This window comes from Girardinichthys multiradiatus, chromosome 17 (genome assembly GCF_021462225.1).
Source record: "Girardinichthys multiradiatus isolate DD_20200921_A chromosome 17, DD_fGirMul_XY1, whole genome shotgun sequence".
NCBI classification, from domain to species: domain Eukaryota; kingdom Metazoa; phylum Chordata; class Actinopteri; order Cyprinodontiformes; family Goodeidae; genus Girardinichthys; species Girardinichthys multiradiatus.
In genome coordinates this window covers 3,484,538-3,546,374 of record NC_061809.1, presented here as the reverse complement: position 1 = coordinate 3,546,374, position 61,837 = coordinate 3,484,538, and the positions used below count along the sequence as shown (strand labels likewise).

At 40.2% G+C, this 61,837-nt stretch overlaps 2 protein-coding genes and 1 long non-coding RNA gene across 4 annotated transcripts in view; 2 read left to right on the top strand and 1 right to left on the bottom strand.

The window, feature by feature from the left end:
* The window catches only part of LOC124882688 (zinc finger protein AEBP2-like), a 10,516-nt gene extending 6,450 nt beyond the window's left edge, over positions 1 to 4,066 (top strand). The window contains exons 2-8 of the mRNA XM_047389172.1: positions 553 to 784; positions 2,593 to 2,700; positions 2,784 to 2,970; positions 3,063 to 3,187; positions 3,293 to 3,360; positions 3,509 to 3,622; positions 3,718 to 4,066. Of these exons, the coding sequence (XP_047245128.1) occupies positions 553 to 784; positions 2,593 to 2,700; positions 2,784 to 2,970; positions 3,063 to 3,187; positions 3,293 to 3,360; positions 3,509 to 3,622; positions 3,718 to 3,730 (847 nt within the window). The 3' untranslated portion in view covers positions 3,731 to 4,066. The remainder of the gene's footprint in view (positions 1 to 552; positions 785 to 2,592; positions 2,701 to 2,783; positions 2,971 to 3,062; positions 3,188 to 3,292; positions 3,361 to 3,508; positions 3,623 to 3,717) is intronic.
* Positions 4,067 to 10,069: 6,003 nt separating this feature from the next.
* On the top strand, positions 10,070 to 20,988 carry LOC124882724 (ankyrin repeat and SOCS box protein 13-like). Its single transcript, XM_047389236.1, has 6 exons — positions 10,070 to 10,246; positions 15,263 to 15,450; positions 17,791 to 17,947; positions 18,053 to 18,187; positions 18,343 to 18,534; positions 19,320 to 20,988. Exons 1-6 carry the CDS (start codon positions 10,204 to 10,206, stop codon positions 19,445 to 19,447), a joined length of 843 nt encoding a protein of 280 aa, XP_047245192.1. The 5' UTR covers positions 10,070 to 10,203; the 3' UTR covers positions 19,448 to 20,988.
* LOC124882725 lies at positions 11,541 to 34,590 on the bottom strand. Of its 2 annotated transcripts, none has more exons than XR_007041976.1 (3): positions 34,396 to 34,590; positions 33,322 to 33,439; positions 11,541 to 11,664 (listed from the first exon to the last, which is right to left on the bottom strand). It is a non-coding gene; the product is annotated as an uncharacterized LOC124882725 (long non-coding RNA). The 2 variants fall into 2 exon arrangements; XR_007041977.1 differs by lacking the exon at positions 11,541 to 11,664 and adding an exon at positions 31,801 to 31,924.
* Positions 34,591 to 61,837: the final 27,247 nt, after the last annotated feature.

The window sequence follows — 61,837 nt, the reverse complement described above, 5'->3', positions numbered from 1 at the left end:
TTAGACTAACTTTGATTCTATATAAATAGAATCCGTTTAGTTTTGGATACTATTGCTCTGACGTTTGTTGCTAATTGCTGCTATGAAAATAAACTGAATGGAGATGAGTCAGTTTTTGAACTTATAACACAGTGCTTTCATACTAGTCATGGCAAACATGTATGTTATTAACAATTATGATTTATCATGATAAGGATAATACGCTGATGTTTGCAAACCCTCACAAATGATCAAAAAGTGATAATTAATTATTAGTAATTTCCCACTTTGGTTCCATGAAACCATCAATAAATATAAATGAATTTAAAAATCAGATTAACTACTGCGAGACTTTTTTGGGTGTAGTTGTACTAACTGATGTAACTAGTATACTCATGTTGCCTATATGATAACGGATATGCTTTATTGATTGAGGCTATGACTGTATGCAGTGACAGATCTTATTGCAACAAAATATTATGTTAAGATTTTAAGTTCAGGTTTTCCAATTCTGTTTCATACCTAAGCTGTCAGGGTCGTTCACCATGTCATCTCTTCCTGTATCTGTTCCAGCATCTGCTCCACCCTGATGGACATGGAGAGCACGGCATCCAGCGGTCGCTCCACTCCTGCCATGCTCATTGGTCATGGCGGGGGGGTGGCAGCAGTGGGCGGTTCTGGGTCAACCGTGAGCAAATCTCTGAGCTACACCTGCTGCTGGGATGGCTGCCAGTTGCTGTTCTCCAGCAGCCCTGACCTGGCTGAACACATCCGAGCAACACATGTGGACGGACAGAGAGGAGGGGTCAGTGTGTGTGTGTGTGTGTGTGTTTCTCTGTTGGACTTGGATGCAGCTGGATGAGTTCTGCTAGCATCAAAATATGGTTCCAGGTCAAAGGTTTTGTCTCTAAAATAGTTTCTGTTTCAGTACAAACATAAAGAACAGTTAAAAATAAAACTATTAACTATAAAGAGATTTGTTTTCAGAAATTGTCATAAATAAAACACTGAATTACCTTAAGATTTGCAGCACTTCATGGATTCAAATGACTCTTTCTCAACTAGGAATATATTGATGTAAAATTTTCAGTTGTGTTTAAAAGGGCAAAAGCGTTTGAGTACAAGTAGAAAATGATGCAAATCAACTTTAAACTATTGTTTTCAATCTCTTCTCCATCTTGTAAAAAAGCGTTAATGTTGGCCCCACTTACTGCTTTATTAGGCCACATGTAGTGTTTATCTCCTAATGTATTCATATATCTGAGAACTTTAGCTCATTAATACTTTTGCCTCATATAGACCTTCTAGTCCAGTCTACTGTCTGGTTGACTGCAGAGTCCTGTGACATAAACTTGGTCATCCTTACCCAACCGCTGCAGTCAGCCATTTGACAAACATGCCGGTTGTAGTTTTAAAACCATTAGCGTAGGAACTGCCACATTTTACTTTCTTGTAATCAGGTGAAGAAGCCTTGGTTTAGCTGGCTGACTGGCAGTGCACAGCAACTGGTCGGTATGGCCAGTGCAGTGTTACTGCTCCACGCAGCTGTAGAACATTGGAGCCTTTCCTGACTTCTAATTAACACCATAGGGACCCAGTGATAGAATGTTTTATTAACCCTGGTAGTCCACTGCAGTCCACCTGCACCCCAAGAGCAAAGGACGCTCTTTAAAAGACAGATATGTTAAGATGTTAGACAGAGAGGACAGATGGTTTCAAAGAGAGGTGAAATCGAGGTTCCAGCTTTCCAATATCGACATTCCTGCTTTGAAACTCATTCCAAAGAAATAAAATAAAAAGGTCAGTCAGTCATTTTCTACCGCTTATTCCATAGTGGGTCGCGGGGGAGCTGGTGCCTATCTCCAGCAGTCTATGGGCGAGAGGCGGGGTACACCCTGGACAGGTCGCCAGTCCATCGCAGGGCAACACACAAACAACCACACACACACTCATTCATACACCTAAGGGAAATTAAGAGAGACCAATTAACCTAACAGGCATGTCTTTGGACTGTGGGAGGAAGCCGGAGTACCCGGTGAGAACCCACGTATGCACAGGAGAACACGCAAACTCCATGCAGAAAGACCCCCGGTCGGGAATCGAACCCAGGACCTTCTTGCTGCAAGGCAACAGTGCTACTAACTGTGCCACCGTGCAGCCCAGAATAAAATAAAAGGCCTCATCAAAATCCAAGTGATCAAGTAAAACACATCACACTAACCAATAGACTGTTATGACCCAAGGAGGGACAGGGAGGTCATCGATTAGCATCTGACTTGGAAGGATGGGCCTCCATGTAATTTAAAATCAGCAACTCCCAAACTCTAGGTTGCTAAGCTGGAAGCCTCCAGGGTTGACAAAGACTCCTGGATATGTGTCGAAATGTTTTGAAGGTAAAAACAGAAAGAAGGTCTGGTTGCCTCCAATTAAAGCCTGCTGTAATAACCCTGGTAGAACCAGCCCATGTCCATTCATATGACTGCTCCTGAATGTTAATTACGGTGAGCAGGTGATTATCATGGCACATTTTATCCAATGTGCTTGTTTTGTCACTCTGAGCTTGACTGTTGCAACAGTGCGCCTGTTTGTAAACTGTGTGTGTGTGTGACCCAGGTGTTTGTGTGCCTGTGGAAGAGCTGCAAGGTGTACAACACTCCATCCACCAGTCAGAGCTGGCTGCAGAGACACATGATGACCCACAGTGGAGACAAGCCCTTCAAGGTAACATCACATAGCTCTTATATATCTGCAGCTTCCTCATCAGATCACTGTATCCACAACAAATGTTCTCCATTTTCTTGCAGTGTGTGGTAGGGGGCTGTACTGCCACTTTTGCCTCACAGGGGGGGCTAGCTCGCCACGTCCCCACCCACTTTACCTCCCAGGGTTCATCTAAAACATCCAGTCAGGGCAAAATGAAGGAGGAGTCTCCGTCCAAGGCTGGTCTGAACAAGAGGAGGAAACTTAGGAACAAATACAGACGCTCACTGCGTATGATTGACACACACACACACACACACACACGTGTGCGCCTTACAGCTAAAAACATAGGTCTCACAGTGAGATTCTCCACCTGTTTCCAGCTCGACCTCATGACTTCTTTGATGCTCAGACCATGGAGGCCATCCGGCACCAAGCCATCTGTCTTAACCTGGCAACACACATTGAGAGCCAGGGCAATGGACACAGTGTGGTCTTCCACAGCACGGTTGGCACTCACTCACACACACACACACACACACACACACACGCAAATATAAACAAAGCAGATTACCAGAGCATTATCTTACCTTCGCTCTTTCTTGATTTTAAGGTGATAGCCAGGAGGAAAGAGGACTCTGGGAAAGTGAAGGTACTGCTGCACTGGACACCTGAAGACATGTAAGTCCTGACCCCTAACCCCCTCACAAACTCCTCCCCTCTCCGCATCATCTTATATAACACAGTGAGAGGTCATAATGAGTTCAAAGCTTAGGTATTGTCTGTCAGTTTCCACTCAGTGAGCTTAAAGTGTTCCTGTGTGCATCAGACTGCCTGACGTATGGGTGAATGAGAGCGATAGGCTGCAGCTGAAGACCAAAGTGGTTCATCTGTCCAAGCTGCCCACAGACACAGCTGTCCTTCTGGCTCCCAACATTTACAGGTGAGCCTGAACATAAAGTTGCATCCCAGAGTCAGTAAAAACACTAAAGATGTTTTTTTTTTTTTTTATCTTTTTGCCTTTTGTGTTCACCACAGGATGTTCTTCTGATGAACTCCACTGTGCTGATCTACCAAGGGAAGACATCTTGCTTTCTACTCTGCTCCATGTGAAGGTTTCTCTTCTTCCTTCATTCAAGTGGATTCTGGGAAGTAGCATGTCTCTCTGGCTTTTTTAGGGCACCAGTATTACTTTAAGTGTAGAGTTTGTAGAAAACATGTTGCTTGTTTTAGGTAACACAGCTAGGATTAAAAACTAATGAACTGCATCTGTAGAGAGAAGTCATTGTAAATATGCAAGATTTGTAATATATTTTTATACACTTTTTGTACTCTCATGTAGATAGCTGTTTTTTGGTCAAGTGTTTTAATAAAAGTCTGAAAATTAGCTAATGTTGGTCACGTCCAAATTCCATTTAATAATTCCCCTTGGCCTAAAGGATTTCTCACAAGACATAAATTACTGCAGTGTTTACTGGCTCTGCTCAGCTTCTGAGGAGCAGCAGGGCCTAGGGGGCGCCACAAGAGCCAGAAAGCTGTGCCCAGAACAGATTTTCTATTGCTTATCAATTGTTCATGTCTATTGTGACAGGTGAATTATTGGTTATTAAATTGAAAGGGTCTTTCAGTGTTTAATAATGGGTTTTGGTGCGCAGCGCTGGTGGTGTAGGGGTTTAAGCATGCAACCCATATATAGAGGGGTGCTGCAGCATCAGCCTCTTGTCCTTCAGATGCATGAGGTGAGCTATACTTTTAGGAAAGTAAACATGATCAAGGCTGCAGGTCCAGTCACGGTGTCAGGTTGGACCCTAAAATCATCTTCTGTCCTTGCTGGTGTTTTTCTGGACATCTTCAACCTCTCCCTGCAGCTTTCTATGTTCCCTGCCTGCCTGAAGTCCTTCATCATTGTGATTGTGCCCAAAAAACAAAACATCACCTGTCTCAATGATTACCGCCTTGTAGCTCTGACCCCAGTCATCATGAAGTGGTTCGAGAGGATCCTCCTGAAGTATATCAAGGATGCCATCCCTGCTGGCCAGGACAGCCAGCTGTTCATCTACAGGGAGATTTGCTCTACGAAGGATGCTGTCTCGTTAGCACTCCACTCGGCCCTGACTCATCTGCAACATCCTGACACATATGTTAGGATGCCTTTTGGGGACTTTAGCTCAGCCTTCAACACTATCCTTCCAGACATGCTGGGCCTGAAGCTCCACAGCCTTGGTTTATTGGCACCACTCTGCTCCTGGGTCAATGACCTTCTCACCAGCAGGCCCTAGATGGTGAGAATAGGGAAACTCGCATCAGCCCCACTGATCCTCAACACTAGCACACCACAGGGTATGTTCTCAGCCCTGCCCTCTTCACACACGGCTGCTCGGCCATCCACAACACAAACACAATCGTAAAGTTCTCAGATGACACTACCGTTGTGGGGCTCATATCAAACAATGAGACTCATTACAGAGAAAAGGTCCACAACCTGATACAGTGGTGCTCCAGGAATAACCTTATCCTGAACACCAGCAGGACCATGGAGGTCATAGTAGATTATAGGAGTTCCAGGAGGACTGAACATGTTCCTCTCTGCATGCAGGGAGAGGTGGTGGAGCGTGTGGACAGCATAAAGTTCTCAGAAGATCAACATGTTATGTCAAGGGTGTAATTAATAATTATCAGGCTGGTTCTAATCTTTAGTCAAAATTGGCCAAAAAAGGTTTAACTTAAGAGTCAAATGCCTCTTTTCCATTAAAGGTTCCAGCTCAGCATGTTCCTATTCCACCCTCTCACTCTACTAGCCATGTCACCGATGGCTTGAAGCCCTGCTGTGCTGCTATTAACGTTACTTTGTAACTATTGTTACAGTAAAATAATCTGTGTTTACGGTAAAGCTAAAAACAAACGAAATACAAATAATGTTGGTATTATTTTATATATAAGAATGTCCTGTATATGTTTTTTCAAGCATAAAATAATCCACTGGAACAGTTATCTGGAACACAGCCCAGCCAGAACTAAAAAGATAAACGGTGAACAATCCAACTCGTTGCTTTTGGGTTGTTCCGAAGGACTGGAATAATATTAAAAACAAGAGAAATAAATGAGGTCTCAAAGGACCCTGAAGAACTAATATTATTAGTAGGGGAATCCTGAAGTGAAATTAGCTACTAGAAAAAGTTTTTTTGCAATAAACAGAGCAAGTTAAAAATACATGGAAAATGTCCAAATTTGAAGGGCTTTCATTTTGAAATCCCACATCAGATGTTGGTGAAATCTGGCTGAGTGACATCTAGCAATGTTCCTCTGTCATCCTGAAGTGAGAATGGTCTCTGTGAAACGAACTGTTTTGTTAAAATAATTATGGAAACTTAAAATAAATGATAAACTTAAATAATGAACAGACCTGTGACAAAAGTAAACGTATATCTCCTTATTCATAGGCGGGCATTAAAAATATTTTTTAGAACATAGAGCAGCAGGAATGAATCAACCAACTTGAGTTTATGTATGTAAAACATATTGTCAAATATAGCAAATGTATTACATCTGACTCAGTTGACTTTATTTTATTTGTAATGAGGTGGAATTTATCCAATACATACAACGTTATTCCAGTTGCTCGGTGAAACAAGCACTCTGATCTTCCAGACCAGGCAATGAATGCTGGAGTCTCTTTTTTTACTTTCATTTCTCAAAACTTTATTTCCTTTCTTTCTATTGCTACCATTTCTTGTAAAGTGGTTGGAAAGTACTTTGTAACAGAAATATTGGATTCTGCCACGCAGCATTATTCTATAAAGTAGAGTATATTATAACATGTTGTAAACATGTAACCTCAGCATTAACATTTTTTAACATTTGGATGGCATGGTGCAGATCAAGAGTCATGTATTGACTAAGGGTCAGAGTCTCTGGAGCGACCTTATGCATTTGGGCTTCATTTTTAACTGCCTAATAAAAAGAAATATATTTGCTATCTATGAACCCACAGACATAAGATTCAACAAGCAGAAAGGCATGTAGTTCAGAAGCAAGGCAAGTCACTGAACACACAAAAACTCCACAATTAACAGTCTTGCTGCTTCCACTGTGGAGGAAATGTCACAGTGTAACCTTCAAGGCCACCAGAGTATCTGAAGACATTTCTGCAAAACACTAAGTGTATATTATTTCTAATATTCTTCCATGACCCAAACTTTCCTTCATATGCTTTGAGGGAGTTGTTGTCTCAGCCGTGGCATTAATGAGGGCAAGGACATTAAAGCGCAGAGAAGTGAAGTTAGTTTCAGGTTGGATATTGGACATTGGACACGGATTCATCAGAGTCTTTCTCCGTTTGATCGGATGCAGGCAGTCTGCTGATCACAAGCAGCTACTCTCTGCCTGCCCCCTCTTCCTCAGATGATGGTTTGCTTAAGGACCATTAGGAAATATTTAAACCAAACATGATGCTTCATGGTGGTATTGTTTTGGGACAAATGTTTATGCCTTTGAACAGCTGATTTAATGTGTGATCAGCTGTTTTAGGATGACATTAAACGCTTGCGTGTAATTCAGAAAGCTGACATGGTGTCCTTTTTCTTTTCTGTCAGCCTTCAGGCATGTTTTATCATTTGTAAATAGTAAAATAATACACTGCTCAAAAAATAAAGGGAACACTTAAACAACACAATATAACTCCATGTAAATCAAACTTCTGTGAAATCAAACTGTTCACTAAGGAAGCAACACTGATTGACAATCAATTTCACAGATGTTGTTCAAATGGAATAGACAACAGGGGGAAATCTTTGGTGATTAGCAAGACTCACTCAATAAAGGAGTGGTTCTGCAGGTGGGGACCACAGACCACTTCTCAGTACCTATGCTTTCTGGCTGATGTTTTGGTCACTTTTGAATGTTGGTGGTGCTTTCACACTCGTGGTAGCATGAGACGGACTCTACAGTCACCTTGTGAGTGCTGTGCTGCTAGATGGAGAGCTGTTTGACCGGAATCAGAAAACATTCTGTGAAGACGCTCTAAATACCCCAATGCTACACAAGAAGCTCAGGACTGAGCTTTCTCTCATCTGTGAAAGTCCAGACTTCAGGGGCTGCTGTGGTGCACTGGTTCTGTACCAGGTTCTACAGAGTTACAACCTCCAGAAAACCCTCTCTGAGACTGTGATGCTGTTAAACATCCTTATAACCACTCTAATGACAATAACGTTTCTCCACCTTAAAAAGGATCAAGATCTTCCTGAGAAATACACTGGGAAAAAACGTCTGAATGCATTGGCCATGCTTTCCATGGAGAGCGCACTTGTCAAAAACATGCCCAAACTTTAATGAGAGGGTTATTGATCACTTTGCCTGCTTGAAAGAGAAACAAGCAAAATTTCAGTATTATTGATAAGTGAGTGCGTTATAAAATGGTGAGTTGTGTTATGTTGTACTCTCCAAATATTGAACTGTAAATAGTTGATTGTATATCGTCAGTCAAAAATATACAGAATAAATTTATTGTATTTGAGAACTTCACTTGTTAGCTTTACAAAAGTAATATACAATATGTACAATTCATGTGTTGTGTTGCCACCTAGTGGTTGAACAAGAAACCAAATTAAACAATGCAATAGAACATTGTAAAGTTAGCTATCTGACTTTTATTTATTAAGATTTTACCCACTGACCGTGTCATCTTAGCCATTATCATAACATTTGCCCCACCTAAGAAATTTGTCAGGAACCGCCACTGGTGCATAGTAAGCTTTTGAATGAAACCTTGACCCTCAGCATCTGGTGGGAGCATGAGCTATAACCGGAAGTGCAATTTCTAGTTGCCACTGCCAGGAATTGAGCTTAGTGCCTCTCTAAACAATTAGCTCTCACATTAAAGACATACATAAATATGTTTAAACAGGGAATCTAAGCAGAACCTGCCAAGAAAAAGCTGTTTTTCACTGCCGTAATATAACTGCTTAAGAACACTTGAGCAAGACAGCTGGTTATACTGAAACCTTTAAGTAATGTTTTTAATCTTAGAATGATGAGGAGGAATAAAATGTGCTCCTCATCATTGTAAGCTTTAAAACAGAATGACCAGCTGTCTTGTTCATATGTTTTAAAGCAGTTAGATTATAGCAGAAGAAAACATCTTTCTCTCAGCGAGCTTCAGTGACAATGTAACTGAAGCATTTTTTGTGTTCTTTATATTGCCTTTGTGGGTTGGTCAGAGTTTCTAGGAACTTTTATTGACTTTCTGTTACTCTGGGGTACAAATCTGACAAGGGCCCATTTCCTTTAGCCACAAAGCTCCATATTTATGTGACCACTGGGCACAGTGAGCAGGATGGTAAAAGTAAAAGAATCTCAGAACGCTCACTGTTAGAGAACTGCTTCAAATAGTAGCAACTTGGAACCACCAAGGTGCCATAAACAACTATTAGACACTGTCTACATGCCAGATGCCAGGAAAAGGCCCATTCTGTCCAACTATCACAAACAAACATGTACAGTTTCGTATGATTGAGTTTTTTGCAACATACAAATGAGTCTGGAGTAAAACAAAGGATTCATAAGTGGAATAGCACCTCCTGCCTGCACTTAAGCATGGTGGAGGATCTGTATTGATGTGGGTCTATTTATCTTCCAAATGCATTGGGAACTCAGTTAGAGTGCATGGCATCATTATTTCTTTAAGGTACTACAAGATTTTAAAAACATATCTACCAGACTCTACCTGTAAACTAAAAATGGGTCATTATTGGTCGCAAAAAAGATCCAAAACATGGCAAAATCGACACAGAAATGGTCCCCAGACCTAAATACCTTTGAGGAAGTTGAAGAGATGACCCATCTATGTGCTGCCTCCTCGTGAAATGGTATAGGATAAGAAAAATGATCTCTTGTTGGCAAAAGAGGGATGTACAATAACAACAGGGGTACCAGCAACTGATAAGTAAGCACTAAGCAGGGTCATCAACAGAGCTCCCAGAATTATTGACCAAGAACTTCCTAACAGATCACACTTGTAATTCTCATCTTTATAAAATTGTATGAAAGATAGCTAAAGACCCGTCTCACTCTGTAAATATTAGTTTTTGTCCCCTACAATCAGGCAAAAGGTGAAAAAGCATCAGGTCCAGATCGATTCCTTAACAGTACATATCTTCAGGCAGTGACAGCCGTCAAATCAAAAACCCTTACCTGCTTTCTTTAACAAGTTTAGCACTTAAATTAATTATATGATTTGTAAAACTGCTCCTTAATCGACATCTTATTACAAATGTCAACTCACCTTGATGAATATTTTGTTAACTATTATTTAATTTGTACAATGTTTCTTGCTTTTCGTCTGACATCCAAATCTATTTCTTTAGAAATATTCCCAAAAACTACAAGTACCAGGCTGCTCGGCTGTTCGTAAGGCAGGTCACGTGGTTATTGCAGCACGCAAGCAGTGTAGACGCGGCTGTTTACAAACAAGCATAACCGAGTGTCCATTAACGCCGCTTCGCCGGTTAAAGGAAGAAAAGAACCAGGATGGAAATAGAGGTTTCTCAGCCATATTACGTTGGGGACATCGGTGAGTGGGTCGCTTGCTTTGAGTCTTGACCCGGTTTGACGTCGGCGTGTTTGGCACTGCTGCCAACTAGCTAGCTCAGATATACTGGGTCGAATCGTGCACTGCTAGCAGGTCTCTGACGGGAAAACAGACAAAAATCTGGGAACAGTTAAAGAGTAAATCTCAGGCTTCCTTGTTGCCTTGGACCAGCGTTCTGCACAGGGGTGGAAATAAGAACAACTTTTAACCAGACACTATTTTTCATTACGTTTGACATGAGAAATGCTCAATAGTAAACGCATTTCTTAATTGCAAAGCTGTTGGTAATTGCTGAAGGGTTTTTCTTTGACAGGAGGCAGTCGCCAGGGGCGGGGTGTCGGTGGAATATACACTGCTCAAAAAAATAAAAGGAACACTCAAATAACACATCCTAGATCTGAATGAATGAAATATTCTCATTAAATACTTTGTTCTGTACAAAGTTGAATGTGCTGACAACAAAATCACACAAAAATCATCAATGGAAATCAAATTTATTAACCAATGGAGGCCTGGATTTGGAGTCACACACAAAATGAAAGTGGAAAAACACACTAGAGGCTGATCCAACTTTGATGTAATGTCCTTAAAACAAGTCAAAATGAGGCTCAGTATTGTGTGTGACCTCCACGTGCCTGTATGACCTCCCTACAACGCCTGGACATGCTCCTGATGAGACGGTGGATGGTCTCCTGAGGGATCTCCTCCCAGACCTGGACTAAAGCATCCAACTCCTGGACAGTCTGTGGTGCAACGTGACGTTGGTGGATGGAGCGAGACATGATGTCTCAGATGTGCTCAACCGGATTCAGGTCTGGGGAACGGGCGGGCCAGTCTATAGCTTCAATGTCTTCATCTTGCAGGAACTGCTGACACACTCCAGCCACATGAGGTCTAGCATTGTCCTGCATTAGGAGGAACCCAGGGCCAACCGCACCAGCATATGGTCTCACAAGGGGTCTGAGGATCTCATCTCGGTACCTAATGGCAGTCAGGCTACCTCTGGTGAGCACATCTAGGGCCTTGCAGCCCTTCAAAGAAATGCCACCCCACACCATTACTGACCCACTGCCAAACCGGTTATGCTGAAGGATGTTGCAGGCAGCACAACCCCCATTTGTGGACGTCGGGCCCTCATACCATCCTCATGGAGTCAGTTTCTAACCGTTTGTGCAGACACATGCACATTTGTGGCCTGCTGGAGGTCATTTTGCAGGGCTCTGGCAGTGCTCCTCCTGTTCCTCCTTGCACAAAGGTTGAGGTAGCGGTCCTGCTGCTGGGTTGTTGTCCTCCTACGGCCTCCTCCACGTCTCCTGGTGTACTGGCCTGTCTCCTGGTAGAGCCTCCAGGCTCTGGACACATCAGCATCCCACGTCATGACCAGCCTGCGTGCTACGATGCTGGGAAAATAAAACAAGAAAGGGTTTTAGCTTACCTCACAAGGCTATACGGAATATAATGGAAAGTATGTCACGCAAAAGAAAATGCAGCTAAAACAAAAGGCTGAAATGGTTTATAACTGGGTGAGGTCAGTGAAAGGTGATCTCTGAGGGAATTTTATGAAGTGTGCCAAAGTTATTTTATAATTTCACACAGAGTGGAGTATGATGTGAAGCAACACTGTAAAAGTGAGTCGCACAAGAAATTCACAGCTGAAAAAGCCGGCTGCTGATCCATGGAATCATTTTATCTCAAACGCAGAGTTGACTGCCAGACAGACAAGGTCACAGCAGCCGAGATTACCAGGGTTACACTTTAAAAGCTTGTAAAGTATTTTTTAAACTTGTGCTAATTCAATGTTTTGCACTAACGGGCAAGGAAGAGTTTGATGAAGGTGGTGCGAGATCTTTGACGTCATCATAGTGTTGGCAATGTGTCCCATAATGTCCCTCATAAGCATCCTTGTTGTCCCACATTCGGTTTTTTGATATCTGGTCACCTTATTCTGCGGTAACTGGACTTTATCTGTTGTCAGAGGCAGGGCATGAAACACTTGGCCTATTTTGTGTACTTGTACCTTCGACATATGTACCTGAAGTAGGAGAGTTAGTCCTGCTGCTGCTCACAGGAAAGGAAGTGCTGCCATTAAAACGTAATTCGGCGCTTTTAAAAGAGCACCGTTGACGCGTAAAACTGCATCTCTAACTATACTACGTCTAACACTAGCGTGTATTAAGTATTTTACATGCCATGGTAGTTTTAGCTCCAAGAATAAAATAACTTGAACAATGGTCGCAGAGCAGAACAATATCACTAAACTGCTAACGTTAGCCTATGATTACATTGTCAATCATATAAAACGTAATACTCATGTAGTATTATATGTCAACATAAGGCAAACTGTTTTGGGCAACTTTAAAAACTCGTTATGACTGAGCCGTGTTGGGCTGTTTTAACATCCAATAGTCGGCAAGCAGCGTTGCCAGGAAGGATGTAGGCTGGGTATTCAAATAACTACTATGTGTCAAAAAAAAAAAAGATTCTGTGGACAAAAACAAGCATTTTACCACATTTTTAAAGATTATATTTTGGTAGAATAATTACTTTAGCACGATGGATTCAATACTCGGAATTCTCAGCAATGCAGTTTTCAAAAGGCATTTTAAAAATGTCATTTTGTTTTAGGTGGTCATTGTCTAGTTAAGCTATCTAACTTATTTGTAGTTGTTATTGGACAATAAAATCTTGACATAGCCCTGTGGCTTGTGAGTTGTTCAAATCTACTTCATAAATGTGTCTACATTTGGCCAGTGGCGGCTGCTACTTTCCGCCCCTGGTTCTGCAGGGGCTCCAGAGTCACATGTGGCTCTTTAACTCCTCCAAATGCAGCTCCTAATTTCACTAAACAGAAACAAGCGATTTTATTAAATGATAAAGCAAAGATGTACTATTAGTTCATCTGAATGTTTTTATGCAATATCACCAAAAGAATTTCAATAAGAAAGATTTAAGGGATTTTTTCAGTCCTTTATGGCAGTTAGAGGCAGAGCTTCAATTTCTTACTTTTGAAATGTGAAATGACCAAATTGACAGACCAAGAACATATAAAAAAAAATAAATAAACATTTTTGGTTCTTTCATTAAAATAAACATTATATAATGTACATTTATTAAACATGTTGACTTTTAGTGTTTTTCTAATGGTGAAAGATTTTTTTTGGAGGGGTTCAAACAACGGAAGAATTTAGATGGGACCCCGGCCCCCCTGAAAATCACTCAAAATAATCATTTATTCACTTTGGTTCTGGATTGTAGCTTCAGGCTCAAACACATACATTCATCCAAATGATTATATAAAGTGGTGCTGAGGGTTCTTTGTTGTCTTTTTACTTGTCAAGGAAAAACCATATTCAATTCTGTGTAGTGATTATGATTGAGTGTACCTCAATCATAATAATACAGCTAGATCTGTTAATACAGCTGGAAACCACCAGTCAGGCTGGAAACCTGGGTGTAGTGATGGACTCAGACCTGAACCTTCAGAGGAACATAAAGACAGTAACAAGGTCGGCCTTCTATCACCTAAAGAACATCTCCAGGATTAAAGGACTAATGTCTCAGCAGGACCTTGAAAAACTAATTCATGCGTTCATCTTTAGTAGAATTGATTACTGCAACGGTGTCTTCACAGGTCTGCCTAAAAAGTGGATCAGACAGCTGCAGTTGATCCAGAACGCTGCTGCCAGCGTCCTCACCAGAACTAATAAAGTGGACCACATCGGCCCGGTTCTAAAGTCCCTACACTGGCTTCCTGTAGCTCAGAGAATAGAGTTTAAAATACTTCTGTTAGTCTATAAATCACTGAATGGCTTAGCACCAAAATACATTACAGACTTGTTGTCAGTGTATCAACCACCCAGACCTCTCAGGTCTTCTGGCTCAAATCTACTCTGCAGAACCAGAACCAGAACCAAACATGGAGAAGCAGCTTTTAGTTCTTATGCTCCACTAATCTGGAATAAACTCCCAGAAAACTGGAAAAGCGCCAAAACCCTAAGTTGCTTTAAATCAAGATTACAAACGTATTTGTTTAGAGTGGCCTTTGACTGGGCCATCCAGGCATGATTAGTTGTGTTTTCAGTCCAATTTCCCTTTCATTTTCTTGTCTATCATTCTATTCTCTTTATTTTATTTTATTTAACTTTTTTAAATTACCTCTGTTGTTTGATTTTATCATTTGATTTGTTTTTCTGTGTCAGTATCTGTGTTTATTTGCTTTGTGATTGTATGTACAGCGCTTTGAGTGTCTCGTTGCTGAAAGCGCTATATAAATAAACTTACCGTACCTTACCTGGTACTGGAATAAAATGGATTTGTTTTGGATTTGCTCAATGGACAAATACTTAAAACAATGGGAAAATCCAAGTAACTCAGCCAATATCTAACATAAAGGACCGAAGATTTTTACAAGTTAGGAAAGGCGTTAGGAGACATTCCCAAACAAACAGGATCACCGGTTCAAACAACAGTATGTAAGTATGTAGATGAGTCACCACTTTACCAAGGTCGGGAGGAAGACCAAATCTGTCAACCTGAGATGCAAGAACATTGGTTTTGGTACATAGCAACAACTCAGGCGCCACCGGGATTCAAGCCAGTCATGAACAAGAAATTATCCAAAGTGAAGGGAGTTTAACATCGACATAGACTGAGAGGGTGTCAACCAAGAAAGAAGCCCCTGCTGCAACGTCAAGATCTTCTAGTCAACTGAAAATTGCCGCCATCTACATAAAAGCCTAATGTTTTCTGTAGAAAAGTAGTCGAGGTATGGCTTTTAAACCTAAAAGCACCATATCAACTCTCAAGCATGGTGGTGGCAGTGTCATGCTGTGGTCTGTTTCAGTGCTAGTAGTAGTGGTGTATCAAAGAACCTGGGAGAAATAATGAATAGGGGGGACTACCCCCTCGTCTGTATTCGAGTAGGTAGTGATCCTTTTTGCCTGTAATGTTAAAATGCATCATAAGAAAGTCACTCATGAGTTCATTCTGTGTCGTCAGGCTGCTGGGCTGAGAGAACAGAGGTGCACAAGGCAGCGTCCCTCGGCCACGCCTCTCATCTGCAGAGCCTCATACAAAGCGGAGCTTCGGTCAATGTGGTGGCTGTGGACTCCATCACACCGTTGCACGAGGCCTGCCTACGTGGGCAGGCCCAGTGTGTGCAGCTGCTGCTGGACGCTGGAGCCCAGGTGAGCCTGGGGAGGGGGTCACACTCTGAAATGTTTCTTCAGTCTATCCACAACCATTTTAACACTTAGTGTATAACAAAAACGTATCCTTAAGTAAAGTACCTTGAGAAAGTATATAATGGGTGGGCTCTTCAAATGTAACCTTTGTAGAAGAATGGGTAGAAAAGAGCCATTGTTTATAAAAACAGCCATAAGTAGTGTTGTTTACAGTTTGTCACAAGCAAATCAAATCCAAATCCCTTGTCAGATGAGACCAAAATGAACTTTTTGGCCTTCATTGAAAACGCTTTCTGTGGTAGACACCTAACATTACACGTCGCCCTGAACACAGCACTTCAACTGTGAAACAGGGTGGTGACCGAGGTCGGTTATACGTGGGGGCAATGCCCCCTCAAATCAAATCTGCAATGAGGCAAAAGTTTTTTAGTCATTTGTAAATTGTCTGCTGTCAGCATAGAGCTCCCTCATCGCCTCCACCCTTGTCCTCCAGTTAACACTCAGCCTAGAAGTAGCCTACCCTCCACTTTTCAGTGAAGTTCTGAATCACACAAGGCCTTGCTCCTTCCTCTGCCTCCTACATTTAGCCCCAGAAGATGTTTGGTAGAAAATTAACCACAATGCTTGACATTATAGGGTGTCTTCTGGCCTGACGTTTCTTTAAAAAAAAAGGTCGGAGAGGGGGGCATTTCTGCGAGACACCTACCCTTGCGTTTTCTTCCAATCAGCATCCATGCATGGCTGCATGACGCATTGCTTGCACATTTTGTACTCATAAAATCTATGATTTCAAAGCCTTGTCTAGGTTGACTGATGTTTATCAGGTTTAATGAAGAGAAATGGAGGGAGATTTACAACCAGTCAGACAAATTAGACCATTTCACTAATTTCACTCAACTATTTTGATGTTAAAGCCTGAAGAAGAAAAGACAAGTCATGACCACAACCATTTTTCTGAATGTCTAGTAACTCTCACAATAAAGTGTTGATAATAGAAACAAACATACAGTGTTTTATAGTTACAGCATGCTGGCCTAAGCTCTGTTCTGTGTAGGTAAAAGTCACTTTAACTCAAGGAGCTCTTTTCAACAAGCCTTTCTACTAGTTGAGAAATCATTTTGCTAGGTGTTTAACATTATGGCTAATAATATGTTGAAAGCTGAGTATATCGCTCTATGATATAGAGCAGCAAGCAAAAAAATGATGAATAAATAGGAAAATGTTACTTAGCTGTCTGATTTTATTAGCATAATAAAAGACCCTATGTTAACATTTACAGCCTAAAGTAGGTTTGGGATTTGAAATGAAAGGCAGGTCTTAAGTTGAGCTACATGAAAGTGTGGTGAGTTATATTGATAATGGTAATAGTATATTATTAGTATAATGTTTCAGCTCTGTCAGAAAAAAGTCAAATAATGTAGACAGTTTTCTCAGTTGATTCAGTGAGTCTCTTCTGATTCCTTTGCATAGCAGAACATTCATTGATTTAATTTACAAATTTTGCAGCATAATGCTAAGAAAAGCGAGTCTATAAAAGCATAAATATATCCCTTTTTAAAAAATTGTAATTGTATAATACATTTTAATTTTTAATTCATTTGTTACCAGTTTGGCAACGGATGCCCTTTTTTGGTTTTGGCACCTTCGTCCAAACAGCACCAGATCCAATTGGGATGTGGTTCTGGTCTGGTTTTAGTTTTCTGGATATCTTTTGTATTTCCCCCTTCATCATGAAGCTGTCTCTCCACATCAAGTCAAAGCTTGACAAAGTAAAGGCTGTTCCTCAGTGTATATTACATGAACCCTTAACGGCATTTTGGGCGTTTACAATTGACCAATATAGTAATTTCGCAGTGACAGTTGATTAACCAATGACCATCAATGACTGATGATAGCAAGTTAGCAATCAATGAGCTGTTGATCTGAGTAAAAAGACAACATTTTGAGATGTGTGGGTTTTTCACTTTTCTGCAACACAATGACGACTATTTTGGTAGAATTTTCTCATGAATCTTTTTTAAAAAACACTCCAAATGTTGTGAAAAGCGGCCCAAATTTTAACAACCACTTTGCAATTATATTCTACTTTGGGTTGATCTTTCACAAACAAATCTATTGAAGTACACCGAATTTGAGGTTGAAATAGGATAGAATGTTAATGGTTTAATACTTTATAGATATTTTTAAACAATCTACTTGGAAACAATAAATTCAACTCACCAAATGTGAGGCAACCACACCCATTCAATAATGAAAATAATGCTTCCAGGATAAGATTGAACTGGAAATATCTGAAAGATTTTTTGTAGATGATAAAATTCTGTATCCCATTTTTCATTTTAGGTGGATGCTAGAAATGTGGATGGAAGCACCCCGCTATGCGATGCCTGTTCAGCTGGAAGTTTGGAGTGTGTGAAGCTGCTTCTAGAGCATGGTGCCATGGCCAATCCAGCCCTCACCTCTCGCACTGCCTCCCCACTTCACGAAGCCTGCATGGGAGGCAAAAGCTTCATTTTAAATCTTTTCATATGTGATATAGATTTTTTTTTTTTTTATCAAACCACATGAAGGATGTTTTAACTTGGGATTTAAATTTTTGTCACAGGTAGCTCAGACTGTGTGAAGCTGCTGATTGCCATGGGTGCTTGCCTCGAGGCATATGACCTTTACTACGGGACTCCGCTGCACGTGGCTTGTGTTAACGCGCACACAAACTGTGTTAAAGTTCTGCTTAATGCTGGTGGGTGTCACAGCAAAGCAGATTTCTTTTTTTACTTGGGATGGGAAAAGCATAAAATGACATCTTTGGATATTTTCAAATGTTTAAAAATAGGAGAAGGGTTTAAATAAGTAGACTAGAAAAAGAAAATTACTTTGAATGTCCTTTGTTTGTAGGTGCAAAAGTCAATGCTGCTAGGTTACATGAAACCCCCCTTCACCACGCAGCTAAACACACGAGAGTTGAGATGATTGAGATACTGGTGGAGTTTGGGGCCAACATCTACGCCAGAGATCAGCACAACAGGAAACCAGTGGACTACACCACACCTGGTTCTCCTTCTAAAGCCTGCCTGCAGTTTTATGAGAGTAAGTTTCACAAAATGATTGAGGGTTGTGTGAAAAACAAGCAGCCTCTGGAAATGGTGCAGTGGCAGGAAATCAGCAGAAGATGGCAGACTAAGATCGGCCATCCACTGCCGAGAAGTCTGTGAGGGCACATTTATACACAGCTTAGAAGCCTCTGGTTTAGACTGGGCTTAGGCACTAACAGAAAGCAAATCATTAAGATGCTGATTTTTGCCACTTACTTTCACAGCTTTATGTAGAAAAGTGTCTTTATTAATCTAAAATGTATTAAGGTTTAATATTTTTATAGCTCAGTTTTTAAGAGTATATACCTTCTTTAATTCTAAGGTTTACATATTGGAACATGATTGAAATTATTTTCTTTTATTTGATGTTTGAAAAGTTAAATACAGCCATAACGTGTTGCAATATTTGAACTCTTTTTAAACAAAAGCTAAGCCAAAATACAGAATGAGTGTGTAAACACGCTGATTCCATAGGAATTAAATGAGTCACCAATAGCTAGGTCGTGCTAATTAAACAGATCCTATTGCACCCTTAGTCAATCCAATGCCAAGAGGGAAAAACCTCAAGAATGTCCTTGTAGAAAAGAAAATGTAATATATTTGTTGTTGCCCATCAAGCTGGGGATGGTTATGGGGTCATTTCCAATTGTAAGTCCATCATCCCCAGTAACCAAGATGATTAACAAGTGGAAACCATTTAGGGCAGCTCTTATCTGTGTAGGTGCTTTAACTATTTAAAACGTATGGGCCTAAATCTGTCCTCCTGTCCTCTGCCCATAGCCACTCCAATGACTCTGCAGCAACTCAGCAGGTTGGCAGTGAGGAGGAAGTTGGGAACCACGGCTCTGAATGTCATAGCTCAACTCGACATCCCAAAGCTAATCATCAGCTACCTCTGCTATCAGTGACTGTCAAACCTGCTCAAAGAATGGCCTCCAGTTTCAGTTCAAACTATTGTCTAGAAAGCACCAATGCTGCAAACATACACTAACATAGTGCCAAGTATCGAATCGACTCCTTCCATCCAGTACTGCACTTTACTTTTGTGTGAATGGTCTGAAGAATAATGCTAGTATAATCATGTTAGCTAATCATGTTAGCACATTTTAGCTAACGATGGCCTACAAGCTGCTGTTAGTCTAGAAGATAAAGGTAGTTAATGTTAGCTAACATTGTAGTGTTAGCATGTTAAAGTTTTAACACTACATTACTTGTTGGTTTTCCACTTTTCTCATCAAACTTACTTCTTTAACTTTCTCATGCACTACTAATTACTTCTGTGACAATAGATTTTACCTTCAAGGCTTTCAGTTTTTCTACTATTGTCTGTCTGATGCAGTGGCAATTGCTCTAAGACCTAAAATGTCTAAAAATAAGTGATCAAATATATACTGTTGTGTGTTCATGTCATTGACTAAATATGCGCTAGAACGCGCTCAACTTTTGTTCAGAATTAGCTTCTTATCACTGGTAACAGCGCAGCTTTCCTCTCACTCATTCCTGCAGCTTCACAGCGCTTTAAACACTGAGTTCAATAGTGAAGTAAAAATGCTGGGCTTTGTCCCACCCATCGGACGCTCAGCGTCTCTGGGGGTCTATGGGGCAGTGGGCTGGCCTCGGCTGGCCCGGACGCTCAGCTTCTGCATGATGATTGGATGATCTGTCTGAGGCTGAATTCCTTTTTGATTGACAGCAAAATGAGCGAATCAGCGATCTTGAAATTGAGCGTCCCCTCCTTGAAAGACCAGCATCCGCCACTGGTCTGATGGTTCTTCAGCTCTAAAACTCATTTAAACAGATCGGATTTAAAAAGTGTCAGCTTTGGTTAAGCCTCTGTTATGCAATATGTGTGTACTTTATTTCTTCAATGTATTTCTTTACACTTTTTATGTCTCATTTAGTTTCTGCTACTTTGTACTCTTTAACAAGCATTTCTGCTTTAGTTGTAGTTGAGCTACTTGTGTGTTTCTAACCTACTTTTTCAAGATTTCATCTTGCTCTTTTAATATTTCTGTACTTTACAACTGTTTCTGCTTCAGTTCAGCTCATTTAGCAAAATGCCCAAATTAAGTTAAATACACATTTAACAATATGTCTTAAGTCATGTTTACTGTTTGTCATTCGAGAGCTGTCTTAGTCATTACTATAAGCCGTTACCAAGTACCACAAAAAGGGAATGTATGGGTTTAAGGACTCGAATTATTAAAATGTTTGAAAGAGACAAGTACATACTTAGGTCAGCTCAGCACGAGGCAGGAAAAAGTCCTCGAAAAGAAGGTAGGTTCTTGGAACTGTACCCAGATTCTTTTTTGCATTTTAAAATTTCTGGGAAACTGAGCATTGAATAGGAACATTTTGTTAGGTTAAATCTACTACTTGTATTATAAATGAATCACTTTGTCCATATATTTATTATATTTATAAAAATGTAATAAATGATGTATCTTGAGTGTTGTGGTGGCATGCTTGTAAAGGATAAAGCATGCCACATATTGATGGTGGCAGCATTTATGGTGAACAAACTCTTTCTTCCCTGGAAGGAAATCTTAGGCTATCAGTCTTGGATATATCAAAATATCAGTAAGATTAAACTGCCCATGTTTGGATATTGATATTTAATGTAATACTAGTTTCATATTTTGGATTGAGTTACAGGAAATAAATAAACCCTTGGATGATCTTCCAATTTATGGAGATGGGCTTGTTAATATCATGTCCTTCATTGGGTAATCAAAGCACTATATAGATATAGAAACATTACACACAGGGTGGAATGTGTCAATCCTTAATTTCTTTTCATTTTGATGATTCTGGCGAACAGATTATGAAAACCAAAAATGTAGTCTTAGAGAATTTGAAGATTATATAATAGTATAAAAGTTTAATATTGGGAACTCATGGTGTCTTCCCCTACTCAGAACACCTGCACAGGTTTCGTGGTGCTCTAAATGAACTTGCATGTCCCATCTGTCAATGAAAAGGAGGAACCGAAGTGATGTGGTTCCTGGCAGCACCGGTGACCTTTAGGAGTTTTTGCCTAAGAAACTAAAATGTAGGATATCTTTTTTCCTAATCTTTTTTTTTTTTCTTTTCATATAAGTTTGCCAGTTTCCACGTACAGTCTATTTATTTTGCCCATCGGAGTTCTTTCATGTTTGAAGTGTACGCTTCAGCCAACAGCTGGCATGATTACACTGAACAGCCTGTTGGCCTGTTTGAAGCCTTATTAAGAGCTGCACCTGTGTTTTAGCATTTTGGATGACAAAGCTGCACCAAGCTTTTCAAAGCCCATCATTCTTAGTTTCTGATTGCTGTCCAAAGCCCTAGGTTCACCCCTCTCATGTGGCTGAGGGCCTAAACGTGCCTGGGCTGCACAGATCTGGCCTGAATATGTCTGCTGCACATCACCAATAAGTCAGGCGAGTTTGTTTCATCCAAGTTTTAATTTATGGAAGTTTACCTTTTGCCATTTTAGGATGCATTAGCTATTAGTCATTCTTGGGAATGGAGACCTACATTTACAGCCTGAAGTCAATAAACATCAGGCTGTAAATGGAGATCTGTGGCCCTTTAAGGATGAATAAAATTTCTGACCCCACAGATCTGAAAATAACCTGTGGAAAACATGCTTGTTTAAAAACTCCAGGCTACTGTCGGGAATGGAAACAAACGGAAGGGAAGGTAGGAAAGAATGTCCTACTTCTAAAATGACAAATGTCCCTGGTTCACTTGACCTTTTAAATGAACAAGAAAGTGATTTGTTTTTTATTTAAATTCTAATCCATCAAAAAGACGGTTGAGTGCCAAGTCTGGAACACGTTGACTTTTCTCACAACACTATGAAAAACGATTAAACCCCTCAAATGTGTCTTGAGCACAGTGCCTTGCAAGACTAAACCTTTCCAACAATTGTTTATAACAGACCAATACATAGTAGCACATGATTATAAAGTGGAAAGAAAATCATATGTTGTTAAAGAAAAATGACAAATACAAAATCTAAAAATTATGCTCCTGCATTTGCATTCAGCCCCCTTTGATTAAAAGGGGAAATTAGGAAATAATTGAAAAGTTTATTTATTTTAGTAATTCAATTCCAATTAGTTAAACTCATTATATAGCTTTATTTCACGCAAAATAATATATTTCAAGTGTTCATTTTAATTAAATCCGATGAATGTGGCTTACAGATAATGAAAACACAAATTTCAGTTTTGCAGATATTACTGCTGAAATCATCATGGACTGGGTAAACCACACACTGGAGCTCAAACTACTTGTTCTGTGTCTGTCCATTTTCCCTCAAGGCTCAAGAGCACTGATTTGAAAACTTTACTTTAATCTGAAAAGAGGACGTTGAATCTTGCAGCACTGCAGGTAAGAGCTTATCTTTAGGAACGTGGCAGTTGGCCATGTCTTGGATTTGGCCGTGTGTAGAAGCTCATCAACGTCAGACTCCAGCTGCAGTCCACACCTTGTAAAACTCTCACAAACCTTTGCACGGCCTTTTCTTTCTATTCCTTTAATACCAGTTTGCCTTCCACTCACCGTTCCTTTATTATACTTGGGAAAAACACTCCGTGTACAGCCAACTTCTGTACTCAACTGAAACAACAGGTTTTGGGAGAATTTACCAAAATCTAAAAAGTTACAAATGTTCTTGTTAGCTCAGTTGCACACTGCTCCCACTAGGGGGTGCAAGAAATACAGAAATTGTAGAGAACACATTTGCTTTTGGAGAACTTGCAAAGGCTGTGTTTTCCAGGCCAGTTTGTGTTCCAGCCCAAGGGCCCAAAAATAACAAGCTTCTGCAATTATTCCCAGTTTGTTGATAATTGACCTGACCATGCAGCCTTCCTCTCATTGTTCATTTACCTCCTGAGAATTAGATGTTAGCTATTTGGGCATAAAGAGAATGTTGGGGCAACTGGGCATATAGAGGGAAGTTTGTGAGATTGAGGTTCTAAGCATCTACTGTGGGAAGTAGGAGGTTCCTGTTTGAGAGTGAGAGATTAACAGAGCTGGATGGTGTGATGGTCCAGTCCCATGATCCCCCATTATACACAACAGCTGCATAAATCCTCTTGAAATGAGCTGCAGATGAAGACTGGTTTCCAGAGGTGCATTAAGACTAAATATATACAGCCTATTAATGTGTTATAGTGTGGTGAAATAGTTAAATAGTTCAATGTTAATTCAATGTGGTTTAAAAATGATTAAAAATAACTGAAAGTAGGTAAAAACAGCATATTATGGTGCTTGCCTCTGAAGATCCCTCTTCTATTATCTCTTGGTATAAATAATTTTCCAAAAAAGGAACATCTGAAACAGCTCAGTTTATTGCTGATTTACTGATGTCAGATAAGAAAGTTGAATGGTTTGGTTTCAAAATTCAAGTCCATCTCTAAAAGGAGTTTTGAAGTGTCTGGTTACTTTAGTGAATTGGTTTAAATTTTACTTATCAGGCTTGGACTGTGTCCTCTGACAGAGAAATCTGAGCAGATATCACATAGGGTGATCCTTTGGCTCTATTCTAAGGCCGCTAGTTTGGAGAGTTGCAATATTATCTACATATGTATACTGATGTAGTTGGTTTATATTGACTTTGCAAATGAGTATGTCCTTCTTTCACCTCATGTTGGGATTCATGGGGGGAGGGAGGCTCATGAGGTTGAGATCGGAATTCATTTGTGGGTTGAGACTGTTTTGTCCTTGGACAGCTCTGGTTGGCGGGCTCATTTGGACCCCTCTTTTGTTCGTGGCCCCCTCTCTGGATGGGGACAGGGGTCGTTGGTGGCCGTGGTTGGAGCAGGGGGTCGGGTCTGGTGCGGTAGTCCTGGGGTGGTCCTCCCTGGGTTCCCGTGATCTGGGTGGCTCAGATCTCTTCCGTGTCTGTCTCAGGTCATACAGGGCAGGTTTGTGGCTCCTCACACTTGCTTTTGCATATTTTTATGGAGAAACCTTATATATAAAAGCCTGCTCACACACACCCACAGGTATTTGGATTCAGGTGTTAACAGATGCACGTATGTTCTATGAGCTGGAGTTGCCACTAAATACATCTCACATTCATTTGTATCGAAGAAGCAGGTGTAGAAGCACTCTTCTTGGATTTTATTTTGTATTCTCTTCATCCCTTTTTTTCTCTATTCTCTTATCCTTCTCTCCCTTTTTCTTTTTTGCCCCGCCACTCTCTTTCTTGTTTTTTTCAAACAACAGAGGTAATTAAAACAAAATAAAGAGAATAGAATTTTAAGAAAAAGTTTTTGTCTCAGCCAGGGCAATAACGAGGACAAGGACTTCAAAAGCGCAAAACCGTGTACTTTTGATCTTCAAAGTTTTAGGTTGGATATCAGATTCTGCGGGCTCGTCCTCCTGTTTGGTCCGAGGCAGGCAGTCTGATCACGGGCAGCTGCTCTCTGCCTGCTCCCTCCTCCTGCAGACGCTGGTTCGCAAAAGCATCGTCAATAAATGAACGAACCAAACATGTTTCATGATGGTTTTGTTTTGTGTGTTTTGGGAGACATTTTTGTCCTTCTGAACAGCTGATTTTATGAGTGATCAGCTGGTTTTATTAAATACAGCGCTCTGCCTGCATGTAATTCAGAAAGGTGATTTGTCCTTTTTCTGTTCTGTCAGCCTTCAGGCATGGTTTATGATCTGTGGTCCTTAATATTATTGTAGTTGCTCTTGAGTTTTATTAACTTTTCCCTGCACCGTCTCAACGAAAACCTTCTCATTTCTCCTCCTCCCACGGCCAATCAGTGAACAGCAGTCTGTTCACGTCACATGTAGTCCCTACTCAGCCCTTGTCGTACCTGCTCAGGAGCGGGGACCAAAAAAGTAGGTACTGGTACGGAAAAAACTGTAATGGAAACGCTCGTATAGCGAGCCGAGTGGAGTCGAGTAGGGCCAAATTGAGCCAGTGGAAAAGGGGCATAAATGAGTTGAGAGTTTTTAGAGGGAATGTTGTGCCGAGCCTTGAGAAATGTCTCAGAATTAAAACGAAAAACTGTCAGAGAGAAATTTCACTGGATTTCAGCAAGGCAGGCAATATAAAATCTAAATTCAAGGTCATCTATTTTATTTTCGATTGAATCGTGTTAGACATTCAGCTGTAGACTCAGGCAGACCTGGCTCCAGAAGAATTTACCTGGGGGGGCTGTGGCTAATTTTAGGGGGGTTCAGTAAACTGTATTTTTATTTAATATAAATACGTAAATAAACATTTATGTAGCCTTTCAAATTAAATAACCATGTTGTCTATTAATACAAAATAAAGAATACTGACTTAAACACTAGAAAATGCTGAGTAATTATGCTAAGTAACTTTAGCTCATGCGTTGCAGAAATCTTACAAATTAATCAGCACTGCATTATAATCATTGTGTTTAAAACACAATAACTCCAGGAACCTGATGGCAACCGTACATGAACCTATCCTGAAGAGACTTGGAAATGTTTTTTTTTTTTTTTTTTAACAAAAACAGAACATTTGAAACATTTCCACTCTTTTTTTTTTTTTCTGCACAAACCGTAAAGACCATCCATTGGTGGAGTGTCTGAGCGCTGTATCCAAACTCAGGGGCTGCACCAGACTGGTCTACGTGGCTGCAAAAACCGCGAAGGCCGTAAGTGATCGGCTGTGAATTTGGATGGTCCAGCTTTCGACAGCTGTTCCCGCCCTTACCTCAGAGTAACTTCTACCGCCTAGCAACCGTGACAGCATGACGCACTGAGCTGTGAAGCTGAAAAAATGGAGCCCGAAGGTCAACCCTGCCGTCTCCTCCTGATGGGATATTCACTTGTTTTCTTTAAAATGTTCTTGTTTTATTATCTTAATTCTATTCTCGCTCAATAATCAGTAAATGTTTAAAATAACTTTTATGTTCATAGATATAAAAAATATTACTAAATAAAGTATATGGATGACAAATACCACATACTTTATTAGTAAAACTTTTACCAACTTAAACACTAACATAACTTTTTGAACCAAGTTTAAATCATATTTTTGTGGAGCATAATAACAAATAAACCAAACATTAACATCAGATATATGCTGACTGAATTATATCTGTGTTTAACTTCCACTCATTGGTGAAACCCAGCGGGAGTATGAAAACGATGGACCGGGAGACAAGCGTCCTTCCCAAGGACAGCGAACCTCGACCGCTCGGTCAGCTGACAGCTGGCGAGGCGAGCTGACTGTTAGTACAATGGGGGCGGACATCTCCGAACACGTCCATCACTTTTGCAATTAAGCGAAATCTTGGTAAACCGAACAGATATTTCAGTTTTACACAGCTACATTATCGCCTAAAAACATTGTAAAAGTTAATTTTGTTTCACTAAAAACGTAATATCATCCTTTATTCACAGCTTTTCTCTCTTCTCTGCCATTACTACATCCATTTGAAGTACAACCGCGGTACCACTACGACCCGCGATGAATCATGTTATAGGGTGGGCAACGACGGATACAGCGGATCCATCCTTCAAATCTGGGGAAAAAAGGAGGCATTTGTCGGCCCCATTTGGAGGAGCCTTCGAATTTGGACAGCCTTCATTGCCTTGCTATAAAGGAACCGGCCTACAATGCAGCCTTCGAAGGATGCAGCCCTTTTTGGCATATTAACGTGTCAAAGTGTTTTCTTTACCAAAGTCCCATTTAATTGCCTACAGAACCCTCTGCTGGTTGTCTTGGGTAATACATTGCACATTTGCAACTTCATTTACACAGGGTTGTAACCTGTCTTGGGCGGGGCCAGATACCTGAATGGGCACCCTTTGGTGCCCGGTCTGGACTCAGGCAGGGTTTACACGCCTATTTACTAATTCTGTGGAACTTTCAGAACTAGCAGGATGTCTACAAAGCCCACAGAACAGCTTCTGTACAATACAAAGGAGAATGTGTGAAAGAAAACCTTTTCACAGCACCATTGTTCATAAATGTTAACTAGTAAATTATGGGTGTATTCACATTAGGAAAGTCCTTTGGTCCGCTTGTTTGGACCAGACCGAAAGCGAACTTTATTTTTTTTGTTTGGTGCGGTTTGCTTTCACATTGTACTTTTTGCAAGTGAACTATTACTTGTAAACAAAGCCATGTGGGTGACGATCATTGCTCCCATTGGACAGAAATGACGGTGGCGGGACAGAGCACAGACCCGGAAATTTAGGAAAACATCTGTAGACGTGCTGCGTGCAGCACCTCTGTTCTGCATATTTGTGCCGTTATTACAGCTGCAATGTTATTGTGAGGGTGAAGAGCAGCTCATTCAACACAGACTTTGCGACGTTCTATTGATAAGTTGGGAACAGCGTTGGAGAATGCGTGCTGAACGCCAAAGAAGACGGTGTACTCTGCGTGCCCGGTCCCACATCCCCAGTGTTGCAACAATCAGCTGGCCAAGTATGATTTGAGTATAACTTACACCTTTGCTATCGGCTACGGTGGCTTGTTAAGTCCAAAGAGACATACGTTTTCTGCAGTTGGTTCGGATCAGGGCTGGTTTATATTCAGACCATAAGCGAACCGCACCAGAGTCTGTTTGGAAACGGACCGAGACCACCTCAAAAAGTGGGTCTCGGTCCGGTTGTTTGGTCTGGACCAGGGCTCGCTTGAGTGTTTTCACACCTGCACAAAAGGTCCAGACCAAGGGGGGAAACAAACTCTGGTCTGTTTAAAGCGGACCAAAAGTGGCAAGTGTGAATACACCCTATAAAACATACATTACAACACACTTTAGTTCACAGGTCATTCTCTGCACTGTGGTGATGCAGAACACATAAAAGCCAATGGGCACATTGGAACCAAGGAACCTGTAACTGTTGCAAAAAACAGTTAATCAATTTTGTTCTAACATTTATTTCATTCATAACTAGCAAAAGTGGTTAAAATATATAGTAAAATGCTTAAAAAGCATAAAATTAAGATGAAAAATACATTGTTTATTGCTGTTGTGGTTATCTTGGTTGTCATGTGACCTGAGTGAGTAAGAGCGGAAAGGCCCTTGTGGGGCAGGTTGAGCATGCTAGCGGAAGAGAAACACGGCCCTAAAGACACGGACTTTCTGCACTAGGTTTACAAGGTGCAAATGGTAAACGGTAAACGGTATTTCCTGTGTAAAACCGGTGCAGTTACAATGAAAACTTAACGCCCTGTGCCGACTGACACGCCATTGTTGGCAGAGCTAAACGTGGCTGATTCTTCTCATATGGCGGCACTTCCTCTGTATCCATACAGTGGCACCAGAGTACAAGATTTGTCCTCGCCTTGCAGCAAGCTTCAAGCTAAATGTCTGTTGCCTGCAGGAGCAAGTCCAAGTCATTTTCAAGGTTTTGTGCAATATATGGAAGTCAGTCTCAGCTAATAATGAATAAAGAAAGAACAATAAAAAGAAATAAAACTACAAACTAAAGTCATACCATCAGGATTATATAAAAAAAAGACTTCTCAAGAGGAACGGTCATTTCTTAATTATATTCAGATTGACCAAGAGTCACCAAAAGAAGATGAACATACATGTCCACATGTTCAAGCAGAGGACAATCAAAATAGAACTGAAGCACAAACAAGAAAATCCTCACTTGAAAAGGCAGTTATAGTGAGAGTTATAATGTTCTCTTAAATATAATCAATGACATCTGATGTTAGAAGTCTGATGTTTTGAGTCCTATTGTGACCAGTGACAGCTGATTTTAAGCTCATCACTCGGTGCATCAATAATGTGCAGTTGTGGTTTATTCATTCCCATTTATGTACAGTGCAAGCTGTTCATGATAATGTCCACCCGCAGGGAACGCCATAAATATGTTGTGACTATGAGTCTGAATATATGATTTAATATTTAAAATTAATACTTTTATATTTTATCAAATAATATTTCGGTCTGTTAAGGGTTGTCCTGTGAATACCAGCCCAGTAAGGCGATGGTATTAGGACAAAATCGAAAAGGGTGAACCGAGCTCTGACATTATTGAACAGCATAAACTGAACACACACATGGAATGAATTCACATAATTTCTTAAAATACAAGAATTTATTAACAAAAATAAGTCAACTGAAAGTCAAACATATTTCAATCAACAAACAAACTACCAAGCTGAATTAAAGAATAACGAAGACTAATGGGCTATGCACAATATAAACAAGTTGATGAGAGATGGTTGAAAACCATGACCAAAAGAGTGATGCAACATTACCATGTTATATTTATGTTTGAGAACCAAGGATTACCTTGAAGAATCTGGAAATGAAGTTAAGTTAGTCTTGGAACCAATTTAGGCAATAATCTGCATACCTTTAGACAACCATTCACAATGCAAGATCAGATCAAATATTATTTTAATAAAATAATGTTTTAAAGAATGATCTGCTGAATAAAACCAACCTTTTGGATGACTGATTCTCAGCAGTGTCTCATTAGCTGCCTTTATTTATTAAAATAATATTTAAAGAAATATTAAGGAAATAGTAAAATATTTAAGGAAATATTTTGGAAAAGAGCCAAATCTTTCTGGAGAAATGGGCTTACGTGTGTTACTTAGTTATCAAGTGTAGCAAAATAATGTTTAGGGAAATATTATTTACTGGATTGAAAACTAACAACCTTTCTGGGTAAATATTCTTTTGTAGCAAGCATGTATTCTTAGCTGTTAGCAGTTAAAGCTAACAAAAGAAGCTTATAGCTTAGCACCAGAATCAAACACACGTGTGCTGCAGATTGCCTGCTAGCACCTAGATACCTGGGTTCACAAAACTAAACTTCATAAAATGAAAAATGTTTAGATCATTTCATTCTAAACCACTTCTCTCTGCCTAAACCCTGACCCCCTTTGAGCGGCTGGTGTTGAAGCACCTGAAAGACATCACAGGCCCCCTGCTGGACCCGCTGCAGTTTGCCTACCGAGCAAACAGGTCAGCAGATGATGCTGTTAACTTAGGTCTACACTTCATCCTGCAACACCTCGACCACCCAGGGACGTATGCCAGGATCCTGTTTGTAGACTTCAGCTCAGCCTTCAACACCATCATACCAGACATCCTCCACCAGAAGCTCACCCAGCTCAATGTCCCAGCCTCCACTTGTCAGTGGATCAACAGCTTCCTGACGGACCGACAGCAGCAGGTGAGACTGGGGAGCATCTTCTCCCGAACCAGATCAATAAGTACTGGTGCCCCCCAGGGGTGTGTTCTATCCCCACTCCTCTTCTCCTTGTACACAAATGACTGCACCTCATCGGACTCGTCCGTGAAACTCCTGAAGTTTGCAGATGACACCACTGTCATTGGACTGATCCAGGACGGTGATGAGTCTGCATACAGACAGCAGGTGGATCGGCTGGTACACTGGTGTTATCAGAACTACCTTGAACTCAACCCACTCAAGACTGTGGAAATGGTGGTGGACTTTAGGAGAACAACACCCCCATACACCCCCTCACCATCCTCAACAACACTGTATCGGCCGTGGACCACTTCCGGTTCCTAGGAACCACCATTTCTTGAAACCTGAGTTGGTCCTCACATAGATAATGTTCAGAAGAAGGCCCAGCAGAGACTGTACTTCCTGAGGCAACTCAAGAAGTACAACCTTCCACAGGAGCTGCTGGTCATCTTCTACACTGCCATAATTCAGTCTGTCCTGTCTTCATCCATCTCAGTCTGGTTTGGCTCATCCACAAAACAGGACAAGTCCAGACTGCAATGAATAATCAGGAATGCAGAGAGAATAATCAGGGCTGACCTTCCCTCCATCCAGGACTTATACAGGTCTAGGGTCAGGAAAAGAGCTGCTAAAATCTCTGCAGACCCCACACACCCTGCACATAAACTGTTTAGAGTTTTACCTTCAGGTGCCGCTACAGAGCACTGTTTACTAAAACCAGCCGCCACAGAGACAGTTTCTTCCCCCAGGCTGTTTCTCTGATGAACATTTAATAGAGTACCAAACAACTGCATACTGAAGTTGCAAATGCACCTTTGTATATATGAATATTTAAGGACATAAAGATATATGCATAAATATGTTTAAAATAAATTTAAAAACCCAGAGAGCAAATTGTACCGGAGTCAAATTCCTTGTTTGTATGTACGAACTTGGTAATAAAGCTGATTCTGAAGAGGAGACCAAACCTGTGGGTCTCCACTGATCTCTTCTGATATCTTTGCTGACTTCTTTTGATTTGATTTCATGATGTCACACAAAAAAGCAGCATGTGTCTGGGAATGATCCGAAACTTAGAAAGCCACGACATCCTCATTTAGGCTTTCTCCAGTTATACTAAACTTAGAGTATGTCAAACTTTAATTTTGAAGAACGTAATAAAGCATTCTCTGAAAAACTCATTACTGTAGCATGTAGCAAACAGCCTGAACCTGAAACAGAAAAGATTTAGTCTGGTTTAATGAGAAAAAAATGCAATGATTTTGGCAACAAAAAACTTGTAGTACAGTAGTTTATAAATTGTAATTCTGACCTATCGGGTTTAAATATTTTTCTCTATGTGTGTATGTACTGTCAGTCAAACCAGGATAATTGCAGCTCATTAATGTGCAAAGAACAGTACATAGAGTTCTAAAGGTAAGGCTGGTGTTTTGAACTGCATTCTGTATCTGACAGATATTAATTAGACCGTCTTCACCGCAGTTCTGGCACACTTTCAATATACCAGAGGCCTAGTATGCTTGTATTATGTGCTAGTGCTGGGAATGCCAGGGTGGAGTTGTACAGTGTGTTCATGGTATAAATGCCGCTAGAGATGCCAAACATGTCAATTAAAGTGGTTCAGTGCTATGTGTTAACTTCACAGTGCTTAACAAAAATCAAATGAGGTCAAATTGTGGCCATGGGGCAGGGTGAGGGTACAGTTCAAACAGCCACAATCATAAGTTGAACCTTGCTGTAGAACCTTGAAATGTCAGCTGAAGTGACGGAACGTTCACGGTGTAATAAGTTTATTAATGGTTTCACGACAGTGACTCACTCGCAAGTGATCTGTAAGAGCGTTAGCATATTTTCCTTTTCAGTTTAGCTGACAATAACCATGATAACAGTAAATGAAAAGTTTAGCTATGAAAAAAATTTTTTAGGGGCTACTGTTTCACTGATGGCTTTAAATGATCAATATCAAATCAAAGAGCAAAACAAACATTAAACCATGTTACATCTGTTCAGTCAGATCGGAAAGATAATAAATTTGCTGCCATGAGAATAAGATTTCTAAATATATCTGCATGTGTAACCTATGCCAGTGTGAGGATTTCTGGTTCCGTATTATTATAGACCTCTTGTGGTAAGAAGTGGGCTAATGTTTCCAAATCTTGATGCATGACATTGCAGATCACAATGAAAAGAGCCATTGCTCTCTTGCAGGTGGCCTTCACCACCACACATTGGTCAACGCCTCTGTTAGGGTTTTTATATCTTTTATATTGTTTATCACTCATGTCTGCTCTAAGTACTTTTCCCTCCTTACATGTTACAGGAAGGGAGATGGTCACAAGAATGAGTTATGCTTTTATTCTTTTATTATTTTATTAGCAGCATCTGGGGGCTATTCACCAGGTCCCCACTTCCCACTTCCTCTGTTTGTTTATAATCAAGACAAATGAACCCTAACCTTTCTGACCCCACACACACCCACCCTGAATGATGTTTGAACTGTGTGTGACCAAGCATGTATAAATAAAGAGGGAGGAGTGCTAATACTTCGTAGTTTGTATTGCACAGCTACCCTTGCCGCAAGTATAACTGACTCTGTGTCGTTCCTTACCTCTGAGTTGACTAAATAATACCTAACAGCCTCCATGGCACATGTCTCCTTGTCTCTCTTCATTTGCTCCACGCCACCACAATGTCATGCCTGGACAGTAGCATGCCTTCAACTTGTGCTGGAAGAAAAAGGTTATCTATTCAGTTGCTCTGACAACAAATTCAGACTTTTTGAGCTGCTAACGACAACCATACCACAACAAGCAGCAGTATGACTGCTCAGAAAATATTAAGATCAAAATGTAAGAGTAGACTTTACAGTAAAATAAAAAAAAATACAACATAAAAATAAATGTAATTATTAAAAATGACATTCTTAGATTAACGAAATGTGCATGGTGTAGGGTGATGTGAAAATTAACATATGTAATTGTGCATGAGGAAACAACACACTATAAAAAAATGAAAACACTGCAAATAACAGCAGGCATACAAACACCTGTTGAATCTATTGAGAGTATTAATGGTGATAAAGTCTAAAAGCTGCTGGGAGGAAGGATCTGTGATAACGCTCCTTTGTGCACCTAGGATGCATCACAATGGGATGGGAGACATTGTCCAGCAATGATGTTAGTTTTGATAGAGTCCTTCTGTCTCCCACCACCTGCACTGGGTTAAGGGGGCATTCTAGGACAGAGCTGGCCTTCCTTATGAGCTCATTCCAACCACTTTCTCTCAGCTGTAGAGAAGCTGCTGCTCCCTCCAGCATACTACACCTTAGAAGATGGCTGATGCCACCACAGAGTCAGAAAAGGTTATTGGGAGCACCTCCTGCACTCCAAGAGATCTCCGTCTCCTTAGCAGGTAGTGTCTGCTCTGACCCTTCCTGTAAAAAGCATCAGTGTTGTGAGTCCAGTCCAATTTATTGTTCCAGGTACCCAGGTACTCGGAACTGGTACTGTCTCAGTGTCAGTTTCCTTGATGTTCACCGGTGTTCGTGTGGTAGGTCTGCACTTAGGTCGTCCCCCACAGCTCCTCCCACCTGGGAAAATCCTCTGCCCACCAACTCTCCAACTTACCACCTGCCAATAAACTCTGGCACAACAGCATTCTGCTCTGGATAAACAGCACTCACCTCCGAACCTACAAGATCTCCTTCTCTGTGATTCCCCTCAAATCCTTAAGCCAGTTCCTTTCTTCTTGTTAAGCATAACCTTCATTAATCCAATGGTCTCGTTAACATCTCCTCTTCTCCTTCCCTCAGACAAAATGACCAAGCCGGAAACAAATCTGCATTTTAACAAATAAATGTAAGAACTTTCCTGTGGTCTCTGAGTGGCTTCATCTACTTTTACTTTGAACTGCAAAAATGTTAAAAACTCTCCCATGTGGTTATTGATTTTTCTTTTGTTTCTGTCTCTAAGTTAAACATTGGCAACATTTGTATTTCTCATACTTTAAACTAGCCTGAATTCAAATGACACAAAGAGAAATTCCAGCATTGCTCTGTGCCAAACACTGCATTGCTTTTGGTAATTCCTCACATTTCTTTACCTTTCTTGGGCTTAAAGTGGTACAAATGTGCACCAGCCTGAGATCACAAATCAGCTGTGACAGGGTCATGCCATGCTCCAGCTACACAGAAGATTGTAGAGTGCATCTGCTCTTCTTTTTACACACATATTGCATGCATTAGAAGAAAGCTCGGAATGTTTCACCCAAACCATCAATAAATTGGCTCAGAGTCATTCTTTCTCACAATATATTTCATCAGGATGTTAAAGGAAGCAGCTTAACACAGGAAAATAACTACTGCTTAACCTTAATATCTCTGCACATTTATACCCCGGCTTAAATGTGGTTCCTCACAGATAAATACTTGAGATACTAGAGAGACTATTGCCAGCACTTATGTCAGACAAAATGAGTAACACTGAATAACTTTTCATCAGTGCATTTCATAGTGGGTAAAAACTTTAGGAAGCAAGAAAACATTTTGAACAATAGAAAGGAGTTGAGCAACTTTGACCAAATTATAATGGCTAGACGACTGGGTCAGAGCATCTGCAAAACTGCAGCTCCTGTGGGGTGTTGCTGGTTTGCAGTGGTCATTATCCGTCAAAGGTTATCTAAGGAAGGATCAGTGGTGAACCAGGGACAGCGTCCTCATGTGCATTGATAATAGGCTGGTCCATGTGGTACTGTAGCTCTGATTGCTGAATTTTAGCTACAGTACCGGCTACTGAACGGGTTTGGAGGTTTTGATATAAAAGAAGCAGGATAAAGAATGCATCACAGAATGTTGTGTATCAGACTGCCCTATGTAAAGGTAGCCTGCTTGGATGAAGCATGCTTTCCTTCACATCAAGTGGACGACTGGGTGATTTTGTGACCTTACCTGGGGAGCACATGGCACCAGGATGTATTTTGGGAAGAAGAGAGGGGGAGGCAGTGTGACAATACACTGCTGGAAAACCTGTGGCCCTGTCATCCATGTGGATGTTACTCTGACATGTATCACCTACCTACAGTTAAGTCCAAAAGTATTTGTAACCATACTTCACTAGGTGGACCAGTTCTAGATTCATGAGGGAGTATTAATAATAAACAGCAGGAGATATACAAGTTGAGGAGAGCACTATATTATCAAAAACAATAACACTGTGACATATAGCAGGCAAAACTATTTACAAAGCAACAGAAAACAAATAATCCGTGTTCAATGTCTACGAACTTCCACACGAATATAGTGAGAGTGGTTCAAATCCTCAAGTCAAAAGTCAAAAGGGAAAATAAAAAAAAATAAAACATTCCTGTCAAGTTTGCTTCATCTTGCAAAAATGAAGAAATAACAAAAATTTTAAAAATGATTGGGCACACCCTTAATCTTTTCTACAGTCAGCATTATGTGGTATAGGGGCTCCTACCACCCTGTGGATCTTCAGTGAAGTGAAGAATGATTTTCTGGCAGATGAATCCTAGAGTCTAGGGTGGTGCACCATCTCCTCAGGGAGGAGAGCTTCCAACATCAGGTCCATGCAAATACACCAACGGAACGGGAGAAAAAAAAAACCCAGCCTGCATGACAATAAAAACCTGATTGTATACAGCTTTGAAATACAACTTATACATACTTACTTATCCAAGTATGCTTAACATATTACTGTGGCCATATTTCAGTCTTCGTCCAAAATTTTAAATATATTTTCACCTCTTTAAATGTACATCTGAAACCATTTTAACACAATTTGATAGTACACTTTACCCAGATTGTGATATCACATTATTAACCTAAACATGGAAAAAATTCAGAATATTAATAAAGAGCCCCTAAATCAATACAAAACCCAATTTTACAAACTTCATCCATGCCTGCTCGCCACACTTACACACCTATAGGGCTTGTGAATCGACGTCACGACGCATTGCATCCTGGGTTGTCACAGCCATTTTGTAAAACACGCTAACAGAACACGCTAACATGAACAACCATGGGCCGTGAAAAGAGCAATTCGCAATAAATTATACAGCAAAGCAAAACAGCGATACCTAGAAAAAAAACAGTCAGTTAATGGGTTTGATCCCTACGAGCACAGTGAGTGGACAACTGACCTAAACGAGCTTCCAAGGGTAACATTGTCTGATGTGTTTATTATATAAATAGATACATTTGAAGTTACAGTGTGGTTAGATTATTATTGCAGTGCCACTTTTGTGTACCTGTTTACCTCAGACCTCCAGTGTTTTGGAGGTCTGAGCATTACTGTGTTTGATTTAAAAAAATTTTTTTTTTGAAGTTTTACTTTTGAAGTTACAGTGCTGCATTTTTATTTGTGCATTCTCTGAGTACTTCTTATTTACTTGAAGTGCTGATCTTTAAGTGTACTGTGTCACTGGACTTGCTGTGATTCCACTACATTGGAACTGTCAAGGTTTTCTATATTTATTAATGCTTTTTTCTTCTTTTCAAAGTTAGGGTTAAACCATTTTTTTCCCATTTATGTTTGATGTGCATTTCCTGTTACTACATTTCTTTGTAACATTTATAGTTTTATAAAGATGTAAAATAATCTTTAAGTTGTCCATCATTTATTCACATAAGGCAACCTAGGTACTCTGATTTCTGTATAGCACAGGTTTCACAAGTGGTTCACAAAGCTATTAGGTTTTACACTTTCAAAACTATACTGGCACACATATTGGTGAGAGCACAGCTCGTCACAGTTTTTGTCCAGTTAAACCATGTCCTCATCTTCACGTGGCAGCAAAATGCTCAGTGGCATGTTACCCGGCAGGAAGGTGTCTTTGTTACCACACATTTCCAATCACTCTTTCCACATGGATCCTAAGATGTGCTATTCATTGTATCTCCTCAACATCTTTTGCATCCAGTTGGCAGCATCCTCTTGTGAATGCAGGGATTTTCACCTCTGCACACATTAGTCCCACACTGTCTCTGATGTCAAATTCACGATCTGCCAAAACCAGGTCTCCTGGCAGTAATGTGGAGCCCACAGTTTTGTCACACGTTTGTCACTAACACATCCTCCCCAAACTTACTTCACAGTGTGCTTGTGCTTGTAATGTGAAAATATGATAACTCTTTTTTGCTAATTGGAATACATAGTTGCCCTGCGATGGACCGACAACCTGTCCAGGGTGTACTCTGCCTCTCGCCCATAGACTGCAGGAGATAGGCACCGGCTCCCCCGCGACCCACTATGGAATAAGCGGTAGAAGCAATTTAGTTCGAGTGCTATATGCTGTGCACAAGCGCACATTGATGACAGGCAGGGTAAATGACACGACCAAAGGCATTATGTTATATGCAAAAGGAGTCCTACAATGGAAATCAGCACTTTTATTTGATCAGATTCCCTTTGATGAGATGAAAAATAGGTTTGGCTAAATTTTGTCGAAATGCCAGCTCCGATTGGCACATTGCCCACTAACACATTTGTGGGACAAATATGCTTCAACTGATTCAGTCTAAATTTGCTGCAGTTATAGTCAAGATGTTGATGAATACAACCTGAGGCTTCTCCTAGGTTTTCAAAAGGACTGTGGTGATTTGTAATCTTCATTAATTACAAATGTTTGGCGAGGCTCAATTTTGATTTTTTTCTTTGCTTAATCACAAATAAATCACATAGTAACAGATGTAATAATGGTTCCAATGAAAAAATATTATTTTATGTCTTACGTTTATACAATGTCTTACCTTTATACAGGTACCAAACGTTTGCGTGTATATTTCGTAACTGTAGAGCTGTACTTGATTTCTTTCAGTTATGTAATTTAAGGCGGAAATTGCTTCTGAAACCCTTAGGGCTTAACAGGACAAGGAAACCCAGCCAATTGCATCAAGTTACTGACTTGCAGCACTGACTTCTCCTGGATGAGCATGTAGCGATAGTGGACAGGAACTTGCATTGCATCCTTGACTTTGCACCAACCCCTCATACTGACCGTGTAGCAACAGTGGAGAGGAAAAATTCCCCTTTGACGTGAAGAAACCTCCAGCAGAACCAGGCTCATTGTGAGAAGCCATCAGTCATGACCAACTGGGGTTTGAGAAGCCAGAGCATAACCACAAAAATAAAAAAATATAGAGTGTTAAAGAAAACCTAATTCAATTGATAAACATTATGATAATTCATGATAAACATTAAAAGCCTAGTCTTAAAACCTCACGGACATGACAGAGGAGCTGGTCCACAGGACAATAAATGCCAATCTATCTTTGATTCCACTTTTTTTGGAAACTCCAGGAACCCCAAATAAGATGAAATCATGAGATTTTAAGATAAATCAAAGTGAGCTTAAGAGCTGTAGGGTGAATTTTAAAAATAACTGCCCATCAGTTACATACATGTACATACATACATGACATACATGTATTTACCCTCAACGATGCCTATATCGAGTAAGTATTAAGCAGACTTTCAAGTGTGTGATTAATGTCTGTCTATCTTGTGAATGTAAACCACAGACCTGTTGAGCAGCCACACTGTGGCTGTAAGTGAGAAGCATATATCCTCTCGGACTCTCTCCGGACATTGGGTAATGTCTGGATTCTTTGCATTGTGGCAGAGCTGCTGGTCTGGTAATGCAATTGTCGCAGTGGTGAATGATATTGAGGTTGGCTCAGCCAAAATATGAGTTAATGATGTGAGTGGACTGCAGTTTTCCAGCAGAGGCAGGGTGCCAAGCGTCTGCAGCCAGGGGCCTAACACTCAAAGAGGTTGCATGTCATAAGAAACCAAGTGTTCACTGCTGTTGTCACAGATTTGCCAACTCCAATTGAAGGATGAAGATTTTCCCAAAAGCTACACCCTCAAATATAGTTTTCTACATTGTACTTGAGAGCTCCATTTCACATAAGTGTTCAGCTGGGGTCAGAGGTAATAATTGTTAGGAAATAGTTCCACTCTCAAAAGCCAGAATGTCTATAGCCTTTGTGCCTTTAAGTCCACCTCTGATGAAAGAAAATCTTTAAAAAGGCTTTAAGCTGGAAAAAGAAAAGCTTAGTTTATTGAATGTTTATTGTGATTAAGAAAAGTTCTGCTGCCAGTGCTGATAAAATACAGTGCTTGTACAATGTGGCGATGAATGCATAGAGTCAAGAGACGGGATGTTAATTGGCGCCAGCTGCCTCCAATAAAGAACGCAGCTGGTTTATTAGTAAGCATCAGATCTGATGAAAAACTCTAAGTACAGAAAAAATTTACAAGAAGGTAAAAATTCTTCAGTCTTTGAAGCAGATCAGTTACATGAAGACTGGTCTGCATAAAGCAAATATGGACAGAGATAGCTTGACAGTAGGTTAGGTGTGTCATCTGATTTTAGATCTGTTTTTGGGGTGGCAAGCAGGTGCTTGTTTTACTTTTCTTTCTTATAGAAAGTACTCCTGGATCAGTGCTTCTTTGTTCTCTTTGTGTCTCTGTTCTGTTCTCTCAAACCCCCAGTGGGTCGTGGCAGATGGCCGCTCACACTGAACCTGGTTCTGCTGGAGGTTTCTTTCTGTTAAAAGGGAGTTTTTCTCTCCACTCTCGGCATATGCATGTTCAGTATGAGGGATTGCTGCAAAGTCAATGCAAGCGACTGTCCACAGTTGCTACATGCTCATCCAGGAGGAGTGAATGGTGCAAGTATCTTCTGGGTTTCCTTGGCTGTAAAACTTAAAAACATTTTTTTTTTAATAATACACTGAATCTGACTGCACTGTTTGATGGTTAGGATTAAATAGAATGACTTGAAATCTGCATAATTGAATTAAATTGACTTTCTAAAGTGCCTTGAGACGACATGTGTTGTGAATTGGTGCTATATAAATAAACTGAATTAAATAAAATTGCACTGTTCTGAGCTTTTAGGCTCTGCAGTAAAAGGTAAATTTTTATGAAGCAGCTCGACCTGCTGCCCCCCATGACCGGATCTCAGATAAGTGCAAGACAACGGATGGATGCACTGAGAGGCTGCAAACTTCTGGTGACCTTCAAGGTGCGAACTTTGGAGGAGGGGTACCTTTTGTTGCTGGCACCGTCCAAGCCTATGACTATTAAGAGAGACTGTGCCCAAGAGAGTTAATGCAGTGCTGAAAAATAATGTTGGCCACACAAAATATTTACACTTTGGGCACACTTTATACATTTTCACTTAGGGGTGTACTCACTTTTAATGCCAGTCGTTTCGACATAATGGCTGTGTGTTGAGTTGGTTTTAGGGAAAAGCAAATTTACACTGTTAGGCACGCAGTACACTTACTACTTTACTTTATATAAAATCCTCATATCCCATGTCCCATGAAAAGGCATAGTATAAAATCTAAAATGTAGCCTACTTGTTTTGGGAGATACATGCATATATAATATATAATATATAGTATATATATATATATATATATAGTATATATACTATATATATATATATATATATATATACTATATATACTATATATACTATATATATATATATATACTATATATATATATATATATCATAATATAATATACTATATATATATATATATATATCCTGAAATAAATAGGTGGCTCCTTCAGAATGCTGTATTTGTATTGAATACAGGGTCAATACAAGGAGTGTGACATCTTACTTTTTATCCTACTTAACTAAGCCCTTGCCTGCACTTTCATGCAACAAATCTTCAAGAGAGATAGCATGGTGCTGCTGGAATTATTATGCACTGTTACTTTGATTATGTAAGATCACACAAACAATGTGAGCCAGGAATGTCTGGGAATAGCCCTCTAAAGAGGAGCCCCTGAATACTTCGGGTCTTGTACAGACTTCAAAATCTGTCTTTTTTAAAGCAAGGTTTCTGAATGTGTGTGTGTGTGTGTCTCATGAATTAGGTACTAAGCAGTTGATCAAAGGATCTGAATATGGATGGCCCTGTTTGCAATTTATCATTGTTTCCGTCCAGACAAAAAAAAAAAAAAAGAGTGAAAGGTTACACCGGGGGAGTCTTCCAAAAGTAATGGGATGCTGGGAAATTCAGAAGCCATCCAGCTGTTTTCCATCTATAACGTTTGGACACAGTGGAAAGTGGAGAGATTGAGTTGTGGAAATACTAGATCAGACAGTAAGAGGTGTGAAGCCAGGAAGGAAAAACTCAGCCAGCAGAAAAAGTTAAATGTTAAGAAATTCTAAAGTTTTACCCTTTACCTTGATGTAAGAAACTATATCACTGTTTATAAAAGCTGTATTCTGAATAGATTGAAAAATCTGTCTTGCATCCAAGAACATGCATTGAGCAGCAAAACCCATTTTAACAAACTTTTTAAGACAGTTGATATATTACATAAGCCTTGTAATATTTAATACTTAGCCTACCTAGAATGATTAGCTATTTAAAAACACAGCCTTCTTTTTTGCAGGCTCTTTTTCAATTAGTTTTTCTGAATGCCTTTAAAATAGTTGTACAGTCTTTGAGACGTCAAGTAGGTCAGTACTGGTTCTCATTTTCTTCGAGATAGATCTGACCCACATACAGAAGAACACTCAGAGGAAACAACTGAATAAATGAATGGTGTTTATTTACAGCCAGTTAGTCTGGGACATGAACAGGTAAATTCACCAACTGTATGAAGAGAGGAGAAGAGAACTGGTGAAACAGGGAACTGATATGTTGCGAACAAATAACGCAAGCTAATTTCTGTAATCAGGAAAATGGCTTACTAAACAAATGCCGTCAGGTCGCCGGGGTAGAGGGCGACCTGGTGTGCAAAGCAGAGTAATCCAGATGGTTTCACTGGAGCTGAAGAGTGAGTACTGGTGAGTTCAGGAGTTAGTTCAATGTTCAGGTACTTGGGTTGGAGGGTGGACAGGGTACGCTTCTGCCTTGGCTCAGGTGACGGAGGATAACAGGAAGCTGCCAGCTTGATCCTTGGGAACGAAATCCAAACGAAATCCACCAAACGTAGGTAATCTTGATTGTCCAGAAACCTCTGGGACCAAAGTCAATGTTCAACAAAGAATGATCAAAACGTTCAGGTTTCTGCCTTTGAAGGAACATAAACATTAGCTTAGAGACCAGAAATGAAGCATAGCTTAGAGGTGGCTGAGCTTGTTACCACTGAAGGCAAACACTCTGGCATCGAAGTGCTGGAAGCCTCCTGCTTAAATACTCCTCCAATGCAATCAGCAGATCAGTCGCACCTGTCACCCAGCACACCTGAGAACTCCAACACCATCTGGAAACTGAAAACAAAGTGCAGACAAAACACAAACACACACACACACACACACAGAATCCAAAACCCCAACACTGGTTGATTTATGAAGTTCATTACAGGGAGCATAATTTCTCTTTAACTTATAAGAATATCCTTTATTGTCGTTGTCACAAGTACAAAGAAATTAAGAAAAAATCTGTCTGGTCTTTGCAAGAACAATAAATAATTTATGTAAAATAGAAAAATACAAGCAGTTGTTAAAAAGAGGCGACTGTGGCTCAGTAGGAAGAGTAGTCGTCTTGCAATCGGTTGTGGGAAGGTTGTGGGTTCGATTCCAGCGTCCTCCTGCTGTATGTCGATGTGCCCCTGGGCAAGGCACTTAACCTCAAGTTGCCTACCGATCTGCATATCGGTGTATGAATGTGCGATTGGGTGAATGTGGCTCTAGTGTAAAGTGCTTTGAGCGGTCTGTATGACTGGAAAGGCGCTATATAAATTCAGTCCATTTAACAGATAAAATAAAACCACTTGTTCACACTTTTATACGGACTCATATTCCCATTACTGCACCTCATTTCCCTCCTGGATGTGTTGAGTTTAGCTATTGCTGTTAGACAGAAACTGTTGTTGAATTGGCTTGTCCTTACTTTTATTGATCTGTAGCGTCTTTCATGACGACAACAGATCAATGAGCGTGACCCATTCGAGAAGTGTCTGTAAGGGCCCTCGTTTTGACAGGAAACAAACTGCTACTACAACTCCCAGCACGCATTGAAAGCAGACACTGATAGGGTTACTAAACTATATTTATGTATTAAAAATTCTATTCAGTATCAAAATATAACATCTGATCAGTTTCAAAAATCTATCACAAATCAATAATATTTAGGAGGCCCCAACTGCACACTTCATTGAAAGGAATAAGAGGAATATATTATAATAATAAGTTCATTTTCAGAATCACAATATTAAGACTTCAGTTGATATGGAATAATCAACTTTGGACCAAGTCACTAATGGAATTAATAACTGTTAATTTACCAATCACACTAATGTATCTTAATAATTTCTTTAAAAAAAACAAACAAAAAAACCCCCAACATAATACAAACAAACAAACAAGAACTCTACCTACTTAAAGGAAAATTCCAAAGGGAATTGAGGACGAATGTATGAATGTTCTTAGTATCATTAGCTGAGTAAACTTAGAAGTACTAATGAATGTCTATTTTTCTCAAAGGTAAACATGAGGATTTTGCACATAATTTGGAGTTTGATTTTGTATTTTGTTTAATTTGTGTTTTGGTTTACCTTTGCTTGTACTCATACTTGTACTCATCCTCTTCTGATTTATCTGGTACCGGGTTGCGGGGCAGCAGACTCAGTAGAGACACCAAGACTTCCCTCTCCCCAAACACCTTTTCCAGCTCCTCTGGGGGGAATCCAAGGTGTTCCCAGGCCAGCCGAGAGACATAGTCCCTCCAGCGTGTCCTGGGCCGTCCCCTGGGCCTCCTCCCTGTGGGACGTGCCTGGAACACCTCCCAAGGGAGACGTCCAGGAGGCATCCGGTATAGATGCCCGAGCCACCTCAACTGGGTCCTCTCGATGTGGAGGAGCAGCTCTACTCCGAGCTCCTCACCCTATCTCTAAGGAAGTGCCCAACCACCCTACGGAGGAAGTTCATTTCAGCCGCTTGTATGCGGGATCTCGTTCTTTTGGTCTTCACCCAAAGTTCATGGCCATAGGTTAGGGTAGGAACGTAGACCGACCGGTATATCTCTTCACCACAACGGACTGGCACAGCATCCCCATTACTGTGGCAGCCGCACTGATCTGTCTGTCGTTCTCCCGCTCCATTCTCCCCTCACTTGTGAACAAGACCCCAAGATACTTGAACTCCTCCACTCGAGACAGGAACTCTCCACCAACCTGAAGGGGACAAGCCACCCTTTTCCGGTCGAGAAACATGGCCTCGGACTTGGAGGAGCTGATCTTAATCCCAGCTGCTAAACACTTGGCTGACAACCGCTCAAGTGCATGCTGTAGGTCCTGGCTAGGACCACGACCCCTTGACAGCATTCCTTACTGCCGATGTCCACTACCGGGTTTGGGGATTGGCGCCACAACAGGCACTGGAGACCTTATGGTCCACTGGGGCTCTATGTCTCCAACATCCCCCAGAATCTGGTCAAAGCTCTCCCGGAGGTGGGAGGGGGCAGAGTTTTATCTGTGGGGCGGCGCTGGGACAGCAGTGCCGAGCTCAATTCGTGGCTGTGGCCGGCAGAAGCATACCACTGCCTCCCAGAAGACAGCATGCCTGAGGGAGCCAGGGGATTCTGTGAGGATGCCAGAAGGTGCCAGACCGGCCCGTAAAAGCCTGCCACGGTGGTTGCCACTGTTTTTGTGGAAGCTGTTTGAGCAATAAGTCTTTGTCATCCTTTCAGCACATCATACACACACATAGTGCTATTTATTTTCCATCTCAAGTAAATACAGCCACCTTATGTCATGGGTCTAATGCTGATTATTAAATAAAAACCAATAAAGACATCATCATTTAAAAGTAACAGGCTATAACAATAATGACATCACGTTTGCCGATAATCAGCATTGGCGTCCACAAAAACAGCGGCAACCGCCGTGGCAGGCCTTTACGGCCGGAGCCAGGAGAGGGAGCCAGGGGATTCTTTGTTGTTTCGTTGTTTGGCTGAAGTCCTCATCTGTGTTGATCAACCTCCCTCCATCAGTTACCTTGCATTCCTGGTCACCAGCTGCTTCGTATTCCTCCTGATTAGTTCACTAGGATCATTGGTCCATTCTCCTCCTTACCTCTCTGGTTTTCTGTTTTCACTATTTAATCGTACTGTTAGATACTGAGCTCCATGTCTGACCCCCTCACTGTGTTCTTTTACATGGTCTTCATGATGCTACTTGTTCACTAATGGAATCTGACATAAAAGAACAGTTGTATTTATGCTGAGATTAAAGTGCTCTAGTTAAATATCAGGTGACTTCTGAAGGCAGTTGATTGCACTGGATTTTATTGTGGGTATCGGACTAAAGGGTACTGTATAGAAATGCGTAATGACCATCCTTCCACCTCAGAATTATTCTCTAATCTGTGTTAGCCTGTCTTATGAAATTCCAGCAATAAAAATTAAAGTTTGTAGTTGTAGCATTACAAAATGTAAAAAAAGATTCACAGATGAAAATGTCTCTAAGACACTGTAAAAGCTAGTACCTCTCAAAATGTTATTTTATATTACATGCTAAAGAAATTTAAACGGAGCTCAGAATTATTGAATGCTTTGATCATATAGTGAATTCTTCCTATGATTTTGCTTTCTTTGTCATAGTGACAAACTCAGTGCAGCATGCATCATGCATGCTGCACTGAGTTTCTGATCATTGAACTGTCTGACATGACTGTCCTTGGCTCTAAGGTTTGGAGACAAGCATTTTAAGGTGGCTGTAATTTATTTTTTTTATAGTTTGACAAAACGGAGCAAGAAAAACACAACTGTGACCAAATGTTCTTTCCTGTTAAACACTTCCAGTCAGCTAACAGTTTAAGCACCTATTTACTTTCTTCCCTTACCCTTTGGTCAGTCGTCCTCACAGCACATCCTCTGTCTAACATCTGGTGTGGCGAGACATTTAATTTCACTGTTACGTCAGGCACACACTCTGACTTCCAGTAGAGGCCATAAGAAACATGCTGGACAAGTCTGAGGCTACCAGACAAAGGAGACTTTTCAAGCATTGCATCAGAGGTTTGCTCCTCTGTCTGGAGTTTAACACCAGTTCTAAAACAACATCAAGGTAGAGAATGTAAAGAAAAGATCCAAAGGCCTATGAATATTCAGGCAGAAGAAATTTGTTTTGAAAAAGTTTTGAAGTTGAGATGAGGTTTGTCAAGACATAGTTTTGAAATTTGTTATTTTTATGTAATTGAAAGCAGTTTGACCAGATGTGGTCATGTGTGGTTTTTTGGCTGGACCAGGGTGCAGACTGAAACTCCAGAGCAACATGATGAGTAAAAGGATTTTAATAAAAAGGAACAGAAATAGAACAATCCAGAGAAAAACAATAAGAAACCAGGAACCAGGTGACGAAACAGGTGAGTAGCGTAGTGGCTGTGGCAGAGAGTGGTAAAAAAGCATGAAAGGAGCTAAACAGAATAATAATAATAATAACTTCATTTGTAAAGCATTTACAAAGGTCTGAATACAATTCAAACGAGGAAATACTAAAAGAAGCAGCAAAACACTGAGCATAAAAGTTAGAACCATATCTTAAGATGAACAAGTGGGTCTTTAGTCTAGCTTTAACCTGTTAAGCCCTAAGCGTTTTAAAAGCAATTTCTGCCTGAATTTACATAACTGAAATAAATCAAGAATAGCTCCACAGTTATAAGGTCTACATGCAAACTTTATGTCTTATCTGTAAGTCAAGACATAATGGACTAACAAATGCAGAAGGTCTGAGAGGTAGGAAGGCGCCAAACTATTTAAAGCCTTGTAGGTTAGCAGCAAGACTTTAAAGTCTGCTCGATCCTTCAGACTTATGTCAGTTTTCAGGTTGTTCATTCAGTCATTTCAGTAGACTTAATTGTACAAGATGGAGGGGGCAGTTTCTAAGTTCCAGAGATGGGTTTATCAGCTGCTGTTAGAAGAGAAGGAAACCCACCGCTCTCAGACTGCTTCGAGTTATATTACCATGTACACTGCCAGGCTGCTGTATGCATTCAAAACGAGGGCAATTAAATAAACCCATGACCAGCACATTTTTTTGGTGGGAGGGATTGCAAAGGAAATTAACAAGCAGGCAAACTGGACTGTGTCAGGCTTTTTAGTTCAAGCTGTGTTTAGACAGGGTGTGCTGTGGAGCAATAACAACAAAGAGGAGTGAAAAGAGCTGACATCAGCAGAAGCAGTGGCATACTTTCCTGCACACTAACAACTGCATATACAAATGTTTACAACAAAGATTACTGTAGCTGCCTCATCAACTGCAGTCTATCTGCCTCTCATCTTGTTGTTTTTTTTCAATAACCAACCCTGTGCAAGGATTTAAGTCAGTCCTACAACTCCCCAAAGGTTTCCACAAAAGAAGGCACAACAATTTCAACAACTGCTGCTGACACTCATACAGGGAAAGAAAATCAACCACTGAGTGTACACCAGAGGGCTAGCTGCCAGCCATTGTACAGTGCCACATGAATTTCATCGGTCAGAGAACCAATCAGCACCCAGAACCTGGGGGGACATGACCTCAGTGCATTTTATTTAAGGACTTATATGAAGTACTGATCCAGCACTGTTACACCTCTATATATTGCCAACAGAAACTCACAGAGCAACTGAAGACCTACTAAGACATGGCCATGGCTGACTGGCTGGCCAAAGAGGGCATTGTGCAGACAGAAGCTGCCGAGATCCACTGCTCAGATTGGAGAATCTGTTGACAGGACACTATTGGTCATGCAGTCTGGCCTTTATAGATGAGTGACTAGAAGAAGAAATTATTGAAAGAAAAACCCTAAAACATAGTGTCACATAACAGTCCTGCAAAAAAGTTAAATCGAACATTTATGTATATAAAAATAAATTATTTTCCAATGATTTTACTAAATCCGTTTTGTTTGTTTTGCCAATATTTTAACGGTATACAAAGTGTTTGATTCTTTAAACTGTTTGTTGGTGAAACAAAATAATTTTTAATAAAAACAAAACCCTCCCCTGGCATATGTTCACATTTAAACAACGTAGTCAAACTGACCCAGCTCTGATTGCCCTGCAATGACATAACGTTACTGTCAATAATGCATTGTGTTTTGTTGAGTGACAAGGTTAAACCATACACTGTCTTTGTCACCACAACGAAAAGCTGCCTTAAAATGGAGAATTTTCACCTGCTAAGAAGTGATTTTAGCGTCCAGTTTGCAAATGAAGAATTTAATCAGGCTTAAAATGTTTTTAGTTCCTTCCTATTAATTATATTATCAACATCAGAGCACAGTGGGTCTTTTGCATGATGTTAGATTACAGGCTGTGCGCGTTTGATCAGTTATGTGCGCATCTTGCCATGATCAGGTTTGTGTGCATTCAGCAGATGATCACTGACAGCGATGTTATGCTGGAATGATGTTAAATGAAGTGTTGCAAGGAGTTTTACCATGGGAGAAATATCATGGATTTTGTTTGTGATTGGCTCCAAATCAGAGGTTAGATAATCCTACATAGAATCCTCTATTCTCATCTTTTTTCAATATTTTCATTTTGACAACCCAAATCTGTTGGCACATGTACAGAAGATTCTCTCTCACTGTCATCTGTCATTCTAGCTATGGCTCCTTCTGGCCAAAGTGACAGCAGACACTTTTGCGTCCCAGTTAGCACCTGCATTTCAAATGTGCTATATCCACACGCAAAAATTGCGCCCACAAACCATTGCAGGCTTTGAAAATCGCATTGCGGATGGAAAGGGATCACATTTGCATTTTCTCCTCCCATGAATTTGCGCGTTTCGATCATTATCATATGTTTTGCATATTCATAAAGGCAGGCACGCTAAAAAGTTTGTTCCTCTGACTGACTTTGAAAACGCAATCCGATTATCACCTTGTTTGTAGATCCACTTTGCTGACGCAAAGAGGGTTGCGTGCGGTTTTGTACACGCAAATCTTTTGAAGATCAGGCCCTATGTGTGGTGGAGAACTAATACTACACATTACGCTGAAGATGCCATTCTGATGTTGACACTTGGTGGTGGCAGCATCATGCTGTGGGGATAATAATAATAATAATAATTCATTTGTATGAAGGCGCTTTTCTCGGCAATAAAGGACACCATACAATAATACACAGTAAAAAATCAGATAGAATAGGCAGTCATAAACAGATGTGTTTTGAGTTGTGATCTGAAATGGGGGAGTGAATCAATGTTTCTGAGTTGCGATGGTAATGAATTCCAGAGACAGAGAATAGAGCGACTAAATGCTCTGTTGCCCATGGGGGTGAGACGGGTGGAGGGCACAGACAGGTGTATGAAGGAGGAGGATCCAAGGGAGCGGGAGGAGATGAAAACATGAAGGATAGAGGGGACAGATATGGAGGGGCAGGTTATGAATGGCCTTAAATGTTAACAAGGGGATTTCGAGTTGGATACGTGACTCTACCGGGAGCCAGTGAAGCTGCTGAAAGACAAAAAGTGATGTGGTGGAATGAGGAAGTTCAAGTCATGATACGGGCAGCTGAATTCTGGACCAGTTGAAGGTTATGGAGCAATTTATGAGGAAGACAAAAGAGAAGAGAATTACACTAATCAAGACGAGAAGTGACGAGACTGTGGACAAAGATGGCAGCAGAGTGGAGGGTAACGGAGGGGCCAGGGCGATAGATGTTTCGTAGGAGGAAGTTGGCCAATGGTGATGTTATTGATGTGTCATTGGAAAGATAATGCACTGTCAAGGATAACACCCAGACTGTTAACCTGGGGTGGGATGGGGTGGGGCGGGGTGGAAGACAGTGGAGACAGTGTAATTATCAATCGTGCAAAAAAAAACTGCCAGCTTTGGATAAGGTGGACTTGGTGTCAATGAGGAGAAGCTCAATTTCGCTACTGTTTTATTTAAATGAAGTTTAGGGTGAACCAGGTTTTTATTTCAGAGATGCAATCAGTCAGGGAGGTGGGCAGAAGAGTGGACGAAGGTTTAGTGGTGAGGTAGAGCTGGGTGTCATCAGCATAACAATGAAAATTAATGTTATATGGGATGTATTCCTTCAACCAGGACAGTGAAGTTTGGCAGTGTTTTTGGGATGATAGATGGAGCAAAATACAAGTCTGGATGAATATCGGCTAGAAGTTGCAAAAGGCTTGAGACTGGGGTGGAGATTCATCTTCCAAAAAGACAATGGCCTTAAACATACAACTTCAAGCTTCAAGTTGATCAAAGCATATTCATGTGTTAGAAAGGCCTAGTCAAAGTCCAAACCAAAATTCAATTGACAATCTGTGGCAAGCCGTAAGAATTGCTGTTCACAGAATCTCTCCGTACAATCCGACTGAGTTTGAAAATACTTTACAAAAATGAATAGGCAAACACATCGGTCTCTAGGTGTGCAAAGATGGCTGAGACAAACTGCAAAACACTAGTAGCTGTAATTTCAGTGAAAGGTGGTTTTACAAAGTGTTGCTTCAGGGGAGGCGGCTGAATGCACGCCACACTAATCAGATCATTTGCAAAAAACCAACTATGCTTTTCTTTCCTCTTGACAATTATGCACTATTTTGGGCAAGTCTATCATGTCAAATTTCAGTGAAAAACATTGAAGTTTGTGGCTGCAATTTGACAAAATCAGAAGAAGGGCAAGGAATCTGAATGTACCTTAAGTAAAAAGTTTTGATTTAAAACCAGATGATCTTCACACTGCGCTTGATATGTGATTGTTTTGCAATTTGGTGCCAAGTTGTAATTTGCTGCATCTCAAACTGATAGGTATTAAAAAAGTAACCTAAATCCAGAAATGCTCAACCAATAATGATGGGAATACTTCTGAAATGCAGTTTTTCAGTTTACACACACAAAACAAAAGCAGGTAAATATGGTACATCGATGTTTTCTGTCATCTGTATCCTGCCATTATCTCTAATGTCTTATTGGGCAAATATTTGTATTTGTAAATTCAGACTAAATTTACAGTAATTTCCCATGGAGGCCATGGCATGGTGAGGTGAAATGTGAAGGCAGAGTTGAAGGGCTAAATTTAGGACAACAGCCTGTAATGGACCCTTGCAGGCTAATCAGAAGAAACAGAGCCTAAAAATAATCAAACACTCCCACAAATGAGAGATTGTGATCTCTGATGAACGAACAAAGGCCCTCTGTGTGTTTATGTTCATGAGCAGGAGGGGTGAGATGGTCCAAATGTGCTTTTGGCAAGCTGACAGGTCACAGTGTGGGGGGTAGAAATCTCCCAGCATACTGGAGAGACTGATGTACTTAAGTGGAAAGAACACAAAATTCCTGCAGGCAAGCAGAAAAAATATACTGCAGCCAGAAATGCACTTTTTGTAAATTTTCAGATCACTCTTCTCAGTTGCACATTTCATTAATCTGAGATTTCCATTTTTAATAAATGTACAGTATTTCTTTTCCTTATGTTGTAAATTATTTTCCTTTACTGTACAGTCTGCTCTTACTTTTTGATCTTTATAGATTGTTTTACGTTTGTGAAAAACTCCATTTGCTTCCATTTGTGTTTTATTTTGCTGCTGACACCAGTGTAGGACAATAATTAGTATTTCTATTCTGTTCTTCTATTCTATTTTATAAGGATGACATGCAAAAGCAACCGAGAATCCCGAAAGCACATTAATCATAGTTGAAAGCTTTGGCCCATTAAAACTGTCAAACACATGACACATTTAAACACAGTAGTTAGTCAAGGAAAGGCACAAGCAATTAAAAAGCTACATTCTCCTCCTCATGGAGCTTAATGTAAGAAAGTAAATATACTATAACCCCTACAACTAATTAGTTATTCAACAAGATTTCTCCTAATTTCTCATTTCATGCCTTCATTCCAGCTTTCATTCCTCTTGCTTATTGCCAGAATTGTTTCAGAATTCACATCTTTCATGTTAGGTAAATGTGATTACCACTTTGGCATCCAAGTAAACATTTTGGATCAGAGAAATCTGCTGCTTTTAACAGCTTAAAGTGCCTTGCATTTATAGCTGGCCTTTGACCATCCTAATACATGAATATGCTTTGATATGAACCATTCTATTGTACCTCTGGCTGTATGTTTAGGCTTGTTGTCCTGTATTTAGCTCCTTCCATCCTCAATGTCCCTGCTAAAGAGAGCATCTCCACACCATGATGCTACCATCAACATGTGTTATCATGGGGACACCTTTATAGAAGTTTACTACCACAAAGACAAAAAAATTAATTACTATTGGTCTAGTTGGGACTTAAATATTATCTATAAAAGGGCTACAAAAGGTCCTGGTTGACGTTGATGTCAAATCAACTTCATTCCTCAGCTTAAATACCATGTGTTATGTTCCAGTTCCCACAAGCCTGTAAGGGACATGATGCAATAGAAACTGAGTTGAGTGAACAAAAAAATGTCTGTGTATTTATGTTCCAGACCCTGATCTTTGCTGTTTCTGCTGCAGAGTTCAGCATTTTAACATCAAATTTTATGTTTTTATATTTTTTTGTTGGCCTCATTTCTCCATTTTTTATGGCATACGTTAAAGACCAATAGTTTTACTCCATTGTTAAAAATGGGCACTGGGATAAAGTCCAGCTTAGTCCACCAAATACTAGATATAAATGTATCCCACACTGAGTAAATGAAGATCAGGGCCAGACAGCAAAACCATTATTTAAGACAAATAGTTTGAATAAAGGACAAAAGGTATAACATTTTTGAACACAAAGCTCTCTGCATTGGTTGGGCAAATGTGGGCTACCTTTGGGAATGTAGAGGAAATAAGGATGCAGGTCTGACAGAAAGGCCAAACACAACAAACTGAGGGTCTCACAACTAATAAAGAGAAAAGAGAGAGAGAGAAAAAAGTGGTGCTCAGTCAGCTTTTATTAGCTTTTGCTCAGGAAGCACAGGAAGAAACCGAGAACGTGTCAACATGTTGCTCAACCTGTTATATTAAGTGCTAACGGAGTCCATTGGTGGATAACTTTCCAAAACAGACTCTCTTGAGTTCAAAATAGAAAAAAAAAAGATAGAATCACCTCAAAGGCTTTGTTATCACATGGTTTAACAGAGTATATGTATGTGCGCTGAACCTAGAGATTATCCAGCAGCTCTGTAGGTGCAGGAGCCAGAGGGGTTTAAAAGAGGGCTTAGTGAAAACTGCTGAGAGGGTTTTTCCTAAAGCTGTGTCAGAATTTGCTCTCTTCTTTCATATCCGCATTTTAAGCAACATGATTCTTGTGCTACACAGTTGAACATGATGGAAAACACCGACAAAAGAAAATCCTTTTATATTGTAATAGTTCAGCCGTTTTGAAATATGTTGCACCAACATTTATAGTAAGACAAATACTGTAAATGCTAGTGCTGGTGTTGGTGCTTACTTAGCACCATTCATTGTGATTCAATCAAAGTAAAATCTGGCTCTAGCCCCAAAACATCTGTGTTAACTCAGCATCAGTTTACTGCAGGACCAGAGGAAAGAATCGCTTTCAACAGGAGCAGGAGCCAGAGGTCGGCTTATGGGGAACTGTTCCACAAAACACTTGCCTTGTTTTAAACTCCAAAGCTTAAAAATCCAAACAATACAGATCTAATAGCTTTCTTTAACTTCCATTTTGTAGCTCTGCTGATGTGAATGACAGATCATCTGATTGTTGCTCTAGGGTGGTGGAAAATCCACCTGGTTCTTTTAGAGAACTAGTTAAAAACTGTCTCTAGCACCAGCCCTGGTTAAGCACTGGAACCACTGGAAAAGTTTCATAACATGCCTATGAGGCATCCTCTCGGTATGGTGACCACTTTATTGATCATTACTTGGTCACTATGGTAGTCTTCTGTATTCCTTCACCTTCCCTTATAACCTCTTGAACTCTTTCTGGCAATGTAAAGAATCCTGGAAGCATTATTTTGGTTAAATGTGTGAAGCTCCTTTAAGAAAGAGCCTAACCATTAGATTACATCTTTGTGTGTTAAACCCAGTCTATTACACACTTGAGAATTAATTGCTCTGTCTGACTTGGCTCAAGGGAGTGTTATAAATTTTCAGATGAATAAAGCTATGGGCTTTGTTAAATAGCCTCTTGGGCGGTCTGATTTTTCAAGCTGTGCAGTACACATGTCTGTTTGTACCTCCTTGACATGAAGCTTTCTGCTAGAGGAGCAGCAGAGGGAGGAGATCAGATATCAGCCTAAAACGTTACTTACCCCTCAGTTTTCCCATGCTTGTCTTTCTGTTACCACATAGTCCCATTTAGGCCCTCCACAAGCTCTTACAGGTCTGCCAATTCCCCCATGCTCCAGTTTACCCCACCGTCTTTAGCCGGTGCCTTTTAACCTACTTTGATGGAAAATCAAAGGCAGGCTTTGCTGTGTCAACATTACAGGCAGGAGTATCGATGAAAACCAAGGCCACGCTGGAAAGAATGAGCTGGAAAGATAAAAGCAGGAATCTTGTGTCAGAACCATTAGGGCGGCTCTTTGATCAAAGTCTAAATCAGGGTTCACTGAACTTGGTCATAAACAAAAAAACAAGTATCAGTAATTTGTTGAATGATTCTCTTTCTAGAATTCTGGTTTCCATAGATTTGAGGACAGAGGACCCTCTTAAAGTTTGATTGTGAAACAATGACAAGGAAGGCAGTAAATCCACGACAAATAATGACTAGAAAAAGAATCATGGTGTTTTAATTGTCCAGTCAAACTCAACCTATTTTAGGTGAGTTTTGTGTAAATCACTAACAACAAGCTTCCATGAAGTGAAGCCACTCTAGACAGAGGAGAGTGCCAAAAAATCTGAGTCAAAATGTCAGAAAAAAAAAACTAACTACAAGTGATTGCTCCTAAAGGGAGCAATTCAAGTTATTGAATCAAGGGGTATACTTAGTTTACCCCATGACTGCAGGTCACTCATTGTACCCCTATCTAGTCATTGCTCAGAGTTGACAGTTAATCTGTGAAAATTTAACACACAAAACCCTTGTTCTTCTACTGGAAAATCTGAAACACACTTGGTTTTCAGGCCAGAAACAGTGAGAGTTGGGTGGAAGGTTCTTCATGTATGCTTTTACTTAACCTTAAAACACCATATATGTATAAACATAGATAATGAATGAACCTGCAGGCCTCTGCACTTTTTGCCAGCTTGGCCCTTTATGGTCTCTTTTTTTTCTGCCCTGCCAAGTTTGTTTGAGGTGAGCTTGCAGGGAGCAAATCTTCTCTGGATTATTCAGGAACACAGCTTCATAAAGGGGCCTTCAAAGATACATTTAATTTCCAAAGACCTCAGCCTCTAATAGAAGCTTGCTGTGAGCGCAGTGTTTAAAAACACACTAAACAATTAGCCTGCGGCTTATCCCAGCATGTGCCAATATAATGTGTACACAAACACACAAACACATGCTTAAAAAAAAAAACTAATGCAAATGTGGTAATTAGCAATTTATTCTACAACTACAGCACTGCTTCTAGCTGATGTGTTTTATGAAGGCAGGTTTAATAAAACTGATGGTAACATTTTGTTCTCATTAAAATGACTGAAGTAAAATGAAAACCACAGTAACAAGAGTAATAAATTATTTATTGAGAGAGCAAAAAAATCAGTTTACAAAAAATAATAAAATAAATGAAGGCAAATATTAATTGTTTATATTTAGAATGACTATTCCAGTGGTCGTGGTTACTTTGTTCTGCTTCACACAATAGTAGTTTTGGTTTCTTCATAAGCAGGCTTTCTTTTTAAAGAAAAAGAAGCTGTGTTTCAGTGGTCTTTTGGTCTCTATTCACACGTTAAATAACATACTAGAAGCGACTCATCGACTACTTTATTGAAACTGTCTTATGTATATAATAAATACTTCACAACAAAGATAGACAGATTTGTTGTAAGAAAAAGAAAGCATACATGGCTGCCCATAATGTGGTAGAAAAAAAATTAAAGTCAAGCTTATATGTAAAGTACAATAATAAATCATTTAAGTGAAAATACAAAAACAATTAAGCATTAAATTAATGAAACTATGCAATGCTTATGTAAACGCCTAATTTCTCTGCTGTGTGTTTCAATAGTGTTTCTGTAATTTGCTCTATTGATTAACTAACACTCCAGCCTCACCCTTTTAAGCATCTCATGCTGTAGCTGTCATGAGGTGTGCTGGTGGAGGACACAATCACTGGCAGCTGTAAGGCACAAGCATGTGAATGCAGTAGTTTAATTAAAGAAGCTTACAATCCTGAGGCATAAATACAACTAGAAATGCACAGGTTGAAAAGATAAGCATGAAACGGATTGTGCATTTGGACACTGGATGGGAAAGATTAGGAGAATCTGGCAAGGAGTGGCAGAAAACAGGGAACATATACCAGGGGGAGTGATTACTGAAATGGGAACAGGTGAGACTGATTAACGTAATGTTGAACAGCTGTGGGGGGCAATGACTGAGTGAGCTGAGTGGAGAAATTAAAACACTAACAACTAGGAGAACATAAGGATTAGGTAAACAATAACAAAAATGACGGCAATCTGAAGTAACAAGAAATATAAGGTCAAAAGTAACAAAGCAACTTGGTGGAAGACTACCAAAATATAACAGGAGCTACAACTCAAAACAGAACTCAAATCAACAGCAAAAATCTAAAGTCCAAAAATTTGAGGCATAAGTGTTTCAGCTTCATGGTACTATTTATATTACACATATTTCACAGCGATAAAATGTATGCAAGTAGTTGCAAAGTTGGCAAATGTTGCAGTGATGACCTGATGATAACATTACTTAGTATCATGTATAGCTATTTAGATGCCATCTCTGCAATTAAAAGAAGTAAGTCACCCACATGGCTGAATTCTGTAAATGGCTCCAACAGCATGGCTGTCCAACCTTTTTTCTGATTATTTAGGTAATCAATCTCTGACCAAGAACATTGAAAGTTCATCCTAAGCATTCATTAGGTGTGGGAAAAAACAAAGTCTGATGCAGTAGCACACTGTCAATTTTCTACATATTAGAAAACAAAATTGTGTCTTTACAGAAAGGCTGCAGTGAATATTTCCCTAGTCCTGATTCAGGCCATGTCCATACGGTGCCAAAGACGGTATACGCATGGACACGTTTTACCGTTAAGATAAAACCACCCGAAGCCGGAGGTGCGGTATAAGGCGTTGTAATACTTATGCTGCGCCAGTGAGTGGTGTGGCAACTCAGCAACAGAGGTAAACTCAGGAGTTGTAAGAAGAAGATGAACCTAGCGCCTGCAATAAGTTCCCACTGAGAGCAGGTTTTAAACGTAGTCGGTTTCGCAGCCGCTTTGTGTGGATGGGACCTTGTATTTGAGCAAAAGGTTTTGCAGATACTCTCAAACCCAGTTTTGTGTGGACAGGGCCTTAATCACTTGCTTTTTATTTTCTCATTACTTGTTTTAAAATGAGAATATCCAGTTACCCAAACATGTAAGGAACTAAAGTCAATAATACACTTAAAATAATTGACTAGCTTGAAAAAAGTGAGTTAAAAAGAGAAAAAAAGAGTTAAGGGCATTACGTTTTCTAACATCATTTGACCCTCTAGTTCTTTGGTTGCACTGCAGTGAAACTCAGCCTTTGGACCAGTGAGATAAAAAGATAAAAGCAAATGGTTAGTTTCCCTTCACCACATGTTGCCAAGACTTTGAGTAATTAGCCAAGCTTTTTGGCGTCTCCAACACAAAAGGCACATAATTCTACTCCTCCCCTCTCAGTAATTGGACGTACCTCCCATAACTGTAGGAGGAGGTAAAGGAGGACGAGTACACAAACAAAACCATCAGCAGGGCAACTAGAGTCCACTGACATCATCACTGTTTCAACAAGACATTGACAGTAGAAACAAAATCATGGAGTCTGCACATTTTTACCACCTAATGTTAATCTTAACATTCAAAAAAACAACAATCGTTAACTCAACCTTTGCTACTTTAATCTGTCTCTGTCTTTTCACTTGACGTGCTGGGGTGCAATGTAATGAAAGATATGTTTATTTAGCTCTGTGGGTAGACTATAATAACTATTCTATCCTCCTGAGACAAAGCCAGTCCAATTTGTACTTGTCCCTCTTTAGTCAGAGTTTGATGTGTCCCATGATGCAGGCCTGGACATGACCAGCCCAGTTTAACCACTGCTTTACAGTCTGATAGTTTTTTCATTTTAATAAAAAAATTTCAAGAGCTAGTTTCATGATACTTTCTGTCCAGGCAGCAAGATTTGTTTGTAATGTTTTAAAGTAGTCTTGATTAGTAGCTTTCCAAGATTTAAAAAGGTCTTTTAGTTTTATTTTATATTTCCATCTGCCGCAGATGAATTGTATCTGAAAAGAAACTGGGAAAAATCCAGTACTTTGTCAAACTGTACTCGTTGTCTTCCGCTTCATCCAGGACGGGGTCACAAGGGGCAGCAGACTCAGTAGAGACGCCCAGACTTCCCTCTCCCCAGACACCTCCTCCAGCTCCTCCGGGGGGAGCCCAAGGTGTTGCCGGGCCAGCCAAGAGACATAGTCCCTCCAGTGTGTCCTGGGCCGTCCCCTGGGCCTCAGCACAGCACACAAGCAATCTTGGGCTTGCAATCACAGCGCCTGCCCTCGTTGGGGAGGAGGGGGGTGCGAGCAGCAAACGAGGGTGACTGACACTGCTTAGACATTCCTCCTGGCTCTGATTGGTTGTTTCTGACCAGGAGAGGTGTATTTCTGTAAATGGCAGTAGAACTACTTGGAAGAGCCAGAGGAGCGTGATTTTTTTCACATATCATCTGTCTCATATTCTACTGTCTGGACATAGTTCCAGTTTTAACAAATATATAAAAAATACATTTTTCAAAAAGTTACCTACTGCAGCTTTAAGTGCAACACAATTACATTACTAAATTAGACCTCATAATACTGCTGGAACTTTAGTATCAGGCTGAGACCTCAATATCAGAGACAAAAAAGACCCTAACTGTGAGTTCAATAATCACTCTTATTAAATAAACCATAATTATCCTAGATCTATTCATCTGGTTTCTCTTTATATTACAGTGCCCACAAATAGCCATATAAAAACATAATCAAAATCAAAAAGGGTAAAGTTTAGCTAAACACAAGTTAATACTTTAGTGTTACAGGGAAAAAGGACATTAAAACCAGACTTTTGCAAATGTTTAGCACTGTACCTTTCAGCTGAGAAGGTAGACGTGCGTTTTCGTGTGTCACCATACTGTACGTGCAGCTGCACACTGTTGCTCATCATAATAGTGGAATTATCTCAGCCATATCTGTGCATCTGTTTTATTATGGCACACTTTGATTAGACAGGTGTGACTTTTTCTTTTACAACACTTTCTGTGTTATTATTTCATTTTTCGTTTTTTCTGCTATTAATATAAATATAAGTTTGTGTTTGAAAAAACCATAACACTATCAAATAGCAGCAAAGATACAAATTGAAGGACACATATGTCTAATTTGGTTCTTAAACACATTTAAATTAAGGAGTTAGATAAATCTTTAAAACAGAAGTTTTTTTCTTGCATACAGACAGAAGGTGGATCGACCGGTACACTGGTGTGGTCAGAACCACCTGCAACTTAACCCACTCTAGACTGTGGAGATAATGGTGGATTTTCAGAGAACCCCCCCAACACCCCTCACCATCCTGAACAACACTGTGTCTGCTGTGGACCACTTCCGGTTCCTAGGAACCACCATTTCTCGAAACCTGAGGTTCGGAAGAAGGCCCAGCAGAGACTGTACTTCCTGAGGCAACTCAAGAAGTTCAACCTTCCACAGGAGCTGCTGGTCATCTTCTACACTGCCATCATTCAGTCTGTCCTGTCTTCATCCATCTCAGTGTGATTTGGCTCATCCACAAAACAGGACAGGTCCAGACTGCAACGAACAATCAGGTCTGCAGAGAGAATCATCAGGGCTGACCTTCCCTCCATCCAGGACTTATACAGGTTTAGGGTCAGGAAAAGGGCAGCTAAAATCTCTGCAGATCCCACACACCCTGCACACAAACTGTCTAGGCTTTTACCTTCAGGTGGCGCTACAGAGCACTGTCTGCTAAAACCAGCCGCCACCGAGACAGTTTCTTCTCCCAGGCTGTTTCTCAGATGAACACTTCACAGTCAGAGTTCCAGAACAACACCATACATACTTGGACTGATCTCACATTATATTCTATATATAAAAAATATAGAAATATAAACTAACACTTCTAACACAGGAATCCAGGGAAGTAACAAAAACTAAACAGAATGAATCTAATGAACCTGAACGAACAGAAATAAAGCAAGAGAAGAACATGGCAGTGTAAAGAAGGTAAACAGAACTCAAGCCTAAAGCTAACACAGGCAGATTATGATAAGAAGTGCCTGTGTAATCACATCGTCCTAACTGAACAATTAAACTGAAACACTTACACTCATATCATATTATGATATGATATAATCTTATTATTATTTATGTTCATTTTCCATTTTTTCTGTTTATCTTCAATAAATTATCTATGACAGATTAGCAATATCAACATCTAGAAAAGTGAAGAATAGTATTATAGGACTCTGGGCAGGACCAGGCAATACTTTCTTCTTCAAAATCTAAGGGGAAAAAATCTGTCCCTTCAACAGTTTTGTACACAATGATATACACCAGACAGATTTTTGCTTGGGTGCCGGGCTTTTAGGCCAAAACTCATATTTTAGCTAGACAATGAAGTTGTTGGCTGGACAAACCACAATGAGCTAAAAAGAATTTCAACATGCTTTTTAATTTGAGCTGTGCTGTACAAAAAAGGTAGTAACTAAAACATTTAGGTCAGATTTAATTAACTCGCACCAAAAACACAGCTGAACCCTCTAAAAGGAAGTACTCATCGGTTCTTTTACTGATTAACCCTTGTTTCCAGTACCTTCCAAAAGTATCCTTACTAAGTTTTTTATATTGTAAAATACCTTTAGAAACCATGCATCCTTCTTTCCTTTCATAATTATGCACCATTTTGTGTTGGTCTACACATATAATCCCAATAAAGCACATTGAAAAGTATGTAGTTGTAATGTGACAAAATGTAGAAAAGTCGAATACTTTTCATGTGTTCTGTAACTGTTCAGATTTTAGTTTCTGCAACAGTAAAGCAGACAGGC

Coding starts and splice junctions, on each gene's coding strand:
- LOC124882724 (XM_047389236.1), top strand. CDS start 10,204: ATGGAAATAGAGGTTTCTCAGCCATATTACGTTGGGGACATCG. Junction 18,188..18,342: donor TAAAGTTCTGCTTAATGCTG/GTGGGTGTCACA, acceptor CTTTGTTTGTAG/GTGCAAAAGTCAATGCTGCT. Junction 18,535..19,319: donor CTGCCTGCAGTTTTATGAGA/GTAAGTTTCACA, acceptor CTCTGCCCATAG/CCACTCCAATGACTCTGCAG.